Genomic DNA, 72089 nt, shown 5'->3' on the forward strand with positions numbered 1-72089 from the left:
ACTTTTGTGATGCACTGTAAATCTTGAATATAAATCCTAAATGTTAAATCTAAATCTTAAATCTAAATGTTAAATCTTCAATATAAATCTTATATTTATATATATCATAAATCCATATCCTAAATGTAAATCTTAAATATATATAAATCTAAATACTAAATTTAAATGATAAATCTGGAAACTGTTGCAACTAAATATTTAGCTAATATGCAAATTCACATGACTGGGGACCGGAAGTAACAAAATAAAAGCTGGAGCAGCTCAGACCGAGTGTGTACGTTGTTTGAAAATGAAAAAAAATCTACTCATCGGTGGCAGTCGATCGGCTCTCGGACATGAATCATGAATCCTTTTTTTGTGTCACTTTTGCAAATGGTAAGTTTTAATAACTTTATCCTAGCCAACACTATTGATTACATTGGTCATCTGTGATTCTCATGCGTGCATATGTTGATTTTTTTATTGGCATGCTAAGTAAGCACCATGACACGTGCTAGCTTAGCCACTCCAGAGCCCTGAAACTAAGAAATAACTAAGAAACTGCAAGGAATTTGTTGAAATCGAATATCGATAACCTTTTGTAATACAATATGTCACCGTTTTGATATTCTGTCACACCCCTAATGCTGAATCCCCCTGTTTAAAAAAAATGGGGTGTTGAACTGACATAAAAAAATATATGGAAAGAATTTGCACCTGATAATATTGCTTTCTTCAGCATTTAGCAATTGTGTCCTTTTAACATAAAGCACACATTGAGCGAACATAACGCACTCTTGTTGAGCCAACATAGGGCACTCGATGTCCACCCCAAAAAACATTTTGAACCGACATTAAAGGAATACATAATTTGCACCTGTTTAATTGCTTTCCCTCAGTATTTAGCAATTGTGTTCTTTTAACATGAAGCACACATGTTGAGCCAACATACAGCACAAATAGGGCTGTCAAATTTATCGTGTTAATGGGCGGTAATTAATCTTTTTAATTAATCACGTTAAAATATTTAACGCATGCACGGAATGACCCACTCACGCATTGCCGCAAACAGACTACAATGGCGCCGTTATATTTTAATACAGAGCTAAGAGGCAGTGACAAGTGAGTGGAGTGGATACAGGCATTCATTTGGACCGTGCTATTAATTGCCAAAACCTTTGGCATCTTTTCCACAACAATTATAACTATTTAGGCGAGCGACATGGGGAAGAATGACAGGAATTGATCTTTTTCTTAACACCCTGCATTGTACACAACGCAGAGAAGATATACCATTTGCAGCCACTACAAACAGTCATGGTTGTCCCACTTCCCATCATGCATTTGGGCAGAACAATTAAATCACTACAGTATCATTTACTGAAAGCTCAACAAATGCACTAGATGGCAATATTTAGTCACAGTATACAAACTCACATTTATCCTTTAAGAATCTATCCGTGGATCCCTTTCACAGAATGTTAATAATGTTAATGCCATCTTGTGGATTTATTGTTATAATAAACAAATACAGTACTTATGTACAGTATGTTGAATGTATATATCCGTCTTGTCTTATCGTTCCATTCCAACAATAATTTACAGAAAAATATGGCATATTTTAGAGATGGTTTGAATTGCAATTAATTACGATTATTTAATTTCTCAGCTGTGATTAACGCGATTAAAAAATTTTAATCGTTTGACAGCCCTAATTTTAACGTAAATGGCCGTCAATGGCATCAATTTATATATGCTTCAATGGAATCCAGTACACTGGCATCAGTCGTAGCCACATTCATGATAGCCAATGGCATGGACGTACATAGCTGTCAGTGGTATTGACTTACTTAGGCGCCAGTTCAATATCAATGGGCTGTAATGGTAAGTGGTCAAAAATCACAACCACCTATGTTTTCCTGTCATTGAAAATGAAGGGAAAATGCTTGCCATTAAAAATGAATGGAATTCCGGTCATTTTGATATTTAAACGGTGTCTGTCGGTCAAACGGTTTGGAGTCTCAGGTGCGCCGAAAAAACGTGGATAATAAGATTATGAAAGAAAGAAATCAAAATACAGTTTAGGAATTTTACTAGCTTGGCCTGTGCCTTGCAAAGCCCCATTTAATTAAAAAAAAAAAAAAAAACACTTTTCACAAACAAAATAATAATTAGATGGTGACGGTTATTGGGCCGGCCTGCTCTACCAATGAGGTGTCACTTATGTTTTTCAGGGAGTTGGCAACCCTACTTTTAAATCTCGCAAGAAATGACGAGAATTGCAGTTGGTTGGAAAGGCACGTTAACATTATGTTGCATCAACATGATCTAATCTAGCTACTCATTCATTGTTCATTTTTATGTATGGACTCAGAGGTTGCGCTAGACTTTTTCGTTGTCTGTCATTTTGACTGACAGTGTCATAAAAATCCGGTCATAATCTATTTTTACCCGTCACTTACATTTTTAAAATGATAATAATGACATATTCAATAGCATTTAGTTTTCATTCATTTTTAATTAATATTCTGTCCAAACAAGCTTAACAAGAGGCAAACAGACAGCGGAGTGCACCAATCAGCGACGGGCAGACGTGCCGTTAGCAAAGCGACGAGGGCAGGACGAGGGACTTGCGCGCGGAAGTAAACATACGAGGAGAACGGAGTTTATTCAACATGGCTAGCGCGAGACAGACTGTTGTCAATGACTCGTGTCGATGTGTTTTAGCTCATTTAAAACTGAATTTACCGCGGATTGGAACATATTCTCGGCTCTCCAGTTCGCCATCCGTGTTATAGTAGAGACGACTTTCGGCGCGCAAGAGTGACGTTGCTCGTGAAGAACACGTCACGCAAATAAACAAATCTGATTTGTCGATTGATTTTGTACCTACTCGAGAGGCTGTGTTCCAGACTTTTCTCTCAGTGTTTGAAAAATACAGGCAGAACAGCCTGGCCGTGCCAGGCAAACACTCAGTTGCCTTGACATTTTTCTCGAGTAAGGCCAACGACGTCATGCATCAAGAGAGACAATAGCTAATTAATATGCTCACTCTCCACCCTGTGGTCTGGGGTGTGAATTGCAACCTGTCAAAATGACGGATGGACTTCAGTTTTTTCCGTCAAAAAACCGGTCAACGACGGAAAATATTCGGTTAACGCGACCCCTGTATGGACTACATGATTTAATCATGCTCACCTTGGAAACATATTGTGTTCTTGCTGAAAATGCACATTTTAGTGTTTTAGTCAACTTTACAACCTACCGGAGTCTTTTTTTTTTTGTTGTGTAGCGCTGGACTCGTTAGTTTTTTATTTTAGCACTTGATGCTGGTCGATTTGTTTCTCCAAAACTAAAAAAGTCAAGCAAAAGTACTCTTAGAACAAGAAACAACCAGTTAATATTTGAGTAAAATAAGGTACTCAATGTTCCAGTATTAACTGGCAGCAGAAATCAGGGCACTGCTAGGGCATGCATAACTTTTCACTTACTTGAAGAGTCTTTAGAAGAAACATTTCTTGCTCCCAGGTTCTCACCCTGTCGACCTCCTTAGATGTGCATCTACTGCACTTTTTTTTTTAACTGTTGGAAGCAATGCAGACAGCCTTTGATCACCAGCACCTTTAAGGTGGAATGAGGAGCACTTTAGTAAACAGAGACTTATTTATGCATTCAGCATATTTGAAACAGAATGCGCCTATGCTGCCACTTTCAGAGTTAAAATGTTAATATTTGACTTTTTTTTTTGGCTCTGCTGTCTATCTTAACTCTGCATTTTGTTTGATGGTTATTCTTCTTCTGCCATAAGGTCTTTACTGAGGATAACAAAAGAGAAAAATTTACAACGTGACATTTTTCAACTGAGTATGCTTAGAAATAGTTGTTTACTTGGTTCATTCCCACCTCTAAGACATGCAGGTGTGATGCGGCGGAGAAGGAAATGAAAAATTCCGATCAAAACGGAAATTATCCATAAAAATAACCCAGTTATAGGCCCAACACTGTCAATAAGAGGTGAGTTTAATGTGTGTTTGAAGGTGTCGTTCGCAGTGTAATTTCTCTTCATTGTTTCTGATGAAATTAAGATTGCCGTTCGGAGCCACAGTATTCATGCAAGGTAATTAGTTTTGATTGCGAGCAGATCCCCGTTTAATAACCAGACTATATTGTCTTGCTCAGTTTTCAATTCTTCAGAGAATAAGGAGCAATTGTGATTTCAATGTACAGTGGGGCAAATAAGTATTAGTCAACCACTAATTGTGCAAGTTCTCCCACTTGAAAATATTAGAGAGGTCTGTAATTGTCAACATGGTTAAACCTCAACCATGAGAGACAGGATGTGGGAAAAAAAAAACAGAAAATCACATTGTTTGATTTTTAAAGAATTTATTTGCAAATCATGGTGGGAAATAGTTAAAAAGTTCATCTCAATACTTTGTTATGTACCCTTTGTTGGCAATAACGGAGGCCAAACGTTTTCTGTAACTATTCACAAGCTTTTCACACACTGTTGCTGGTATTTTGGTGCATTCCTCCATGCAGATCTCCTCTAAAGCAGTGATGTTTTGGGGCTGTCATTGGGCAACACAGACTTTCAACTCCCTCTGCAGATTTTTTATAGGGTTGAGACCTGGAGACTGGCTAGGCCACTCCAGGACCTTGAAATACTTCTTACGTAGCCACTCCTTTGTTGCCCTGGCTGTGTGTTTGGGATCATTGTCATGCTGAAAGACCCAGCCACGTCTCATCTTCAATGCCCTTGTTGATGGAAGTAGATTTTCACTCAAAATCTCTCGATACATGGCCCAATTCATTCTTTCCTTTCCACAGATCAGTCGTCCTGGTCCCTTTGCAGAAAAACAGCCCCAAAGCATGATGTTTCCACTCCCATGCTTCACAGTGGGTACGGTGCAATTCAGTATTATTTTTCCTCCAAACAAGAGAACCTGTGTTTCTACCAAAAAGTTCTATTTTGGTTTCATCTGACCATAACACATTCTCCCAGTCCTCTTTTGGATCATCCAAATGCTCTCCAGCGAACCGCAGACGGGCCTGGACGTGTACTTTCTTCAGCAGGGGTACACGTCTAGCAGTGCAAGATTTGAGTCCCTGGTGGCGCATTGTGTTACTGATAGTAGCCTTTGTTACTGTGGTCCCAGCTCTCTGTAGGTCATTCACTAGGTCCCCCGTGTGGTACTGGGATTTTTGCTCCTCATTCTTGTTATCATTTTGATGCCACGGGGTGAGGAGGGAGTTGAAAGTCCGTGTTGCCCAACGACAGCCCCAAAACATCACTGCTCTAGAGGAGATCTGCATGGAGGAATGGGCCAAAATACCAGCAACAGTGTGTGAAAAGCTTGTGAAGAGTTACAGAAAACGTTTGGCCTCCGTTATTGCCAACAAAGGGTACATAACTAAGTATTGAGATGAACTTTTGGTATAGACTAAATACTTATTTTCCATCATGATTTGCAAATAAATTCTTTAAAAATCAAACAATGTGATTTTCTGTTTTTTTTTCCACATTCTGTCTCTCATGGTTGAGGTTTACCCATGTTGATAATTACAGGCCTCTAATATTTCCAAGTGGGAGAACTTGCACAATTAGTGGTTGACTAAATACTTATTTGCCCCAATGTATCTGTTGTTCATTGCAAAGTTAAATGTTCAATGAAAAGCATGCAAGTATTTTTAAGAAGAATATTTTTTGAAGGAACTTATAAGGCTGCTAAAGTATGCTACTTCTAATCGTGAAAGTCTTATCCCCTTATGTCCCTTTAACACCTGAGCCTATTTTGTCCGAATTTGCCTTTGATTTTGCATTTATATTTAAAAGAAAAAAATGTTCACAATGGCCTGGTTGGTCCCTTTTTTCAGGACACCATAACCTTCTTGTCCAAATTGTTTTCTTCACTGACCTATGATAACATTTTGGACACAAAAATACACCAAAAAATCCCAAAATCTTTTTTCCAAAACCAAAGTTGAATTGATTGGGAGTAACACACATCATCATGTGTGGAGGAAAAATGGAACAGCTCACCAACATCAACTCCTCATCCCCACTGTGAAGCATGGTGGTGGGAGCATCATGATTTGGGGCTGGTATGGTGCCTCAGAGCCTGGACAACTTGGAATATTTAATGGAAGAATGAATTCAAAAGTTTATCAGGATGTTTTGCAGGACAACCTGAGGTCAATTGTGAGACAGTTGAAGCCAAAAAGAGGATGGCTGCTGCAACAAGACAATGATTAAAAACACAGGAGTAAATCAACTTCAGAATGGTTTCAGACAACAAAATACACGTTCTGGAGTGGCCAAGTCAAAGTCCAGACTTGAACCCCATTGAGATGCTGTGACATGACCTAAAGACAGGGATTCATGCCAGACATCCCAGCAATCTGACTGAACTATAGCAGTTTTGTAGAGAAGAATGGGCCAAGATTAGTCCTTATCGATGTGCTTGACTGATCTGCAGCTACAGGAAGCGTCTGGTTGAAGTTATTGCTGCCAAAGGCGGGGGCACAAAATATTAAATGTGATGGTTCACTTACTAATTTTCCCCTTTTCTGTCATTGTTTGCATACTATCCTCATTAAAATATGAAAACCTTTGGGAGGTTGTAGTTAAAGCAGACAATTTTTGCATCTGTGTGATTTTGACAAGGATCAGATCATATTTATTTTATGCAGAAATGTGACAAATTACGAAAGGTTCAGATACTTTTTCATACCACTGTATATACAGTAGACCAATATTATCTAACAAAAAAAGGGATTTGGGGGATCTTTGTTAAGCTAGGTATTGCACCCATCACCTTTTCAAAAGTATATACATGCAATCAAGGTTCTCCTACACACGCATCTATATTAGGGCTGTCAAAATTATCGCGTTAACGGGCGGTAATTAATTTTTTTAATTAATCACATTAAAATATTTGACACAATTAACGCACATGCCCCGCTTAGACAGATTTAAATGACAGTACGTACAGTGAAATACCAACTTGTTAATTGTGTTTTATGGAGTTTTGCCGCCCTCTGCTGGCGCTTGGGTGCAACTGATTTTATAGGCTTTAGCACACATGCATCAGCAATGGCGGGCTACTAGTTTATTTTTTGATTGAACATTTTACAATTTTTATTAAAACGAAAACATTAAGAGGGGTTTTTATATAAAATTTCTATAACTTGTACTAACATTTATCTTTTATGAACTACAAGTCTTTCTATCCATGGATCTCTTTAACAGAATGTTAATAATGTTAATGCCATCTTTTTGATTTATTGTTATAATAAACAAATACAGTCCTTATGTACCGTATGTTGAATGTATATATCCATCTTGTGTCTTATCTTTCCATTCCAACAATAATTTACCGAAAAATATGGCATATTTTATACATGGTTTGAATTGCGATTAATTGCGATTAATTACGATTAATTAATTTTAAAGCTGTAATTAACTCGATTAAAAATTTTAATCGTTTGACAGCCCTAATATATATACAAATTGAAAAGACGAAGAAAAAAAAGTAAAATCTAATAGCGATTAATTACGATTAATTAATTTTAAAGCTGTAATTAACTCGATTAAAAATTTTAATCGTTTGACAGCCCTAATATATATACAAATTGAAAAGACGAAAAAAAAAAAAAGTAAAATCTAATAGGTAGAATAAAGAGGAAAAAATGTCACGGCTAGTATAACCCAAAGTAGCGGAGTAAGAGTAGCGTTTTTCCTACAAATCTGCTCAAGTCAAAAATTACTCTTAGAAGTACATTTTTCTCAAAAAGTTACTCAAGTAAATGTAACGGAGTAAATGTAAGGTGTTACTACACACCTCTGCCAAAACCTTTTAACTGGAAAAGAGACATGCCGACCAAACAGATGAACACAAAAAGACGCTAAAATGCTAGTTAGCTCTGGGAATCATTGAATATTCTGTTTTGCTCATCAATCTGCCTGTTTTACTATTTTGCTGTCTTCTTCCTGCTTATAGTCTAGCGCACGCAAACGCACACCTCTCATGGTTCACTGTCAGATATTGAACGGTCTAGGCTCCTGGAGATGGGTCTTGGCTATTCATGCATGTTAGTGCTACTGCTGGAGAGCCAGCTGTCTCCCATCGAGATATGTGTGGGTGTGCGTGTGCGTGCATTTGCGCATGTCTGTAAGAAAGTTGTGTCCAAGGCATGATTTCATGCATTTGAGAGAGCACATGCATGCGGGTGTATGAACCTGTCAGCTTGGGCAAAAGCATTCACCTGTGACGTCCTCATTCTGTCTCTCTCCAAGGCTTCAGCTGTGTGCCTCTCCTCTTCAAGGCTCCGGACACACACATACTGATATCAGCTATGGGCAGGTGTGGAGATCACTGACTTCTGGAAATTATTCCAACCAGGGCAGTTTAATATGTGCCACGGATTTACTGTTGAAGTAATGAATTCTCACCTAGCTAAGTCCCAAGTCTTTATGTGCACATCAGAGAGGAAAAGGTCAATAAGAAACTAAGGGAGCACCAAAAATGACAGCGGTAATAGTGCTTTATTTGGAACTCAGTGTTAGTTTTCTGCTTTTGAGACATCACAGGTCAATTTTTCTGGGCACAATGTGTTAACATCTGGAGGCTGAGATGATGTGAAGTTCGACTTTGCTTCTTACTGGCCACAATTGTGTGTATCTGCCAATGGACACATGAAAGAATAGGTGGGTGATAATTATACAATAAGGGGCCGGTTTTGTTTTCAGGGCATACGGGACTTTGTTATTTTAAACTGAAAGAAGAACCACAGTTACTCAGATTGCTTTTCTAATGGATATAAATACGAGCATGGAAGTGGGAGGGGCTGATTACACTGTGCGTCAATTCCTGCTGATTTGGGGACATTTCAGGGCCACTTCCTATGGATTTGGAAACATTATATGGTCACTTCCCGTGGATATCAGGTCATGTTGACATTTTGACATGCATGGCCGTCAATGGCATCAACTTATACATGCGTCAATGGAATCCAAGTACATTGGCATCAATAAAATTGACTTATATGGCCATCAATAACATGGACGTACATTGGTTTCAATGGCATGGACATACATGGTTGTCAATGTAATACATGTAGATTGGCATCAATAGAATAGACATATATGGCCATCAATGGTATGGGCGTACATGACTGTCAATAGCAAGGATGTACGTGGTCCTTAATGGAAAGGACGTACATGGCTGTCAATGGCATCGACATACATGCCGTAGTTGGCAAAGACGTACATGGCTGTCAATAGCATGGACGTGCATGGCAGTACATGGCAAGGCTGTACATGGCTGTCAATGGCATGTACATACATGGCCTTCATTAGCATGGATGTACATGGCTGTCAATGGAATCCAAGTACATTGGTATGAATAGAATCAACAAATATGGCCGTCAAAGGCGTGGCCGTAGATGGCTGTCAATGGCAAGGACAAACATGGCTGTCAATCGCATGGACGTGCATGGCTCTCAATGGCATTGACCTACTTGGGCACCAGTTGAATGTCAATAGGCTGCAATGGTGAGTTGTTGTTTTTTTGTCAAAAATCACAACCACCCATGTTTTTCTGCCATTGAAAATGAAGGGGAAATTTTGGCCATTAGAAATAAATGGAACGACATACAGTACATGGCAATGGCATCCTATTAGATACGAATGGGAAAGTTTTGGGCGAATTTTGGGGGAACTGTCTGGCAAATTCTTTATAAAACTTTTATGCCCCTTACCTTCCTGAAATTGTTGGTGTATAATTTATGTGAATTGGATAAAAAGGCAGAACTAGATACATTAAATTTTTTTTTTTTTTTTTTTTTTTTTTTTTACTTTTTGGGGGTGATTCGAAAGATTCCCTGCGTTGCACAATAATTCCGGTCATTTTGGTATTTGTATGGTGTCGATGGGCCATACTTTTTGGCCTGTGCGGCATGCCGAATAACATAGATGGCTGCTTTTGCATTACATACAAAGCTACCATCAGTCAATTGGGATTTCAAATTTAGATCAAAAGTTCTCCAACGCAGGGCCTGATTAAAGGAGGTCTGGGCCCGGGGGCCTGGATTTCGCAGAGTGTGTACACATTTTATCGTGTTGAGATATTTACAATAAAAGACATGCGGCTCATTAGCCTGTAAAAATCCATAAATTAGCCACACTGGACTGTAAACCTCAGGTGGAGTATATGGGGCGCCGTTTCTAAAGCAGCAGATGCTCAAAATTACGACGACATTTTCTCACATTTAGCGCCATACAGTGTTTAAAATGGTGTGAAATTTTATGAGTAACTTTTTTTTTTTTGCACATTTACAACATTATTTAGCAACTTAAATATTTATTTTTAAATTTTGGACCTGATTGTTTCAATCCAGAACTAAATATTTAATTTAAACCTTAAACTTATATCGTATATCCTAAATGTTAAATCAGGAAATGGTCGGAACTAAATATTTAGCTTAATATGCAAATTCACATGACTGGAGACCGGAAGCAACAAAATAAAAGCTGGAGCACACAAAATACTCTTTAAATAGTTTCTCCTAAATATGTATTTTACCTATATATTGTTCTTATCACAATGACTCATGTCCAAGAGCAGATTGCCACCGTTGAGTAGGTTTTATTCATTTTCAAGCAACGTAAACAGACAGTCTGAGCTGCTCCACCAGCTTTTATTTTGTTACTTCCGGTCTCCGGTCATGTGAATTTGCATATTATGCTAAATATTTAGTTCCAACAGTTTCCAGATTTAGCATTTAGGATATAGGATATAAATGTAAGATTTAAATTAAATATCTAGTTCTGGATTTAAACAATCAGGTCTAAAACTTCTTATTTAAAAATAAATAAGTTGCTAAATAATGTTGTAAATGTGCAAAAAAAAAAAAAAAAAAGTGACTCTAAAAATTTCACACCACGTTTTAAACACTGTGTGGTGCCAAATGTGAGAAAATGTCGTAATTTTGAGCGTGTGCTGCTTTACAAACAGCGCCCCATAGTAGTAGTGGTTTATGGGCCGAGCATTATAGTAATTCTTGGCACGTTCTGCATTGTTTTGTTCTTACTCCATCAGAAAAACACAATCAAAACAAGAGTTACGCTCTTGTAGGGTGTTGTGCAGAGATGGTGCGCCTTGAATGTGTCAGTCATTGCTGAATAATGACAGAAAATCAAAAATCTCAAAAAAGTCTCTCTCTGCCTGAAGTGCTCCCTGTTGATGTGCTGTCAGTAAAAATCACATCATAATCAACATTTTTTGTTCAAGAAAATATAGTTTCAAATTCAGACCTTGTCCTAATGTGCATATGAACCTCTGACCTTTTGATTTGTTGTCACCCTCCCCAGGAGACAGTACTGACACTTCATTCTCATTATTTTGTCTACTGCTGCAAAGCTACTAATGCTATATTTCTCAGGTGTATCTCGTGGGAGAAGTGTTTGGATTAGTAAAATACTGTGTGCTGCCACCAGAGATGGGTAGAGTAGTCCAAAATTTTACTCAAGTACAGTAAGAGTAGTGTTACTTCAAAATTATTTTACTGAAGCAAAAGTAGTCATCCAAAAAATGTACTCAAGTACAAGTATAAAAGTATTTGGGAAAAGAATACTCAAGTAATGAGTCACATTGTGAGTAACTGCTTACGATGTTTGATTTTTTTTCTTTCTAAATGTTGGTATTTTTTTTCTCAGCACAAAGTTTTCTATACTAACTGTTATTATTTAACTGTACTATAACCTATTACCATAATTTTGGGACTATAAACCGCTTCATTTTTCACTTTTTTTTTTTTTTTTTTTTTTTAAATCCCGCGGTTTATAGTCCAGTGCAGTTTTTTTTGTTGGTTTATTTGGATTAATAGGTAACAAGATTTTAGGTGCAAGATTTTTACTTGTCCTGCACTGTAAGGGTAGATGCTCCACAATTTCATTTACATACAACTGTATAATGACAATAAAGGGCTATTCTATTCTATTCTACAAATTGTTAAAATATGATAGTAATAATAATAATTAATAGAATAATATGTAACAATACAGAAGCACAAATATTGATTATCAATATTTTCAAAATATACATTTAACATTTTTAAATAGCTACTACTTCCGCGTGTCTGTTGACAATTTAATACAAATAAAGTTTTCTCAGGTTTACGTCCTGACATCATGACGTACGATGGACCCATGACGTCACGACGCACAGTTCCCAAACAATCCTCAGGAAAAAGCCACGTTGACGACTCCAGACTGGAGTTCCGTCCTCAATTTGGGCCAGAACAAAGCGAGAAGAACCAAGTGTGAGCTCGATTCGGCGTCAACGCACTTCGGCGCCTGAAACATGTCGTCCCCACCGAAGGAAAAGATCGAAACCAAGGGTGGACATCTCCCTGCAGGTAAAACTGCTACTGTTTTTGTTTACAGCCTTCTGTCATCTCGATGCCTAATGTTGTATATTGCACTTGTAATTATATATTCGTTTAAAACAACTGTGAATACCCCTTTTTCGAAATGCGTGCAAGTGTTCTCCCCGTGCATTGCTAATTTTCTAGCATGCTTGTACTTCCGGATAAAGTAGTGATGCGCTATTAGCGTCTCGTGTTATAGAACGTTCATTTTTAAACGAAATGCTGGCGATTTAGAGGAAAAGAACTAGAGTTTTAATGGCAGGGGGAGTGGTGACGTGGAGGTCAGCGAGCAGGGAGACGCGTGGACAGGCCACGGCGCCCTCAGCAGCTGCACTGATAACACACTCAGATAAGTACAATGTTGATCACTTCAGAGTTCAAAGCTTAATTCCAAGTCCGAAAAGCCGCACTGCACATACTACGGGATCAAAGAGGGACAATTTGCATAAAAGAACATCTCGGAAAATGATAAATGTCTTCAATTGCTCAAAAGTTGTACACGCAGTGTATTACTTCTGCATTACGTCGAGAAAAACCCGTCCTAATCAGTGCATTTTACGTGCAGTAAGTGCTGCTATTCCTCTATAGGGATCCCTTGATTTTCGCGGTTAATGGGGACCGCACCCCCCCCCCCCGCGAAAATCGAAAATCCGCGAAGTAGAGGCAGAGCTCATTTACATGTTTTAAAAATAATTTGGGGTGGGTGTTCAATGTATTTATTCACATTTAACAGCATTGGAAAGAGATACTGTGTGTATAAGACGGTTTCCCATTTTTGCTGCCCAAAGTATAATAAATTTTTTTAAAAACTATACGTACAGGTAGTCCCTGGGTTACGATGTACTCACGTGATTTCGACTTTACAACACCGGAGTAACGTTCGCCATTTTGTCTGCAGTCTTTTTTTTTTTTTTAGTTGCAGTACCTTATTGTTAGGGGTGCACAATATCCATTTTTTCAAACCGATATCGATAACTTCCTGCTCCTCAAAGCCGATACCGATATCGATAACCGATAATAAATACATAATTTTTTAAATGTATAAAGTTTTTGAACACCTGGAGGTTTAAAAAAAATGGTGGATTCAACATAGATTTGCCTTTGATCTCATCAGATTTTTCATAATGACATGAACAAAACAGTGCGTTTCACTTCTGCACTGCTCGACGGCCAGCTAAGAATGAATGCACTTCCATAAACCACAAGGCTTGGTCTTTTCTTGCTCTTATGGGAAGACACTCGTCTTAATATTGTGAAAGTACATCAGAAAAATACACATATGCAATACTCAATATACATCAAACTGCACAATACACTATATACACAACTATTATATGTATAGCATAGCACACTAGCTTGAGCTACTAAAGTATTGGCTGGCTTCTATAACAGAACAACTTGTTAAGTTATTTACATATGACCCTTCACCACAGAAGTAAACATATATTGCACATCCATATGTTATAGTAAACATAAAATACTTACAGACGTATATTTCCGAGGCGGAAACGTATCAGAAAGCACTCACGATTGTCAATGCTACCGCTAGACACCGCAATGTGTAAGTGAATGAACCCAACTACTGTAACAAAAAATAGATGCAGTGAATTATTCTGACCAGCAGGTGGCAGCAATGCCCCGCAAACGGTCAACTGATTTCCCATACTAGTGTGTAATGTAAACTGTAAAGCCAGCACAGTACATATTATCGGTCCTATTAATAATGTTATTGGATTTATCGGGATGACATCATAATTCCTATTATTGGACCGAATTGAAGGCAAACCAGTCCAAAACCTGGTCTAAAACACCACTTAGCCCAGATTTAGTCGGCGTCCAAAATAGGGCTCTACGTTTCTTAACCTTAACCAACCACTGCTCCTAGCCAATTGGATGCCAGGAGGATGCTTGGCAATAGCCAATGGCAGAGCAGCTATAAAAATGTTACATTCTGTAAACTCTGGGAGCCGTGAGTAACAGCCCATATAGTACTTTTGCCTTTTGTATCCTGAAATTTCTTAACAAGAGGCAATATTTTTCCGTTGAGGCGTGTCTTAACCTGAAAATTCCATATGTAGAGACGTTCGTAAGTAGAGATACCACCGTATAATAAAACCATTAGTAAGTACAACAGTAAAGAAAAGTGGCAAGAGTCGTGACCACAAACTCAAGCTTTTTGGCACACAAAAGTGTTTTTTAAATGTCAATGCAGCAAAACAAACTCGAAAATACCACTTATAACCTGGAAACAAAATATGTGTTACATGGTGATATTCAGTCTGTCTATTATGTTTGCAATTCAGAGAGTAATTCAAGGACGGTTATACAAATGATCTTTTGTAGACTGTATTTTGCCCTCAAAATAATATCCTGTAAACATTTTCTTCTTGCTGTGTGGCTGAAAACCTGGAATTGGCAAGTTTTTCTTACAATATGGAGGATTTGTGGATGCTGAAATTGATTAATGACACATTCAGATGATAGTGTTGCACTTAACAGGGAGAAATTAGACCGATTTATACATGGTAGACACTTAAATGAAGCTTCTTATTTTAGGGTTAAGGTTTTTCATTCATCCATTCTAATTTTCATTTTTATTTTATTTATATGGTCTTCTTATGTGTTGTAGTGAAGGCCGGTGGTATGAGGATAGTGCAGAAGCACCAGCCAACTGCTAATCCGGAGCCACCACCTAAAAACGATGACGACGAAGAGGAGTATGTGAGCAGTAGGTAAGCCTCACTGGAGTGTATATTTCAGTATATGGCGGAAAACACAGAAATGCTGAGAAAGCTGTTTCTGCTCTTGCACCCCTTTTTAAAATAAAGTGCTGTGTTTTAAGCCAAAAGAACTGTTGTGTTTGATAGAACAATATGTCTATATGCTGCCATAGCAGTTTCATGGGGCGCATTAAGCCCCTGAACTATTTTTAATTTGTCCGTTTTACCCTGGAGACCCCTGTTTACAGACACCGCCTAACCGCTTTTGTTTCAATCCAGCCATAAAAAGAAGGTATTTATTATTCGAAATGTCAATCATTTTTAGCTTAGAATCATAAATTGATGTCTAATATTTAGTTTAAAAAAGAAAAACGATTTAAAAAAAAAAAAAAAAAAGAATTCACTCGCATATTTTAAACTTTTAAACAAATGACGTCACAATGAAAAAAATAGTGTCTGTAAATAGGTCACTGATATCTACCTCATAACTATCGCTTCATTGTATTTTTTATTTTTTATTATTTTATTTTTTTGTTACTGTCGCATTTTCCCAGATATTTTAGATGATGATAATCGATCCAAACAAATAAAAATTGAAGGGAAAAAAACGTTTAAAAGGGTAAATATTTGAAAAAGAAAATCTCGACCACTCCTTGATGTCTGCGATTTTAACATTATGACCTTTGTTATATTACCGTGTTTCACCCATAAAATCCCCAAAAAGTCCAGCTTTGGCCATTCACAGCTGTGTCTTGACTAGGGTTGCAGCTATCGAGTATTTTAGTAATTGACTGGAAATTCTATCGATTAATCGAGTAATCGGATAAATTATTTATTTTTTGGGGGTAAAGAGCAATTATAAATAAACATGAGAAAAAAAGACATTTAATCCAACATTGAACCATTTTCAGTCACTCAATGTCTATATTTTCGATATACATTGTTGAAAACAGCCAACAATTGCATCTCAGATGTGACTAGAAAAAAAATTCACTGCTTTCACTCAAAAAACTTCTAGATCTTATTAAAAAAAAACATATTTATTTCCCAAAAATGTAATTACGCTTGATAACACACATCACTTGAAAGCTACATGTTTTTCCCCACGTTTCAATTTAATTTCTATTTGTTTCAAGCTATTTTAAAGTTCTAGTTAAGTTTTAAGTTAGTCTAAACTGTAAGTACTGATAGGATTTTGAGTTTTTGCAGTGTTCAAAATAAATGTATAATACCTGTTGTCTTGGAGCACATTTGGGACCAGTGCTACTTGGTGTTTTATTCAGCAATGACTACTGAGCTAAAACTGACAGTTAGCTTTATTGTTTTAATTTTAAAACCTCATCACTCTACAGCGCTGTGTTTTTACAGAACAAATAAAGCCTGTATGTAAGACACGTTAGCCACGCATCGACAGTGGTCATAATCAATAGAAACCTAGCCCTCCGAAGGGCTAACGTTACATGAGCGAGTGACAGTAACGTTATATTTATTAGCGATGAGAAGTGTCCTGCTTAAAGATGGCGGCTGTTTACTAGACGCGGCCGAGTCTTCTTTTCTCCGTCGCACCCAATTATATACACTCACCAGCCACAGTATCAGTACACCTGCGCAATCTAATAAACCACATAAAAATGTTTGTGTTAGACAAAGGTAGTAATGTCTGTCATTTCGCATCGAGTCCTAAATGCATGTGATATCTATGAGACGCATCGGACACTACCTGCTACCACACTAGCATCCTAAGGGCGAAGTTTTTAGCAACGTCGGCATAGGTTGTAGCGGCTGTCGGCTGCAGTAAGTTTTTTTTTTATTATTGCTTCTTCCTCTATGCACGTGACGTCAGCGCGTTGTCCCGCGTTAAAAGTAGTATGGGCAAAACGTGATGCTTAGAGCTGGCAAAATTAAACAATTCCTCGAGATGAATAAAATTACTCGGATCAGTTTTTAAACTCGAGTTACTCGAGTTGCTCGAGTATTCATTTCAGCTCTAGTCTTGACACTCGGTGAGACACAGTGAGTTTTTGATCAAAACAAGGTAAGTACGTGATTATACCTAAAATCATGGTGTCTTTAATTATGCTCTCTCATGCTCTCACCTCAAGTTAAGGTTTAGGGGTTTCATTTTTATTTTATTTTTTTAAATGCCCTCCTGTTCAAAAATTATCTTCCCCTAGAAAATTTGAGATTTTAAGCTTTCCAATTATGTATCGCACATGCATATAGGACAATTTTGAAATTTGGCCAAATTGGGGTCTCAGCTTCAAGTCACCTGAGTGTTTTCCGCCATATATAAGTTATGCTAGTCGTCTTCCCGGCGACTGACAAGGTGCCTTTGAGCAAGTTATTAACTCCACACCTCCAGCTCAAGCACTGTTTGCTTCCCCTTTTACTTCGAAACCAAATTTCTCCTCGAGAGTTACTTGAAAAATTTTCCAACTGTCACACAGCTGAAGCACATATTTTTCATTAGAAAGCTCTCAAGACATACCAACAAGCATAATGTCGCAAATGGTTGCCCCTCAGAGGGATAATGTACCTTTTGCCATCTACTCGAGAAGCATATAAACGCTCTGTCACTTTAGTCACAAGCATTGATAGATGTATAAAGACACATTTGCAGTAAATGCATAATAAGTACTGATGACTTAGTATTAAATAGGGTAGTCTCCCACACAAAGTGCTTGGAAATCACTGTTCCAGACTACACTATGGCTTGGTTTAAGAATTCTAGCATATTCTAATGAACACCAATTTATTCATCCTACCATTTTTTATGCTAATAGTGAATCCCTATTCCCATTTGATGAGATGATGGTATATTTACATGCTACATTATCAATTTGAGTGGTGATGAGACGTGACAAGCGTGGGGTTGCAGAGAACTTTACCATCAGTCCAATCATTTTATGCACATTTTCTCCGTCGCACCCAATTATATACACTCACCAGCCACAGTATCAGTACACCTGCGCAATCTAATAAACCATGTAAAAATGTTTGTGTTAGACAAAGATAGTTATACTAACTTTTGATTGCCTCTACTTGAGATGTACACATTAAACTATATTTTCATAATAGTTTTTGTAGTATGCATAAAATGCATCTTTCTTTAAAGCAACACTAGGTAACTTTTTAACCTTTATAAGGCAAACGCAAGGCAAATTTATTTATATAGCACAATTCAAAACAAGGCAATTCAAAAGTGCTTTACATCACATGAAGATCATAGAAATCATATTTAAATCAATACAACGTAAAAACCAAGACATTCAAAATAGGAAATAAAATTATACATAAAAATTGCATTTAATCACAAATAGAATAAAAATAAATAGATAAAAATAGAACAAAAACTACCGCTAGGGTTGTTCCGATCATGTTTTTTTGCTCCCGATCCGATCCCGGTCAGTTTTAGTTTGAGTATCTGCCGATCCCAATATCTCCCGATCCGATTGCTTTTTTTGCTCCCGAATCAATTCCAATCATTCCTGATAATTTTTCCCGATCATATACATTTTGGCAACGCATTAAGAAAAAAATGAATAAAACTCGGACAAATATATACATTCAACATACAGTACATAAGTACTGTATTTGTTTATTATGACAATAAATCCTCAAGATGGCATTTACATTATTAACATTCTTTCTGTGAGAGGGATCCATGGATAGAAAGACTTGTGAATTTGTATATTGTGACTAAATATTGCCATCTAGTGTATTTGTTGAGCTTTCAGTAAATGATACTGAAGCCATTCAACCCAAATGCATGATGGGAACTGGAACCATTACTGTGCGTAGTGCTACCAATTGATATATCTTCTCTGCGTTGGGAAATAACACAAGGTGTGATGAAAAAGATCAATTGCTACCTTGCTTCCCCACATTGCTTCCCAGGATATTTTTAATCGTAGGGAGAGGGATTGTAAGGCTTTAGCCAATTAAAAAAAGGCTCCAAAGGCTGCCAAAATTCACTCTACTCATTTTACGCCGCCTTTTATCTCTCTGTATAGGTTAAACGGCGTCATTACAGATTGAGCGTGACAATGCGTGAGTGGTTCGTGCAGCGCATGCATTAATTGCGTTAAATATTTTAACGTGATACTTTTTTTTTTTTAAATCAATTAGCGCCGTATCGGGATAAATTTGATAACCCTACCTTAAACCTAAACTAAAGACTGGATGAGTGTAACATATTATGTCTGTAACGTTAAATACAATTAGAAAATGATTTAATTAGAATATATATATAAGAAAAAAAAGGTATGGCCGATAATTTTTTGCCGATTCTGATACTTTGAAAATGACGTGATCGGACCCGATCGATGAAGACTTCTCTAACTACTACGAATAATAATAATTGAAATCAGCAATGGAGATAAGCACAAGTGGAATAGAAAGCAAGTAGACTGAAATATATAGACAGTTATGGATATGCAGTGCTAAACAAAAGCGTTTTTAGCCCTGATTTAAAGGAGCTAACAGTTTGAGCATACTTCAGACGTTCTGGTAACTTGTTCCAGAGGTGATGAGTGTAATATCTAACTGCTGCCTCACCCTGCTTGTTTCTTGTTCTTGGAACATGCAGGAGACCGGTTCCAGACGACCTTAGGGGTCTAGATATCTCATAGAAATCTAACAAATCAAGCATGTATTTTACTCCAAGGCCATTAAGTGTTTTGTAGACGAGCAGTAGTATTTTATAGTCTACCCTTTGACTCACTGGAAGCCAGTGTAGCAGTTTCAAAAAATATAATAAATATAAAATATTTTCATAATATTTGTGATGATATGTCGACTGACAGCTGGTTGAATGACATCGCTGTTATGGCCTGAGGGGGTCTGTATCGCTTTCACCGGCACTAGTTAACTTTGAGGAACGTGGCAGGAACCCTGCCACACACAAAAACTACAAGTTTGCTGACTGCCTTACGGCATACGTCACTTCCCCCTTTCATTATAGTGACTTTCGCGCGAATTCTGCAAAGATGGCAGAGCAACAAAAGAGACAAAAAGTGTTGTCAGAGGAGGGGAAAAAAGGAAGGCTACCAGGGAAAAGAGGATACTCAAGAACCAGAATAAAGATTGGCCTTGCTTTCATTCGCTGGCGTGAGCCCCCCCACGAACGTGTCAGCGTTGACGAGTTCTGGTGAGGTGGGGGGGTTAGCCACACTAAGGGTCCGTTTACATGGTGACTCTCCAAGAAGATGAGAAATTTCATGATTGCATCTATATGGTTCCGTCTCCATTCGACCAATGTCGCAATTCCGCATCAAAACAATGTAGTATTCATGCCAGGCCGTAGGGGGCAGTGCAGATTGACAAGGCGACAGCGAATGTTGCACTTCGACTCAACCTCCTCAGCCCGGAAGACAACATGCCCGCCCACTCCAAGCAATGGCATTTTTCTTTTGTTCCAAAAGGCACAAAAATGGAAGCATTCAACATATTTAAATTAAAAATGTTATAAAAACAGTAAATCAAAGCCAACATCCTGCCATATTTGCTGTTGTTAATGTTTGTAGCACCGCTGCGCACGCCCAATGTGATGTGTACGAGTGCTGACGTTATCGGCGCCGGTCCCGCGCTGCGGGAGCTTTTGATATGCATGTGAAGCAAGCCCCCCTAAAGCCCCTGCAATCAAATTATTCCACTTTGGAGGCAGGATTCCAAGGTTTCCATCTTTGCCTTCCGTCTTCGCCGACACCATACGAACGCGAGGCCACTCCGCAACACAATCATTGCGTCTTGGTGTCGCAGAGTCGCCATGTTAACTGCCCTTAAGCCACACAGTTGCTAACAGTCATATGCTATTGTTTAGCCACAACTTGATTCATCACCTTATTACTATTCATCCTCCACACAGCCGCTGGAAACGGAAATGTTGTTTAATCAATCTGCAGGCGACCGGAAGAAGATGATTTTACAACACTGTGCGGGTGTGCGCTGGTCCTCATGGGAAATGCAGTCTTCCTTAAGGCAAAACACTACTGCTTTTGTCCACAGGTGTCTCTAAAATCGACCAAAACTGAAAAGTTACCTAGTGTTGCAAGAAATATTTTGGTTACTGTGTAGCCAATTTAAATGTAAAATTTATCCCCAGAGGTATTTTATTTAATTTTTCTTGGAAATATTTATAATTGACAAAAAAAAAAAATGTTGCCGGATGTTAACGTAGTTGCATCAGTAAAACTCCCACTCGAATTGTTCCCTCCATGAGTCACACTGATGGACGTCTAGCAGGTAGCTAGTGGGTAAATTTCACATCAGCTGTGGTCAGTGAAGCGTTGTCGTCAGGAGAGCACCTGCCGAACACAATCTAGCTCAGATGGACAGATGGGGCAAAGGGAAGAGAGATGGCGTAAGTGTCGGGATCAGAAGTCATGTTTATGTTTAAAAATATATATACGCTACCGTTCAAAAGTTTGAGGTCGCTTTGACCCCAAACTTTTGAACCGTAGTGTATGGGATTTTTCATTATGTACAATATATGACATCTCTTTTATATCTTGAGGGGGTCTGTATCGCTTTCAAAGGCACGAATTAACTTTGAGGAGGGTGGCAGGAACACTGCCACACCAAAAAACAAAAAATGTGCCGACTGCATTACAGCATACGTCACGTCCCCCTTTTCTCATTCGTTATAAAGATGTCCATTCGAACGCTTTTGCGCATTGCAAAAAAGAGAGTTTTGTTTGAGGGTAAAAAAAAGAAAAAAGGGAAGCCACCATGATAATCGGACACTCAAGAATAAACATTAACCCGGTTATCACTCGTTGGCATGAAACCCAAACCCCCTTTTTCTCAACCGAACTTGTCAGCGCTGATCGGAGGGCCGTTGGGGGAATATGGTACAAAATCAAACATTGTCAACATCGTCATATCCACAACTCGATTCATTACCTCATTAATATTGAAGGAATCTGACCTTCTAGCCAGACCGCTGGAATCGCGCCAGCCGAACCGCCGGACCCGTGCTGGCGCAGCTCCAACGACCCGGGCCAGCGGGAATCCGGCCAGAAGGACAAATTCTGCGAGTTCACCTCAGTCTTAACTAGGGCTGCAGCTATCGAATATTTTAGTAGTCGATTAATCGAGGGACTAGTGAGTTCGAATAATCGAGTAATCTGATAAGGTACACAAAAAAATAAAATACCTGAGCTGAGCCTCAAACAGTATATATACATATATATATATATATATATATATATATTTTTTTTTATGAGGATCTATGCACACCAAAAGAACAACTTACATGGCTAACTTACATAGAAAAAAGTCAGCTAGCTTAAATGCTATAAAATGCTAAAGTTTTTTTGCAATGCTCTTAACAAATGGTTCAGGCATATATTCCCACAAAAAACGGCTAAATATAGTTATAAACTAAATTATGAATGCATTAAAAACCATTAACTCAAACAAAAACTTAGCTGACGTTGTCTTAACAGGGAGCAGTGTGATTCAGCCATGTGAAAAGAGGCTGACCAGAGGGCAGTGTATCCACCCTAATCAATAAAACTAAATGCAAACACTTTCAAAATAAACCATTACCATGCTACTTTAACTAAACGAATACTCGAAGCAACAAAATTTAATTCAAATATTTTTTTTCTAATCGAATACTCGACTTAATCGATTAATCGTTGCACCACTAGTCTTAACCCTTTGTACTGACTCCATTTTGAAAGGTTTAAAGAAGGCTCACCGAGAACAAGTTAACAATTTATTCGGATCGACAGTGATCAAACAGAAAGGCGAAACAGACATAGACTCAGGCGAGGAGGTAAACTCGTTCCTAGGTCACCATATCAGAAGTCAACAAAAGGTTCCTGAGAAAAATGACAACTATTAGTTAAACATTCAGTCTTTTGAAGGCTCTCCGGGGGTGGGCCGTGGGCAGGAAGAAGGGTGTGTTTGGGATTATTGTCTGTTTGTGGATTGGACAGGATTAGGGACCCTCTTGGAGTCTATTCAGTCGTGTTATCAGTTGGATATCGGGCGTTCCGGTGCTCCTTGTGTTGGAACAGACCGTCCCGCCATTTGTTCTGGACTGTCGGGGAGAGCTGATTGCGAGAGTTGGTGCGTCAATCTTGCTTATGACGCGCGTGTTGGGCTTCCGTGATAAGAAGGCGTTGTGTATCTTTTACAGTATGTCCTATAGTCTGCTTGTTTTCCTAAAACTATGGTATAAGTGCTATTTATTTTATATTGGGTGTGTTAGAGTAATACAAACAGTAAATACGAGAAAAAATGCTATTTCCTAATTACATTACATTACATTATTACCTGACATTAAGTGTGTTAGAGTAATGCAAACAGTTAGTACCTTTTCTTGTAGGCACCGTCCATCTCCTTCAATATTCATCCTTCACACAGCTGCTGGAAACAGAAATGTCGTTTAATCCATCTGCAGGCGACCGGGAGATCAGGATTTTTCGACACTGTGCGCAGGTCCTCATGGGAAACGCAGTCTTCCTTAAGACTTCCGCTTTTGTCCACCTCTGTCGCTAAAATTGACCATAAATGAAGTTTCCTAGTGTTGCTTTAAAAGTAAACAGAATACAGTACTTTGAATCTACTGTTATATTTCCCAAATACTCCTAAATGTACTTAAACACTCACTAAAAGTAATTTAAACACTCTACCTATATTTAGTGAGATCCCTACTACAGGTTATCCAAATGAATATCAAATACCTAGATATATATACAGTGGGGCGAATAAGTATTTAGTCAACCACTAATTGTGCAAGTTCTCCCACTGGAAAATATTAGGCCTGTAATTGTCAACATGGGTAAACCTCAACCATGAGAGACAGAATGTGAAAAAAAACAAAAACAAAAAAATCACATTGTTTGATTTTTTTAAAGAATTTATTTGCAAATCATGGTGGAAAATAAGTATTTGGTCAATACCAAAAGTTCATCTCAATACTTTGTTATGTACCCTTTGTTGGCAATAACGGAGGCCAAATGTTTTCTGTAACTCTTCACAAGTTTTTCACACACTGTTGCTGGTATTTTGGCCCATTCCTCCATGCAGATCTCCTCTAGAGCAGTGATGTTTTGGGGCTGTCGTTGGGCAACACGGACTTTCAACTCCCTCCACAGATTTTCTTTGGGGTTGAGATCTGGAGACTGGCTAGGCCACTCCAGGACCTTGAAATACTTCTTACAAAGCCACTCCTTTGTTGCCCTGGCTGTGTGTTTGGGATCATTGTCATGCTGAAAGACCCAGCCACGTCTCATCTTCAATGCCCTTGCTGATGGAAGGAGATTTTCACTCAAAATCTCTCGATACATGGCCCCATTCATTCTTTCTTTTACACAGATCAGTCGTCCTGGTCCCGTGACAGAAAAACAGCCCCAAAGCATGATGTTTCCACCTCCATGCGTCACAGTGGGTATGGTGTTCTTGAATGCAATTCAGTATTCTTTCTCCTCCAAACACGAGAACCTGTGTGTCTACCAAAAAGTTCTATTTTGCTTTCATCTGACCATAACACATTCTCCTAGTCCTCTTCTGGATACTCCAAATGCTCTCTCACGAACTGCAGACAGGCCTGGACGTGTACTGGCTTCAGCAGGGGGACACGTCTGGCAGTGCAGGATTTGAGTCCCTGGCGGCGCATTGTGTTACTGATAGTAGCCTTTGTTACTGTGGTCCTAGCTCTCTGTAGGTCATTCACTCGGTCCCCCCGTGTAGTTCTGGGATTTTTGCTCAACGTTCTTGTTATCATTTAGACGCCACGGGGTGAGATCTAGCATGGAGTCCCAGATCGAGGGAGATTATCAGTAGTCTTGTATGTCTTCCATTTTCTAAAATTGCTCCCACAGTTGATTTCTTCACACCAAGTGTTTTACCTATTGCAGATTCACTCTTTCCAGCCTGATGCAGGTCTGCAATTTTGTCTCTGGTATCCTTCGACAGCTCTTTCGTCTTGGCTATAGTGGAGTTTGGAGTGTGACTGACTGAGGTTGTGGACAGGTGTCTTTTATACCGATAATGAGTTAAAACTGGTGCCATTAATACAGGTAACGAGTGGAGCCTTGTTATACCACGTTAGAAGAAGTTAGACCTCTTTGACAGCCAGAAATCTTGCTTGTTTGTAGGTGACCAAATACTTATTTTCCACTCTAATTTGGAAATCTTTTTTTTTTTAAATCAAACAATGCGATTTTCTGGGTTTTTTTTCCACATTCTGTCTCTCACGGTTGAGGTTTATCCATGTTGAAAATTACAGGCCTCTCTAATCTTTTCAAGTAGGAGAACTTGCACAATTAGTGGTTGACTAAATACTTATTTGCCCCACTGTACATGATTTATTTAAATATTATTTATCTAATTTTAAAAAAAAGTTTAAAGCCACTGTAATGAATATTATACGCATTCTTTTGTTTTTGAATCCATAGCAACTATAGGGCTCTTGGAGGGAAAAAGTTAAGTGGGGATATGGTGCCAAATGAGGAGAATGCAGCATGTATCAGTTTCTATGACAACCACCTCCCACGGCAACAAACTTGGTGCGATGTTTAAACATTAGGAGATGGGTGGGTCAGTAACTTGCCGTTTCCAAAGAACTTCTATGTAATAACACATTTCACTCTTTGAACTATGTTTGAAGACCTAACATGCTGACTTCTTGTCTCAAACTCGGGCTCCTCTAATTCTCATTCTCTCGAGGCCGCATTATTTTCTTACGGCTCTTTGCTTCCCCCTGCAGGTTATGTATGACTGCTTTCAGTCAAGGCAAATGTCCTTAAGGAGCTTTTTTTGTACAGAAATGTCAACTCCCTTAACTGTAAAGTGCTATTCAGTGGAATTAGATGTGCTTAATTGTGCTCTTTGGATATGTACTGTATTGTAATTTGGCTTTTAAATTCAAATTTATTTTCCAAAACCAAGAAATGAGTTCTTCTTAAAAGCAATGATGCATCTTTCAGTCCACCAAATAGTTTTGTCTTTCAGTCCTCCAACCGACTATTATTTTATCTACTAGTAATTGAACATTTAAGGTAGATTTATTAGTAGTCAAATACTACTTTCCTGCAAGCTTTAATTAAAGTAATGAATACTTGTTTTATATAGTACCGTAGACTTCACTATCAGTTGACGGGACACGGGGCTGATCCGTAGGGGGCCTATTTTCAAAAACTTAAAATTCAAATATTTTCAAAACTAGTGACCTAAAACCAAAACAGGCATATATGAGTGTCCATGAGTAGCGACATAAAAAAATTCAGTCGTTCCCTAATAAAATCATGATTATTTTTGTATACAAGTATAACAAAACTTAATGGCTATAAAATTCTCAAATTTTACGCTAAATGCACACCAAAAAAATCACCAAATGCAGAGATAATCACCTATATTTTCAGGAGTTATAGCAATATTTAACATATAAGTTTTTGCCCAAAAAAATTTTCCAACAGCTAATTAATCACTCCATTTTCACATGATACACTTAATAGATACAAAATAATACTAAAATAATAATACAAAATCCAACGTGGCGGCCATCACGAAACAGCTTATTAAGTTGAAAATTTTTGTAAATAAATGCTTAAATCGCAGAATTTCTATAGATTTGAACATGAAACCGTCTAGGTCAGCGTGTCCAAAGTCCGGCCCGGGGGCCAAATGCAGCCCCTGGTCAAATTTCATCCGGCCCCCAGCCTCTGTCATAAAATCAATATCGTCTGGCCCGCACACAGACTTAATAAATTGGTCAGCAGTACTGCTACAAGCATATGAAGTAGCTTACGCACTAAATGCACTAAAAGGCAGCAGCACTCCAAGCAACATTACCACATGTGACCCTTTACTCCCAATTTTCTAAAATGGTGACAATCAACAACAACAAAAAGTTGCCTGCAACGGCTGGCGCTTCAAGGATAGGTGGAAACTGGACTATTCACTAAAATACGCAACAACTGTGTCCGCCTCATTTGCAAAGAGACAGTCGCTGTTTTTAAAGAGTTCAATATGAGGCGATATTACCAAACAAGACACGCTGACATGTACTACAAGATTACAGGGTAGATACGTAGCGAGAAATTGAAGCAACTTGAAGCTAGTTTTATTTCACAGCAGCAGTATTTCAATGCAAGAGCCCGAGAGTCGAAAGAGAACGCCACAAAGGCTAGTTGCAAAATTGTTGAAATTATTAATTAAAAAATAATAATAATAAAGCAAATGTGACACACAGAACCGCTTGCTAAAATTTGCTTAAATATATTGTTCTACGTAAAGGACGTCAGCCAAGGTCAGCCCCCCACATTTTCCCTACACCAAATCTGGCCCCCTTTGCAAAAAGTTTGGACACCCCTGGTCTAGGTTCTTGGTTAAAAGCAAAAAACGGGCAGTTATCGTTTATTTTACATAAATATTTCAAGTAAAATTTACGGTATTGTGTAATTTGAAAATGCTTGTAAACAAATGCTTAAATTTCGCTATTTCGATAGATATAAACGTAAAACAGTCTAGGTTCTCGGTTAAAAGCAAAAAAACGGGCAGTTATCGTTCATTTTACATAAATATTTCAAGTAAAAATTACAGTATTGTGTAAATCAACATGGCAGCCGTCACAAAAGAGCTTAAGTTGAAAATTCTTGTAAATAAATGCTTAACTCGCGCAATTTCTATAGATATAAACGTAAAACAGTCTAGATTCTCGGTTAAGCAAAAAACGGGCAGTTATTATTCATTTTACATAAATATGTCAAGTAATAGTTACGGTATTGTGTAATCCAACATGGCGACTGTCACGAAACAAAGAGCTTTTTAAGTTGAAAATTCTTGGAAATAAATCAATCTTCAATCTTGGAATTTCTATAGATATGAACTCTAGACTCTTGGTTTAAAGCAAAAAACCATGCAGTTATCATTCATTTTATGTAAATATTTCAAGATAAAGTTAGGCATTTTTTTCCCATTCATTTTAATGTAATCATAACGTTTCCAAGTGCATGCATGGTGCGAAAAATATAATTACCTTGAATCCTCGACAAAATCACTCATGAGATACTCCTGCCTGCTTGTATGCAGTAAAACCATAGTCCTATTTCCACCGAAATCCGGCATTAGAACGCAGCATTTGTTTGTTTACCACAGTGAAAGCTAACTCAACATTCTGCCTGGGTCTGCCTCCTACGGGAAGGCTTGGCGCAATGTCTTTGAGAGATGTCTTGTCAACTGATGGTAGAGTCTATGATGGTACATAAAAAAATATGAACAAAATGTCTCATTATGACATTAAAATGCCGAATGAGATGTCAAAGTGGTTATTAAAAGTATTTTAACCTGTAAAAATCCTAAATCACTATTAGAGCAGGGCGGTAAACCGAAAATTTACCGTTACCGAAATTCTTCACGATGACCGACGTAATTTTGACCATGTCGGTAAATTCGGTAATTTAATAAAAGAAGAAAATATAGTCTTTTCATCCGCTTTGACTCTGTGTTGTTCGGCTATGTTCATTCCCCTTTAAGAAAGCAGACAGTGTGCTTACGTTTGGAGTCACATGGTTTTCAGGAAGCCAATCAAACAGAAGCCCGGTACGCTAACGCTAGCAGCTAACGCTAGCGGCTAACGCTACAAGTAAACAGGATGAAGTCGGGCTTAAGTTAGCTTCGCCAAACTTTCACCCGACATTAAGTAAACTCTTGACGGGTTCCAGATAGGGATGGAAAAACCGAGGCTTTCTGAAACAATGAACCACTTTTAAGACAATTGCCCAAAATTGAATCACTGTTTGACACACTTCAAGAGCCCCATCTACTGGATAAACTGCACGTTTCTTTTTAAAAGTAAAGTTGACAAATTGCCTCAGCATTACATATCTTCAATAGAATTAAGTGGATGTCGTCTATTTCAACCAGGAGATCGTGTCGTCATTAAGTGTGATTTACACAATTAAAGTTGACCTCTTTAAGCCTGTGTCATTGCTTTTGTCTGTGAAGATGTGTTCAAAGCAGTATTTGTAATACACGACAGTGCTAGTCTTGTAAGTGGCTCGTCCTAGATTACGGGGAGTACCTATGTATTGTTTATTTTTTGTAAAAATTACAGTACAGTAAGCACAGGGCTTGGGAACAGGAATATTATTTATTGCATACTGTAAGGATTTCCAAAATCATAAGATGTAAATAATTGAGCCGAATAAAAGAAAGGAAAGGTTTGTGAAACATTTTATTTTTTAATTAAGTATAATTTCTGGGGGGCGGGTGGATGTGTCGTATTTGTATCTATTCTAAATATCTAAACGTATGCCACTATCTAGTGTATAACAATGCGGAATGAATTTAATGAAATTCAAGTGATGATATTTTTCAAGTCATACAAGCTGTTATAAATGTTCACACAAGAATTCTTATTGTTTACAAGATTTTTTTTTAATACTTAATGTTTAGACTGCATGTGCAATTGTTAAATTGAAAGCTGGTAAATAAATTTAACGAGAAACTGTTAATTTGTATTCCATGCATTGATTCAAATTTTCAAATTATATAACAGTTTGCTTGGGCGAATTTATCGTCATTTATCGTTATCGAGGTAAATCTGCTCAATTTATCGTGATACGTACTTAAGGCCATATCGCCCAGCCCTAATCACTATCAATAAAAACTTCTATATTTTTCTGAATTGTAAAATCCTTTTAATAACAATTGGTATATGCTGAAGTCTTGGAGGTGAGTTTTGAAGGTGGTCTCCGTAACCGTCTGGCGACGACGCTGTAAAATTAGTCGACGGCGCTCGTTTGTCACCTCAAGGTCGAGGCGTGGACTTGCTTCCTTCGTCTTTTCCTTTGCCTCCATCCCTTTCTTTTTGTCTACGCTCACCCACCTCCGTCCTCATTTCTTCTCCTCCGACAATCTATTATTATTGTTATGAAGGTGTTTGGTTCCGTATGTCCTTCTTTGCCCTCTTGCCACCCTTAGGCCCGCCGCATGTTGAGCAATGCGGCCCAACTCGAGAAATATAATGTGATCACGCTGGGAAAGAGTGTGACCTTGGCCTCAATCTGGTTTTGAGGTTCTCCAGCACAGGTGTAGGGCTGCAGCTATCGATTATTTTAGTAGTCGATCGAATAATGGAGTCATCAGATTAGGAATATTTAATGTGTTGCAGTATACATTTTAGGAGATGTTAAATAAAGGCTTGCTAAGTTTGCACTTTCAAAAGAAAATTAAATGGAAATATAAAATAAAATTTCAGTGTTTCTTCAAACTATGCCGTATTGCACTTTCGTTCAAAAATAAAATACCTGAGCTTAGCCTCAAACGGTATAAAAATAAAATATCCGCTATCTTAAATGCTGTAAAATGCTAACTTTTTTTGACAATGTTCTTAACAATTTGTTCAAACACATATTCCCACAAACAACGGCTAAATGTACCACTGAACTAAATTATGAATGCATAAAAAAACATATTAGCTCAAACAAAAACTTCCCTTATGTTGGTTTTAACAAGGAGCAGCTGTATTCAACCATGTAAAATGTTGCCACTAAAAGGCAGTGTATCAACCCAAATCAATAAAACTCAACGCAAACATTTTCAAAACAAAACATTTATTAAACGAATACTCGAAGTAGCAAAATTTGATTCAAAGTTTTTTTTCCAGTCGAATTACTCAAGTAAATCAATAAATCATTGCAGCACTAAACTCAAGGCCCGGGAGCTACATCCGGCACAAAAGCACATCAATATAGTTCTTGCTAAAATGCCAAAATTGCAGATTGTTGTCCACAGGTACTGGACTACTGTTGTCACGATACTAAAATTTTCTACTCACTATTGATGCTCAAATTGTTATTTCTTTCTCTCTATGAACTCTTTCATTGACAGTGATAGACGATAGATCATGTGGCTTTTAAGAACTACCGTACTTGAAAACTTTTCAGATAAGTTTATCACTAGTAGATGTCCAAAGCCATTTGAAATGGGAGGGTGGAAGTGTAAGAACATTTATTCATCTGCTGCAATTCCTCCCATTTCAAATGGATTGGAAGTCAAGTGCCGTCAATAGCAGCTGATGTGTTAAAAAGGAAAATGCTAAATCATACTAGAGGTCTACCAATATGAGATTTTCAAATGCCGATATAGGTATCTAAAAAAAAAAAAATTGCCGATATTTGAGGCCGATATAGCTTTCTTCTAAACATGTAGATTATGAAATGCAATTTTTTAAAAATGCTTCAGCAGCTTCAAACTTTAAATGATGATTATAGGGTTAATTCAGTCTAGTGCTACCAAAGGAACAAACGGAGTACTTCTTTTTATTACTATACACATTACATTATTTTCAAATAATTAAACCCACCGGGAAGTTACGACGAGATGTAAACAAGTTAGAGTTTAAGAGAATGCTTGCCATGCTAAAGCTAACGCGAATGGTACGCTAACGCTGCGAGTTACATTTCGAATGTAAGGCTCATTTAGCAAACACCTTAAAAGGCTAAATCAACATTCCATAATTCTCTCATGCAAGATAAAAAAATAATCTTACAATATTTACAAAATAGGCAGCTTCCTGTAGCAGCCTGCCTTCAGACTGTTGCAGGGTCCTTCCCTGGTCCTACCCTCAGTTAGCGGCAGCTAAGTTGCCCACATAGATGCCTGATCAAAATCCTTTTTATCAGTTTATAGTTTTTTCTTAATTGGTCGATGTCAGAAATAAGTGAATGTTTCGCTGACCTCTAAATTATACTCCATTACTATCAAAAGTAGTGCCAAATCAAATTTGACAACAAATTTGTGGTGACCTGTGGTCATGCAAATACAAAAAATTGCAATCAAATATCGTATAGGTATAAAACATTTCAGTATCGATACTTTTGACAAACCTTTACTGTACATTATAATCTTTTAAATTTATTCTATAGTCAGATGTCATTGTTGAAAACTAAATATATATTGCAGTTATTGAAGGATTACTCGATTAACTCGAGTAGAAAAAAGATTTAAATTGAATTTTGCCGCTTTGAATATTCGTTCGTAAGTTGCGTTGTAATGGTTTGTTTTTAAAGTGTTTGCTTTTAGTTTTATTGATTTGGGTGGATACACTGCCCTTTTAGTGGCAACAGTGAATGTGATATAACTCATTTCACATGGCTGAATCCAGTTGCTCCCTGTTAAGACCAACATAAGCTAAGTTTTTGTTTGAGCTAATGTTTTTTTAATGCAATCGTAATTTAGTGTATAGGTATATTCAGACGTTTTATGTGGGAATATGTGTTTGAACCCTTTGTTAAGAGCGCTGTAAAAAAAAAACACCTTAGCATTTTATAGCATTTAAGCTAGCGGACTTTTGCTATGTAAGTTAGCCAATTGTTCTTTTGCTGTACTTAGATCCTCATTTATTATATTTTTTAATACCGTTTGAGGCTCAGCTCAGGTATTTTATATTTTATGTTCCTTATCCGATAATTCGATTATTCGAACTAACTAGTTCATCGATTAATCGACTACTAAAATAATTGATACCTGCGGCCCTAATACATTGGTGCATTTTTAAGTTGACCGTGACATGAGTAATGGTGCGCCAGAGCAAAATCAGTTACCTAATCTTGCACACTGTATCACAGTTCAATCTGATCTTAGGCAATATCGTTTTTCCTCCATGTACTATGACCTGCTTTTTTTCTCTCCAACCCGCCATTTTCTTTGTTGCCCGTATAGTGCAGCATTTTCTGCCTTCTAGCCCCACACTTTGCTAGGATGAATTGGTGCTATTTCAGCCCCTGATGGCTCTATCTAGTGTACATTTGCATGCGTGTCTGAGTAATGCTGAAGAGGGTACATATTGTAAGTGGGTGGTGTGTTCAGACAACTTAAGAGCTTTGTATTGGTCTCTGTAGAGGTGATGATATTCATCTGGGTAAATGTAGCGCCACTTTGAATAAACCATAATGCTCTTATACCACCGTTTGTTCAGATCATTAGATTACACACTTACATGCATAAAGCTTGTGGTATAAACACTGCCCAGTAGGGGTGGCGACCATATGATATAATTTGCGATAGAAAGCTCACCAAATCATTATAGGATATTCTACAAAACATCTAATAAAACAGACATTTTTTATCACTAGTAGACGTTGGAAGTGGGAGGGTGGCATTCGTTCATTCGCTGCCATCCCTCCCACTTCCAACGGATTGGACGTCTATGGCCGTCAGTGGTAGCCAATGCCAGGCAATGAGTTTTCTCTAGGACATTTCACATCATTTTTTTCTGTTGATTTTCACTTCCGTTTCTTTTTTCGTTGTTTTTGAGGTCACTTAAGTTGATTCTGAGTTACTGAAAAGGAAGTGTCTAAACAATTTGACTGAAGTGACTTAAAATCCGGACTCCCTAAATTCCCTAAAATGATCTTTAAATGCCCACAAGACTGGCTGTGATGTGATTTCAGTGCCATTGACGGCGTTAGCTGTCCAATATAGTCAGAATGAATTGGATGACTAGCGACGACAATGGCCGCCAGTGGGCTAACGTAGACACTAGACGTGCCGATTATCGGTTTCAATGTATAATGAGGTATATACCGGGGTATGAAAACATCAAGGTTAAAAAACCGCAAATGTTTTCCGTCATACCGCCCATACGGTATTAGCTATTTTTATGTCCCACAAATGCAGGGAGAAATTCCTTGCTTGCAGCTGCGAGGCTCAACCCTACCCCACCGGTTGGGTAAAACATGTTTGCGGAGGGTGGCAATGCCTCCAATATGATTTCGCATTTATACAAAATGAAAGGTTACTAAACACTGTCATGAACGTATCCTACCAGCTACGAGAGTCAACTCCAGTGTGTTTAGCGTGTCTAGCGGTGGTAAAGCGTGTTTTTTCTCTATACCAACTGTCTGTGTTAAGAAAGAGAATCCGTGTATCATATAAACTTGACACGAGTCATACACACGTGCTTTTCATGGAAAATAATTCAATTTTTTTTGTTCTGATGGTAATAATGTTGAGCTGTGGCTGTGGGTTTAGGCTCGCCAAAGGACTGCATTTATTTTATTTAGATTTTTTTTTTTTTTTTTTTTTTACTTAACATTAAATTTATGTACCAATTTGCAAATATGTTTTGAAAAGTAAAATCCAGTTAAGTAGGAAAAAAAATGTTGTTTTTTTTTTAACCCTGATATCTCAAAGTAACTCATTTTAGAGCTGTAATTGCAATACCGTGAAACCGTGATGTTTTGGCTTAAGTCAGAATCTCATACCGGCACCTATTAGACACTATTCTAATGGAAGATTTTGGTAGTAAACTGTTGGTTCCTTTTTCTTTTCTTTTTTATTTATTTATTTTTTTAAACAGTGACACCTTTTTAAAACGATATACTGATTCTCGGTGGGAGCATATCGATAACCTTTTGGCTACAAACTATCGCAATCTATCACCTTTTCGATATATTGTCAAAATGCTACAGCCGAGTATACGGTGTTTTGTCTGCAATGTGTTTTGTTTGCAATTAACTTGTCTTTTCCCTTGTTTATTTTCAGTCCACCCAAGGCCCCGGTGATAGTGTCTGGAGTGATTACCAAGGTAACCCACACACACTTAAACATGTTCAGACATTTAACTTCAATGGAGCGTTAATGTAATGTTTCATAATAATTAGGGATGTCCCGATTCGATCTTGTGATCGGAAATTTTCAATTTTCAGAGGATCAGAATGGGGGGGTTGGGTTGTAAATGGGAAAAAAATATATTTATCAGGGCTGTCAAGATTATCGCATTAACGGGCGGTAATTAATTTTTTTAATTAATCACATTAAAATATTTGACGCAATTAGCGCACATGTCCCGCTCAAACAGACTAAAATGACAGTACAGTGTAATGTCCACTTGTTATTTAAGTGTTATCCACTTGGATTTAATATAAAATTTCTATAACTTGTACTTACATTTATCTTTTAAGAACTACAAGTCTTTCTATCCATGGATCGCTTTAAGAGAATGTTAATCATGTTAATGCCATCTTGTTGATTTATTGTTATAATAAACAAATACAGTACTTACAGTGGGGAGAACAAGTATTTGACACACTGCCAATGGGTTTTCCCATTGGCAGTGTATCAAATACTTGCTCTCCCCACTGTATGAACCATATGTTGAATGTATATATCCGTCTTGTGTCTTATCTTTCCATTCCAACAATAATTTACAGAAAAATATGGCATATTTTATAGATGGTTTGAATTACGATTAATTAATTTTGAAGCTATAATTAACTCGGATTAAAAATTTTAATCGTTTGACAGCCCTAATATTTATGTTTCATGCTTGCACAGACAGGGTTACAGTTCGTCTAAGGCAGGGGTGTCCAAACTTTTTGCAAAGGGGGCCAGATTTGGTGTGGTAAAAATGTGGGGGGCCGACCTTGGCTGACGTACTTTACGTAGAACAATATATTTAAGCAAATTTTAGCAAGCCATTCTGTGTGTCACACTTGCTTCATTATTATTTTTTAATTAATAATTTCAACAATCTTGCAACTAGCCTTTGTGGCGTTCTCTTTCGATTCTCGGGATCTTGCGAAATACTGCTGCTGTGAAATTAAACTAGCTTCAAGTTTCTTCAATTTCTCGCAGCATATCTTCCCTGTAATCTTGTCGTGCATGTCAGCGTGTCTTGTTTGGTAATATCGCCTCACATTAAACTCTTTAAAAACAGCGACTGTTTCTTTGCAAAGGAGGCAGACACAGTTGTTGCGTATTTTAGTAACGAAATAGTCCATTTTCCACCTATCCTTGGAGCGTCGGCCGTTGCAGTCAACTTTTTTTTGTTGTTGTTGTTGATTGTTGCCATTTTAGAAAATTGGAAGTCAAGGGTCACATGGGGTAATGTTGCTTGAAGGGCTGCTGCCTTTTAGTGGGTAAATGAGGATCAGCATTTAATGTGTAAGCTACTTCATATGCTGGTAGCAGTACTGCTGACCAATTTATTAAGTCTGTGTGTGGGCCAGACGTTATTCATCTTATGACAGAGGCTGGGGGCCGGATGAAATTTGACCACGGGCCGCATTTGGCCCCCGGGCCGCACTCTGGACATGTCTGGTCTAAGGCCATTGCAGGGCTTATGCTGGTTTGGCCCACCAGCACATTTGTAGAAAAAAAAAGCTTCCACAGCCAACTGCATTCATTCAATTTTAAGTACATTCATAACATTGCGCGAAAAAAATTTGTCCATAGTACCAAATCCTTCGCTGGTGTCCTCAATATGAAGCACTGCAAGAGTTTGTAAATAAATTGAAGCAAAAAAAATCACTTAATTTACTCCAAATGAAAACAGGTTGAATTAATTGTAAACACATATAAATGTTGTATGTTTGTTCGGATTTGTCATGCCTGAAGGGAAAATAAATAAATAAAATAAATAAAAATAAATGAGAATAATATTAATAATAATAATACATTTTATTTTTAGATCGCTTTTACCAATGCTCAAAGACGCTTAAGATGCTTTAAGATGGTGGCTGTTTACTAATGCATCTAGTTCTTTATTGTATATGTTGCTAATGCCGCCGTGTCTGTCATTTGCATCTACTTCTGTATATATGTGATATCTACCGAAGCATCATGTGGGCATAGTTTGTAGGCTATCGGCTACAGTCAGGTATTATTGGAGCCACCTAGCATAGTAGCATCGCGTTTGCAACGGCATCACACTCCCTTGCCTCATCCCCACTCCTGCTCTTGTCTCTTGTCTCTGTGAGTCCGTCTTTTTCCAGACTTTTCTCGCGGCAGTCAACCAACATCGTAACGCATAATAATGGACGCCTCCTCCGCCTCAGTAACGGTAACGGCGTTGCCAAAATGAGAAAAGTAATTAATTAGATTTCTCACTACTGAAGAAAATAACGCCGTTAGTAACGCCGTTATATTCTAACGCCATTATTAACAACAGTGCATATCGCCCAACCCTATGTGTGACGTAGGGACAAAGTTTGTCGCGGTCAGTGACGTTTCCAGAGATAAAGCTTCGGTTATCAGTGTCCACATGATGGCGCCACAAACGTAGAATTCGCACATCTTCACTTCGGAGGGAGGTTTTAAAGTGATCCTCTAACTTAAATACATGTAGGCTCTAATAAACCACAATTGTTCTCTTGTACAAAAATATGTTATTAGAAACACATAGAATGTTAAATCAATGGCAATATTTTGACCATTAGTTGGCGCCATGGTTTGCGGGCTCGAAGTGATGACGTAATTGGTATCGTTCCAAATGTGTAGCGTGTTCAACAATTGCTTATTGCTGCCTAAACTCGCGAAGTAAAATGCCACGATGTGCTGCTTTTGGATGCAATTTCCAGTCAAATGGAAACAAGGGGAGTGAAGTGAGTGGTCAAGGTGGAATTATTATTTTTAGTGAATAAATGTGCATACGTGGAAGCTTCTCCCCCTTTTGGTCCCTGTACGCGCGTATCCTACCTACCACGCGTTACAACTGGCGCCTGAACATTTTTCCTGGATCCTCAGTCAAGTAAGGGATCCGTTTATTTTCTGTATCCGACGGTCCCATCGCGTTTGCAATAATGGTTTTGGATCTGTCCATTTTTTTATTCGTCGGTCCCACAGCGGCTTTTCGGATCAGTCTATTTAGTGGAATCGACGGCCTTATCGCGGCTGCGATATTGCCATGGGATCGGTCTAATTCCTGGATCTTCGAGTGAGTAAAAAACGCGGATTTGGATTAGTATTGCTTTCTTTTTTGTTGACTATTCTTCGTGGGAGTTTTCCCCAAATCATACTAAATAATTAAAGCACTATGGCACGCTACAGTGACGACAGTGACTCTGACGTGGACCTTACAACAATGTTGGAGTTCGTCAGGGAACGCGTGTTTGCGTACTGCTGAGCTCCCGAGTGAAGAGTGGTCAAGGTGGAAATAATATTTTTTGTCAATAAATGTGCATAAGTGGAAGCTTCTCCCCTTTTTGGTACTTTTATACACGTATCCTAGCTACCACACATTACAAGACTTGGATTACACAAGGTGTGCTCTTTGGCTTGTACACGACAGCTCTGGATGCTAACAATCTACATAATTATATTGGGATAAGCTTGAAAATGCAATATGCTTACCTTGAATATCTGCTAATAAAACCGGACAGCATACACTCTCGCTCCCAACCGGAGTTCCCAACAGGACTCTCTCGAATCACCAGTTTTGCCCAACTTTTGTCTTATCAGGTATTTGCTGCACTCATTTTTCCCTGAAGCTCGTCTTGTGAACGACCGACAGTACTGTCCTGCTCTTCACTTTTCAGATCTGGTTCAAATAGGAAGGGTAGAACTGACGACATGTTGGGAAAGCTAACGAGTGATGCGCTGGAATTTCAGCAACGGAATCAGTGACGTCACGCACTGCGACGTAACAAGAATGGCGACCTATCACTTAAAATAATTTTACAAACTTTATTAAAACAAAAAAAATTAAGAGGGGTTGTAATATCAAATTAATCAATTATAACTCATACTAAAATTTATCTTTTAAGATATACTTGTCTTAAAAATAAAGGATCCCTTTAAGAACCCTCGTTTAAATGTGCGTGTGCATGTGGATAATAAAAAAATCATAGAAAAAAGCCTTTTTCCCTAAGTACCCTGCTACGTGTAGACATGGCCAGAGGCTTACGTGATCGGATTTGGACAACTCTGTAAAATACTGTTTGTTTGTTTTTTTATTTAAAAAAAAAAATCCGCGATGGACTGAGAGCACAATATTTGAAGCACAAAGTAGCGACGAATCACTGTAGTGACATAATTTGCCGGATTACACTTCAAGACATCTGTCATAAGCATTCGTTAATGCTCCTGACAATGTCATGTCATAATTATGACTGTGTTATGACTATCTTATGAACCCACTGTCAAATACCCAATTAAAAATGATCCAATATTGCTATTTGCAAAGTTACAGCAACATAGATTCAAGGTTAAAGATTTGTGTGCAGGTATGCAGTCTCACATATTTCATTTAATACACTAAAAAGAGGAAAACACATCCTCCTCTACAGTACATTATGTAAACCTGTTTCCCCCAAACCACCTATTCATTGTACTGCAGAGAGAGCGCATTATTTGTCACACACACACACACTAAAAGCTCAGGATCAGTAGAAGACGGTGGCTCTTAGCTTCAGGAGGGAATAAAGGGCAATTTAAGGTCATAGGCATCATTCCATCCAGTTTAATGTGAAATTGGCTGTTGATAAAAATAAACATACTGTATAACTTCATTATAAACGCAACTGATAAACTCATGTATTGTATATTTCAGATAAATTACATTTTCCTAGCGCGTTTTTTTTTTTTTTTTTTTTTTTTTTTTTTTTGTGGGTGGAAAAGATAACGAAGGAAGAAAATTGGAGTAGAGAAGATTAGCGAGTGAAATCAAACCAATTAAAAGAGAAGTAAATCCACTTCTGACTGTGATGTTTTTCATTTTTTTAAATTAAAATGACACATTTTTTTGTAGAACTGGCAAAGTGTAGCTGTAATCTCAGTTTGTGTCAAGTCCAGTCCACTCCCCCCACTCAATCTAAGCAAGAATTCATCGCCTGTTTCCTCGTTTTTCCGCAATAACTAGCTTTCAGTATTTTTCATCTTAATCTTTAAAACGATTAAACAACATGTTGTGTTTAGTGGGGTTGATTTGCCCTGATATGTACAGTTATTCAATGACCTGGGGGGGGGGGGGGGGGGGGGGTTGCAAAAAATCGAAAAGGGGCAAATATGGCAAGTTTTACTCTAGGCTCATTGACTTTAACCCTTTCTGTGGGTGTTGCACTCGTCATAAAGACGTCATTTTTGGCCAGTGTATAGACAAATAGTAGCGTTTTCATTCAAAACCAGATGGCAGCACTGGCGCATTGTAACTAAATGAGTTTTCACGAGAAGTTTTATATCCATTTTGATCAAAATTATATTCGTAATACTGTATGCCATCACAACGACAAGGCAGGGATAGAGGAAGGTGTGTAACACCAAGAGAAGACCATCCAGTCCGTAGGAGGCGAGTACTATCAGTAAATAATGCCGAGTCTGATGAGTCTCCAGAAAGGGGGGACATGGATTCGGAGGAAGAGGAGTTGGTCAACAATGGCATTGAACCCATCAAAGAAGGTAATGGGATAATAAAACATTGCCATTTATCATGAATATATCAAAGACCCAGTTAAATTTGATAAGATTTGAACCCTCCAGACCCACCTTGAACAAAGCGACCCTCACTGCTGAATCAATAACATCTTGTATTATTGCTCATGTAAACAATGACAGGTTTTTTTCTGTTTGTAAGCTGCTAAAATACATTAAGCTAAAGATTCATTCATAGACTATGAGATTACATTATTGTATTTTAGTTTTATATGATACTCATGTGCGAATTTAAAAATACATTGTGAAAATGGTTATTCGTAAAACAATAGAATTTTTTTTTTTTTTTTTCACTTTTCAGATCGACCCACTGCCAGGGCCAAAAATCCACACAGGGCCAGGGCGAGAAGTAGAGCCAAAGACATGAACAGGCCCCTCCCAGATGTAGTAGATGAAGTTTTGTTTCATTGACAATGTCTATTGTTTACAAACTGTTGTCTAAAAGTGCTACTTTTGGAATGTAAATTACACCGTGCTCATTTGCTTAATAATACAGTTAGTCCCCGGGTTACGACGTACCCGACTTCCGTGATTTCGACTTTACAACTCCTTCTCCAGTGGGGTTTTTTTCCCCTAACTTTATTTATTTATTTATTTAGACCCATTAGTTTTTTGGCCACCACCTCTCAGCATTGATAGTCAGTACAGTATTTTATTTATCTTTTCATTTTATTTATTACACCTAAATGATTGATTGCTATGCATATCTGGTAATTCATTATACTATACGTACGGTTCGCTTTCCTTTGTTGCACTCGGACTTGTTTGACGTCACACCAGCGCTACTTGCTATTATTTTTTAGCATTGCTTTCACGTTGGGAAGTGGTGTTGAACAGCAGTTAACAATACAAGAAGGCAGAGAAAGGGTAAACGGCGCAGGCTCGGCAATGCCCCCTCTTGGCTCGCTATTAGCCCGCTAACTTATTGAGCAGCGTGCATTTACACCGCTGGACCTGTGCCACTAATAGCTGCCGTTTTCCTTGTTTAATTGCCTAAGATCTGGACCTTATTTCCCTCTGTATTATTGTGCAGCCATTGAGGTATGTTTTTGTAAGCAAATAAGTCTCTATTGATTTACTTTTTAGCATTATTATACGCTCTGTCATGATTTATATTTTCTAAATGTGTGTTCATAGTTTAACGGAGACAAATGTCAAATTTCCGTTGTAAGAAGACTAATGGTGTGATCGATGTTGAGAGGGAAGAAATATCTTATTTTTTATTTTATTAATATGACGTATAATACATGTTTTTGGGTAGTTATTTTTAGTTTAAGGGGTACTTACAGGGTTCATTCCGACTTGCGCGGAAATTTGGGTAAAGTTGTCAGCGTAGGAGCGGAACTCATTCGTAAACCGGGGACTACATGTACTTATCAGTTGTCAAAATCTTACTGGTATTTCTAGTTTATCAGTAAACAAGCAATGTGTGTCATTTTCCTTATTTAGCATTTGAAAATCTTCAACTTTAACTGATTATAACAGTTTCAAAAAATGTAAAAAATTTGGGGAAAAGTTTGTGACAAACCTTTGATGATTTAGAAATAAAAATATAGACTACAAGGCATGTTTGAGCTGTTTTTTGTTTAGTTTATAAATACTCCTAGAAAAATCAACCCCTAATTTAAAAAAAATGCTCAATGTATAGGGTTAATCACCCTTGAACGTTAGGGCTAGGCTGATCACGATGACACAAATGCTCATCTGTTGACATCCTTTTGGCTGCCTGTGTTCAGGGCGATAAGGACTTCACCCCAGCTGCTGCCCAGGTGGCGCACCAGAAGCCCCAGCCCGGCATCCCCAAGCTGCCCCCCTCTCAGCACATCAACCAGCACATCCATCAGCCCCGCAAGTGAGCTAGCGACGCTCTGGCCACACTAACTCCACCAGTCGGCCTTCCCAATTGAACACGATTTCCCGCTAGGCGTAGATGTCCTATGATCGACCAGTCGTTTTTGGGTTTTTTGATTAATGTTGTATGATATGGAATTCATCTCCAACAGATGCCTAATACCAGTATGGCCATTGCTTACCCCCAACTCTATACCTGCCCTGCATCGGTGCTGCACTGATATTGGTGCATTTTTTGTTTTTTGTCTTAAGCTGTTATAGATGTCTATCTTATGATTAAGAATTAGCGGATAACCAATCACACATATAAGTCAGAGCAATCACATCAGGATATTCACTTAATAATGGCCACTGAATCAACCAAGAAGGAAGCTCTTGTACATATTTGATGGGGTTTAAAAAAAAAAGAAAAAAAAAAACCTGACAGCAAATTATCGAGGTTATCTGTTTTTAATATAATAGAAAATCAAATAAAACATTTTCATTTTGAAACAAATATAGATATATTTTCATACACAGGTTCATCTTTAACACTAATAATCACTCTGACAGTACACCAACTAATTGGTCGGGTCCTAATTAGGGCTAGTATCCTTTGAGCTGCATTATTTTTCAGCTTCCTAAAATAAAACATCAAATGCTTAGTTGGCTGCTCAATCTAACAGCAGGACCCAGAACAGAAAGTGGTATTTGGTGTATGTAAGAATGGCTTTTGGCATGGGACATTTTGATTTGGTATGTGGCATTTTTTTTTTTTTTTTTTTTTTTTGTTATGTGGCATAATTGATTTTGTTATGTTGCATTTTTATGTGGTATATGGCGTTTTTTTATACCAAAAAATGCCATATACCAAAATCCATTTTGCCACATACCAAAAAATTCCACATATCAAAAGCCGTTTTGCCACATACCAAAAAAACCCACATACCAAAATCCATTTTTCCACCTAGCCCAAAAAATGCCATATGCCAAAATTCATTTTGCCCTTTACCAAATACCTCTTTTCATTCTCGTTGTCTCTCCAGTAGGGCCAAGAACAAATAGTGGTATTTGGTTTATGGCAAAATGGCTTTTGGCGTGTGGTAATTTTTTTTTTTTTTTTTTTTGGTATGTGGCAAAATGGATTTTGGTATATAGCATTTTTATTTGGTATATGGCATTTTTATACAAAAAAAATGCCATAAAATTATATAATATGTATATATTGGCTTTTTTTTTTTCGAACAAAAAATTCCATATACCAAAATCCATTTTGCCAGATACCAAAAAAAAGCCACATACCAAGAGCCATTTTGCCACATACCAAAAAAATAAATAACATAAAAATAATGCTACACACCAAAAAATGTCATAGCAAAATCCATTTTGCCACATACCCCAAATAATCCCATATGCCAAGTCATTTTGCCCTTTAACAAATACCACTTTTCGTTCTCGCTGTCTCTCCAGCAGGGCCAAAAACAAAAAGTGATATTTGGTATATGTCAAAATGGCTTTTGGCCTGTGGCAAAATTGGATTTTACTATATTGCATTTGGTATGTGGCAAAATGGATTTTGCTACATGGGAATTTTTTGGTATGTGGCAAAATGGAATTTGGTATATGGCATTTTTATTTGGTATGTGCCATTTTTTTGGTATGTGGCAAAATGGAACTTGGTGTGGCATTTTTTTGGTATGTGGCAAAATGTATTTTGGTGTATGGCATATATGGTATGTGGCATTTTTTTTTTTTTTTTTTTTTTTTTTTTTTTTTTGCTATGTGGCATTTTTGGGGGTGTGGGGGGGTGTGGCAAAACGGATTTGGTATGTGGCATATTTTTGGGGTTAACAAAAATGCCATAATCCATTTTGCCACATACCCAAAAAATGCCATATGCCAAAATCAGTGTTGCCGCATACCAAAAAAAATGCTACATACCAAAAAAATGGCATACCAAAATCCATTTTACCACCTACCCCCAAAAAAGTCCACATGCCGTATACCAAATGTCATTTTACCACATACATTTTGGCACATACCAAAAAAAAAATGGCAATAGCCATTTTGCTATAGAAAAAAATACCACTTTTTGTTCTCGCTGTCTCTCCACCTTAGTTTGGCGATCAAGGGTTTTCAATACTGTAACTTAGCGAATCTTAACACTGTTAACTATTACGCTTTCGCATCCCCCTCGTCACTGTAATGTTATGTGATGCGCACACTCGACCTGCTTCTGAAATAATCCAGCAGTGCCTGTTAACATCCTGCACCATACTGTTTTATGTTTCTTCTATTTCAGCAGCTAATAAGCCAAATCCCTCGCGTGTTTTACCTTACATCAAAAGCAGCAGGGAAGCTTGCAGGGTTTTTTTGTGCTTTCATTCAAGCTTTAACATAACCAGGGTCTAAATCCAACAAGCCAAAAAGCCCTGTCGCAAAAACAAAAATGCAGGCAAAAAGTGGGATCATTGCAAAAATATGTTGACATTCCATGATTTGGGTTGCGGTTGTTGTCTTCTATTCATTTTTTTGGAATGAGGCTTCAATATTTCAAACATATCAGCACGCTACTTACAAAGATTCGTCGCAGCACTCATGATCAGGAAAAAAAAAATTGCAAATATTTCCTTTTTGATCATTTAAATCATTTTAACGGTTTATTTGTTGCCGTCTTTCACATTTCTATCGCGTTAAATGTTCAATTGTTTCAACTGGAGTTTGGTATTTGTTGTGGTTAGTAAATAAAGATTATCTTACAATGTTTCTTTATTTGAATGAAATGACAAGTAGAAAATGTTGTTTAATGCTTGTTTATTTTCGAATGAAACATTGCCAACAAGTGCAACTTGCGGTGAATCACTCGCTGGGGGATGAGGGCTCAGCTGGCGTTTTGGAAAAGAAACAAGGGTGTCTCTCCAAGAGATTTCCATTTTTTTCCCACCCAAGCCACACACACACATAACTAAGTACATACACCAGGTGTTATTTCTTGTAATCCATTTTTACACATGCATCTGCAAGCAGGTGTCCTGTCAGCTTGCGTTAAACCAGTAAAGCAGCAATGAAATAGAACTTGGTGTGAGCAAGATTCAGCGAGGCGAAACACCAAATTACAGTTGACACAACCTCCATGTGTGTAGGAGTGCACGCACACACAGACCCTACCTGGGAAATTCACATTTGTGGGGTCCAGATATACTCATTATCCGTACCTCTTCACGAGGGTGCTGGAGCCTATCCCACTCTGACCTCGTCACCAGCCAATTGCAGGCTATGTTGTATATAGAAAACAACCTTTTGCAGTCACCACTTGAGAATGTTCTAGTGACCAACCATCAGAGGTGAGTAAAGTAGCCAAACATTTTACTCAAGTACCCTATTGGCCTGAATATAAGACGGTGTTTTTTGCATTGAATAAGACTGAAAAAGTGGGGGTCGTCTTATATTTGCGGTCTAGACATTATACCCATTTACGATGCTAGATGGCGCCAGATATCATTGAAGTGATGTTGTGTCATGACACATCTCAGCTACTCTCAAGTTTAACCAATTTGCATTATTTTATTGCAATGTTTTTCCTTATTCAGATTAGTTTCAAGACTACAGTTACAATTAGACTTCATTTTGATGGTTCATGCAGTTATTGCAATTTTGTTGTTTTATCACAGTAGATAGGTTTATTTACATTTCAAAAACCAGAATTCATTCATTTACGAATGTGATTGCACTTTAGTTTACATATTTAAATGTTCAGATATTAAGATTTGAATGAAGCAAAATTACTTGCTTTTTCTCTCAAATACATTGTCATTTGTTTCAGATGTACTGTATTTTCTGTATAAAAATTAATTTGGTGTTCAAAAAGTTTTTGTTTTTTTTTTTTCAAACTTGAGTCTTGAAAAAGAGGGGGTTGTCTAATAATCAGGGCCGTCTTATATTCAGGCCAATACGTTAAGTATGAGAGCGTTACATCTAAATTATATTACTCAAGTAAGAGTAAAATTTTGTGATGTGCAAGTTTAAAAAGTATTCACTGAAAAAAAATACTCAAGTCATGAGTAGGCATATACCGGTTTCAAGGTTTACCGTGGTATGAAAACGTCACGGTTTTAAAAACACTAAAATTTTCAGTCACGCTGTAGTACGGAATTAGCGATTTTTTTATGTCCCAAAAATGCAGGGAGAAATCTGTGGCTTGGAGTGGTTGTTGCTCTGTTCTGTAACTGTCTATGACACTCCACCTGAGCTTTTTCTCCCACCTCATAAAAAGACAAAGTCGCTAGTATGGGAGTACTTCGGCTACCGAAAAGAAACAGACGGCCTTGGCTTACGGGAGGAAGGACAACCGACATGCTTGTGGAGGGTGGTTGCCAGGGGAAGCAACACCTCCAACATGATTTGACATTTAAGTTACCATCATCCGTAACTTTACACAAAATTTAAGGTAAGTGAACGCCTTCATAAATGTTTCCCATCAGCTACGCGAGTTCACTCCAGTGTGTTTAGTGTGTCTAGCAAAGGTAAAACAAATATTATAACGTAAGTTTGTTAACGAGGCAAATAACGAAGCTAGTTAGCATGACGGCTAACTAGTTTCCTCGCTACCATTAGCCTACTTTTGTAAACTCTTCTGCCATTGTAAACGTCTGTACAAAATAACATTTTCATAATACAGCCTGTGGTGTTTGTTCTCTCTGGCGACTTTCTGTGTTGAGAGAGGGTGTGAGGTTGTGTGTGTATAGTGTGTAAATAATGATACGAGTCATACACATGCGCTCTGTCGCTCACTCTCGTTCTCCATTAATATTTAATATTAATAGTAGTAGTGGTATGTTTACATAAAATTAGTTTGGTCATGTGTTGTTTAAGTTCAGTTCTATTTTACCAAGGGTTCTTATTCTAATATTGAGCAACTTGAGCTGTGGCTGTAGGTTTAGTTATATTTAAAGTATTTCAGTTATTTAATTTTTTGTTATTTTAACATTATATTCATGTTGATATTTTTCAAAAAAATTTTAACCCATACATCTCAACACATTTTAGAGCTATAATTGCGATACCGTGAAACTGCGGTATTTTTTCTTAAGGTTGTTATTCCATCAAAATCTCATACTGGCACATGCCTCGTCATGAGTAACACTGTGAGCAACTGCTTAGAATGTCTTTTTTTTTTTTTTCGTAAGCATAACAATCTATATGAACTTTTATATTTCTTATTATTATTTGATTACACTGTACTATACCCTATTACATGACCATATTAGGCCAAAAAGATGACCAAAAAAAATCAAGGAATTCAGTCCTGAACAATGCTATTGTATGAAATATCACCCGTCCAAAGAGCATGAGTGCCCTCTAGTGGAGAAAAATGTTACCTCTGATTAGTGTAATGGAGTCAAGTGGTTACTGTTGCAACGGCTCATTGGTGAAACTGAGACGGCCACTGTCGGCATCTCTGGCAAAAATGGTATGTACAATAAAGAGGAAATGTAGCAAAGTTGGAGTAATGTGTCTTCTTCACAAATCAAATATAAAATATTTTGTGGTAAAACTACTCTTAGAAGTTGATTTTTCTCAAAAACTAAATGTAACGTGTTACTACCCACTAGGGCTGCAACTAGTTATATTCATAAACGATTAATGGATGAATCGGATAATGTCACTTCTTCCAATTACCTTCACAATTTCCCTTTAAGCTGTTTTCAGCATGTTATCAGTAGCAATGAAGACAAAATGGATAACTATTCCTTCAACTATCGATTATCAAATTCGTTAGCAACTAATTTATTAATCGTTTTAATCAATCGGTTGTTGCAGCTTTATTAGGAAGCTAATTTAGACAGTAAGGTCCAAAAATTGGCAAAAATGTGAATTGCTGTTTTTTCAAAATAAAAGATTTTTGTTCATGTCCTACTGTTTGGGCAGAAGGGAGTCAGCAGGTTGCTGTCAAAATTTTATGCCGTCATGTTGATGCCAGCGCTCTATGTCAACTACTTCATTTTTTACGGTGCTTTAAAGACACCGCGTGATTCAATAGGTCGGTGTAATCATAGAACACCAATCGAGTCCAATTGGTATAATGGAGTCATGTGATTATTGTTGCGAAATCTCATTGGTTAAACTGGTAGAGCCACAGTTGGCGTCTCTGCCCCAAAAAATAAAATCTGTATGTATAATAAAGAGGAAAATTTTACGACTAATGTAGAACAAAGTAGCGGAGTAAGAGTAGCATTTCTTCTTCACAAATCTACGCAAGTAAAAAGTATGGCTTAGTAAAACTACTAGAAGTACATTTTTCTCAAAAAGTTACATTTACTTGAGTACGCTAAATTACCCACCTCAGCTCGTGTCACATGAAACTCGTCTTTTTCTATCTGTAAGGAAAATGAAATAGAATATTTAACTTGCACAACAAGTCATGTTTTGGCTGTACTCAATTACGTCAATCTTGAGTATACACTACCGACTGTTGTGACCCTTCCTCTAACTGGAACCAGCTTTAACCTGTCCAAACTGGACATTTATGTGTCAGCGTGACCTTCAAAGTCACCAGTTTACGCTGTCAACAAGCCATGTTGAGGGAGTCAAAGGTATGACGATTATGTCTCGATATTTTTTCCGATAAGAAAAAAGGCGTAGAAGGTTTCACTGAAATGTTGCCTTATAAAGAGAAATTCTGGATCATTTATGGTTTATATATTCAGATTAGTTCTGATGCTGGCGTCTTAATTGTCAGCCTGCATAATTAAATCAAACGTTGCAGCTTCTTAGAAATTCAGATTTCATGCCAAGACCTTTTATTCTTTATTTCAAACCTTTGTGTCACAGTCATTGCCCTCATAGTATTTTTTTAAATTTATTATACAGCTTTCATACCTTGATAGGCAGCACAGTCCAGTGTATTGCTTTTAAATATTAACCTTAGAGCTGTATTCTCGTGTGTGGATATACTGTAAGAAGTACGAGGTAAAGAAATAAACCATGTGGGGAAAATATATTAAGGTGGCAATTATAAAAGTGATATAATTTAATGTTCATATAGGCAAAGTGACTTTGTCTAAATTGCTGTTGCTTTTTGCTTGCAAGCATCATCTAAATGAATATTTAACGATCTCGCCCGTATAGCTGTAAATAAATTCAATAAAGTTCATTCACGTGTGCCATATAAAAAATGTATTCAAGCATATGCTATTCAACAAGCACCCGGCAGGGGGCTGCAATTAACCAACCTGAAATTCAGCACTTTCCAGAATGAGGTCATGCTGTCTTCAATCCCCTTGCTCCCTACATGGTCACATCAGTGTTGGATGAGGTACACTGGTACCTCTACTTACGAAATTAATTGGTTCTGGAAGTAGTTTCGTAACTTCTGTAATAGGAGACGCGTTTTCCATGTAAACGCCCTAATCTGTTCCGAGCCCTAGAAAATGAGTATTTTATAATGCATCAAAATGTAACAAATACATGTTACAATTAGTTTATTGCACAATAAACTGAAAATCAAGAGTTGTGCATAATGTAAAAAAAAAAAAAAAAAAAAAACGAATAAAAGTTAAGTACCACCTGTACTGTATTTTTTTCCTTTTGTATCCTGAAATTTCTTTTGTAACAAGAGGCAATATTTTTTATGGCGTCTTAACCTGAAAAATCTTTAGGTAGAGACGTTGGTAAATAGAGGTACCACTGTAATTACTTTTTTAACTTAAATACAGATACGGGGCAAAAAAAATACTTCAGTAAAAGTGCAAGTATCTAAGAAAACACAAAATTTACAAGATGCAAAAATGTGATATGTATAGATTTATATTATATATTTATATGAGTATGTATTAGGGCTGTCAAAATTATCGCGTTAACGAGCGGTAATTAATTTTTTAAATCCCGTTAAAATATTTGACGCAATTAACGTTCAAATGCCCCGCTTAAACAAATTAAAATGAGAGCACAGTGAAAGGTGTACTTGATGTGTTTTTCGGAGTTTTGCCGCGCTCTGCTGGCACTTGGGTGTGACTGATTTTATAGGCTTCAGCACCCATGAGCATTGTGTAAGTAATGATTGACATCAACAATGGCGAGCTACTAGTTTACCGTAATTTCCCGAATATAACGCGCACTTTTATTCCCCAAAATCAACTTGTAAACTTATGGTGCGCATTATAAACGGGTACATGGATGGAGACAGAAATATATATGTATTACATATATATATATAAACCGATTTTTTTTCATTGACACGGCCACGTTGTGTTGAAGAAACGTATGCGGCGACCCGTTGCCGACCATTACGGTACGTGACGTCACCATTTTGTTTCGGTAATACTTCACACTAATCGGCCGAATGATTTCGTCTGTGTTAAATTCTGCTTTTTTCACTCTTCATAAAGCACAGAATTTAGTTTCTTGAACTCATTTGAGTCGACGTTTATTGCAGCTCCAAAATTCGGAGGATAACAAATGTAAGGACACACACTTCCTGTGTCCGTCAACTATATCGGTCCCTCGGGAAACTCAAACCCAAATAACAATAGTTCAGTAGTTTTACCGTATCAATCCATGGAAGAAACATTTATTCATCATGAGGAAACGAGCAAGTTATACAGCAGCCTTTAAAAGAAAAGTCACATCTGTTTTGTTTTCTCCTAGATTCTGGTAAGTTGGAGAAGTTGTCAAATCATATTATTACCGTAAATATTGTCAGTTTACGGTAATGTTTTGAACTACCAATGTGCTATGCTTGTGCTGTGTTTCACCAGTCAGTAAAATGACATCTCTGTATCTGTACACGAGCTCTGTTTTCTTGTATTCTTCTATTTATTGGTGCTAAAATTAGGGTGCGCGTTATAAACGGGTACAATAATTTCCCCGAAATTTTACAAGTAAATTTGGGGTGCGCATTATACACGGGTGCGCCTTATATTCGGGAAATTACGGTATTCTTTTATTGAAAATTTTACAAATTTTATTAAAACGAAAACATTAAGAGGGGTTTTGATATAAAATTTCTATAACTTCTACTAACATTTATCTTTTAAGAACTACAAGTCTTTCTATCCATGGATCGCTTTTACAGAATGTTAATAATGGTAATGCCATCTTTTTGATTTATTGTTATAATAAAGAAATACAGTCCTTATGTACCGTATGTTGTATGTATATATCCATCTTGTGTCTTATCTTTCCATTCCAACAATAATTTACAGAAAAATATGGCATATTTTATAGATGGTTTGAATTGCGATTAATTACGATTAATTAATTTTTAAGCTGTAATTAACTCTATTAAAAATTTTAATCGTTTGACACCCCTAGTATGTATGTATGTATGTACTTTATGTATGGAGGTGTGGTTGTACGGTATGTATGGGTGGATGCATGCAGAGCAAATTTTTTCACCACGACTGCTTGACTATCATGTTTTCAGCATGTTAACAGCTCGCAAGCGCATTGTCTAAAATGTTTGAGCAGGGCATGTGCTGACGCACAAACATATTTGACATCTGTGGAGAAAGAAGAGTGGTGTTTGGCAGGAGGTAAGTTCTTAAAATGCATGGTCAAAATTAAAACCAATCAAAGATACGTATATTAATTGTCTGCTTTCTGTCCAGAGAAGGCCTGCGGCTATTGATTATTTTAGTAGTCGATTAATCGATGAACTAGTTAGTTCGAGTAATCGGATAAGGAACATAAAAAATTTAAATACCTGACCTGAGCCTCAAACGGTATAAAAAATTAATTAGAGCTGTCAAAATTATCGCGTTAATGGGCGGTAATTAATTTTTTAAATTAATCACGTTAATATTTTCGCACATGCCCCGCTCAACAAGATTAAAATGACAGTACAGTGTAATGTCCTTTTGTTACTTGTTTTTTGGTTTTTGGCGCCCTCTGGTGGCGCTTGGGTCCAACTGATTTTATGGGTTAGTACCATGAGTGAGCCTTGTGTAATTATTGACATCAACAATGGCGAGCTACTAGTTTATTTTTTGATTGAAAATTTTCCAAATTTTAATAAAACGAAAACATTAAGAGGGGTTTTAATATAAAATTTCTATAACTTGTACTAACATTTATCTTTTAAGAACTACAAGTCTTTCTATCCATGGATCACTTTAAGAGAATTTTAATAATGTTAATGCCATCTTGTTGATTTATTGTTATAATAAACAAATACAGTACTTATGTACCGTATGCTGAATGTATATATCCGTCTTGTGTCATATCTATCCATTCCAACAGTAATTTACAGAAAAATATGGTATATTTTATAGATGGTTTGAATTGTGATTAATTACGATCAATTAATTTTTAAGCTGTAATCAACTCGATTAAAAATTTTAATCATCTGACAGCCCTAAAATAAATAAATGAGGATATATGTACAACAAAAGAACAGTTGGCTAACTTACATAGCAAAAGTCCGCTAGTTAAAATGCTACAAAATGCCAGCTTTTTTTTTAACAATGCTCTTTACAAATAGTTCAAACACATATTCCCACAAAACACGGCTAAATATTCCTTTAAACTAAATTATGAATGCATTTTTAAAAAAAACGTTAGCTCAAATAGAAACTTAGCTTATCTTAGTCTTAACAGAGAGCAGCTGAATTCAGAGGGCAGTGTATCCACCCAAATCAATAAAACTACAGGCAAACACTTTAAAAAAATTAAAAAAACAAAAACATTACAATGTGACTTTAATTAAATGAATACTCGAGGCAGCAAAATTTAATTCGATTACTTCTTTTTTTTTTATCGAATATTCGAGTCCAGAGGCTCTCCTCTTTAAGTAAATTAGCAAATCGATTCAATACCTTAACCCCAAATGACCTCCAATTTTCCTTTTTTTTTAATCTAAATGGACTCAACTCTGTATTAGCATGCTCACCAAATTTTATTTTTACTTTTCTGTTGCAGGCGACTGCAGTGACCACCTTCTGTTCACGCATGCTGTGTATTCTCTTATCCAGCAGATGGCGCTGCAGCATAAGCAGAATTCCTCCCGTGCCATGTGTTGAAACACAGGTTTGCAGAATTCTCACCCGCTTTTTCTTTAATGAGCAAGCCTGCTTCCAATAAAAGCGCCGTCATGGAGCAAACTCAAATCCTCCTCCTGCGAGACAAACGATTTCTATGTGAACATAAATGTTGGGACGTGCTAATAAATGAAATTCAAACGTCAGTCTGGCTTTGACTTAAAAATGTCTAATTGCTGCACACAAAAAAAACTCACCGAGGGCTTATCTGCTTTTGCTTTAGGTCCACGCTGCGTCATGACCAGGGCTGTCAACAGAGTTGCAGGGGCCCGGGAACAAGACACCATTAAAGGGTCCCCCCACCGCAAGGGCGAAGGTTTGCATAGGGACGGTAGGGACATAACACTACCAACTTTTCAGGATGCTCAAATTATCCCCACCAACTTTTAAGCAACCTTATTTGCATTATATAATGATTTCAGTTATACACTAGGTCATTTAGATTGTCTTCCTGTCCGTTGTCAGAATAGAATTGATCCTACCATTATGAAGTGAATTACAGTACTTTCATTATGTTCAGTTGCTGAAAGTGCCAGTCCATTTTTTCCCCACAAACGCACATTTGATTGGCTGATGACTTGAAACCCCCCCCCCACACACACACACACACACACACACACACACAAAGCCCGACCGAAATACAACATGCCGCCTCCGCCTTCCCCTTCAAAGACGAGGGATATTAGTTTTTTTTCCCGCCAGCAGCAGCCACTGTAGGTAATGTAACAAGACGTCAATGTTGTGGAGGTGGGGAACACTTAACTAATTTTGATACTGTTACAGTGCTTCAAGTCGATTTTACTCACTGAGATTTCTTGAAATAAGACAAAAAGCTAGCTGAAAATAAGCTTAACAGACTTATTCTAAGCAAAAAGTTTGTGTATTTAATCTTAAAAGAAAAACTTGTTTTTGAGAAATGTTCTTTCAGAAATGTTCTTAATTGAAGAATATTGTACAAAACATTATTTGAAAGAATTTTTTTCTTGATTTAGGTGGGAAAATGACCAACTTTTAGATGTATGGGCTCAATACAAACAAATAGTAATATTTACTTAAAGTGGAAGAATCTGACGCATTAATCTGTTAACTAGCCTTTAACACTCAAAAAAAGATGGAGAAAATTATGTGACTAGATTTAACAAAAATTATCAGATTAAGACGTTATAAATTTGCAGTGTGAAAGTTAGGTCAATACAGATTTATTTTGCATTAATCATTTAGCCGATCAATTAATTAGGTTCATATTGTTGAGAAATGTAGCCCTGACCATCATTCACCAAATATGTTTGGTCTTATTAATGTCCCGTCCCCAGCAAAAAAATGTACATGCAGGTTATGCTGTTATATCGTCCCTACCAATATTAAGACCAAACCTACGCCCTTGCCCCACCGGCGTGTCACGACAACATACGCAGTACTGTAATGTGATGTGACACAATATAAACAGTTTCCATGTAGGCTACAGTTCAATACAACTGAGAGTGCTATGCCTGCCTGCTAAGCAACAAGGCAGTATAACTAAACATCCTGTGCCTGCCCCCTCTACACCCCTGGGGTTATCAAGCCCTCAAACAGTGATGCACCTAGAGTTTTTGACAGCATTCTCCATACACGGCATTGTTCATGCCGTGTATGGAGAAAATGTGCAAGCATGACAAATTTGGACCAAAATGCCTGTTTTTGGATGGGAAAAACTAAAAAAGATGCTTAGCACCCCTTGCTGTGAGTGACTTCCAGCACCCCTGCTAAAAAGTACAGATATGTGCACTAAAATGTGAAATGAGGCGGCCGTGGCGCAGTTGGTAGCTGGAGTTACTCTTGGACCGAAGGGTCAATAGTTCGATTCCCGGCCCACTGTCGACGTGCCCTTGGGCAAGGTACTGAACCCTGATTTGCCTCCAATGGGTTGACAGCGCCTTGCATGGCAGCAGCCCCATTGGTGTGTGAATGTGTGCGTGAATGGGTAAATGTGTAATAATGTAAAGCGCTTTGGGCATGGTAACCATGCAGATAAATGCGCTATATAAGTACTGTCCATTTACCATTTACCAAGTAAAAAGTACCACTTCATATTTGTACTCAGGTAAAAATGTACTTCAGTACAGTAACGAAGTACTTTTACTACGTTACCACATTCCACCAATGGGGGTTGGGGGGGGGGGGGGGGGGGGTTCTGCTTTCTGACGAGAAACAATTCTGTAAATGGTTGCATTCTCAAAGTGTTGCAATACAATTTATGGGAAATAAACTCAGTATTGTAGCATTCACTTACACATGCTGTATTAGGCAAGAAATTATTCCGGGATATGTGCTATAAGTCCCACCTTCATGTCTGTGTGTGTCTTTGCCAAAGACGTGTATGTTGATAATACTATTTTTTTCAAACGTTTTAAGACACCCATCAACAAATGAGTGGTTTTTCGAGGACGCCTAGGAAATTGCGTCAAAAGACCCCAACGCAATAAATATGACTTAACAAAACAATGTCATTAAAAATTGCTTTTTAAAGTCACAGCATTTAAAATGTAAGTTGTGAATACAATGACAATATGAAACTGAAAGCATATAAAATTCAATCAATCATTTACCATTTCTTGCTACGACACATCTCCTCATAGTGTTGAAATTAATCATGTGGTACATTAGAATTCAAGTGTGTGTTTAGCAGTTACTGTGGTAAGCATGATATTTGGACCGATATCGTCAATCAGATCGGCAATAGCACTAAAAAATAACAAGTACAGGCCATAAATCATTCCAAACAGAGGTGCTAAATTATTCTCTAATGATTCATCATGAGTAGTTGACAACAAAATTATTACCCCACTCATGAAATTAGACAACGCTCTTATATTTCTCCATGAATATGACAGTTGACAAGATGCCTTTTTTATTATGGAAACAAATACACTCAGTGCTTTGAATAACAGCGTTAGACCAAAAAAAAAAAACACATGCCTTTTTTGCTGTCAACTTCATGTTTAGTGAGGACAGAACGTGTCCTATTAACAAAGTAAAAAAAATAAGATACTGTGCCGTACAATAAGGTACCGTTTAAGTGAGTGAAAAAAAAAAAAAAAAAGACAAGACAAACTGGCAGACGAGAAGTCGAAATAACGCAGGTCAAGTACAGTGCCCTCCATAATTATTCGCACCCCTGAAAAAGATGTGTTTTTTAGCTTCTAATATTTTTTTTTCCATTCAAATAATATGGGACCTTAATGGAAAAAAAGAGAAAAACTTCAATACCTTCAATACAAGTGCATTCATTCAGTGGGGGAAAAATCCCACATAAAGAAAAAAATATTTGACATCAAATCTGACCAAAGTGTGTATTTTTGTGTGAGACCAAGATTGAGCTTTTTGGCAACAAACACTCTAAGTGGGTCTGGCGTGCCACGAAAGATGCGCACGCTGAAAAGCACCTCATACCCACTGTGAAGTATGGGGGTGGCTCAGTGATGCTGTGGGGCTGTTTCACTTCCAAAGGCCCTGGGAACCTTGTTAGGGTGCATGACATCATGAATGCTTTGAAATACCAGGACATTCTAAATCAAAATCTGTTGCCCTCTGCCCGAAAGCTGAAGATGGGTCGTCACTGGGTCTTTCAGCAAGACAATGACCCTAAAATATGGCCAAATCTCCACAGAAATGGTTCACCAGACACAAAATCAAGCTCCTCCCATGGCCATCTCAGTCCCCCGACCTTGTTTTGTTGGCAAAAGGGGGTTGTAGAAAGTAGAGATGTCCCGATCGATCGGCATCCCCACGTCATTTTCAAAATATCGGAATCGGCAAAAAAATATTGGACATGCCTTTTTTTTATATATATATATATATATATATATCAAGCTTTTATTAGAGCTAGCTAGAGCTAGACCTTTTATTTAATTGGCTAAAGCCTTATGACCCCTCTCCCTACGATTAGAAATATCGTGGGAAGCAATGTGGTGAAGCAAGGTAGTAATTGATCTTTTTCTTAACACCCTATTTTTTTTCCAACGCAGAGAAGATATATCAATTGGTAGCGCTACGCACAGTCATGGTTCCACTTCCCATCATGCATTTGGCCATGGCTACAGTATCATTTACTGAAAGCTCAACAAATACACTAGATGGCAATATTTAGTCACATTTGTCCTTTAAGAATTACAAGTCTTTCTATCCGTGGATCCCTCTCACAGAAAGAATATTAATAATGTAAATGCCATCTTGAGGATTTATTGTCATAATAAACAAATACAGTACTTATGTACTGTATGTTGAATGTATATATTCGTCCGAGTTTTATTCATTTTTTTCTTAATGCATTGCCAAAATGTATATGATCGGGAAAAATTATCGGGAATGATTGGAATTGAATCGGGAGGAAGAAAAAAAAGCAATCGGATCGGGAAATATAGGGATTGGCAGATACTCTAACTAAAACGATCCGGATCGGATCGGAAGCAAAAAAAACATGATCGGATCAACCCTAGTTACAACGTACTCGACTTACGCAATCTTGACTTTACTATATTACAGCTATACTGTATAATGTTTCTGCTTGGTCTCCGATCGAATAAAATGACCTCCCCCAAAATTTGTGTGACTTTTTTTTTTTTCTTGCATTTTTTTGGGCTGGCGAAACTTACAGTATCCTTGGGTGTGACAGTCCGAAAAAACACTATTGTATTTTATATAAACCAAATCCAGTAATGTATTTCAGATTCCAAAACATGAAATGCTACTAAAATGTTATCCTTAAAGTGCATTCAACAGGATTAAAAAAAGTCTTAAAAAGCATTAATGTGAATTAGAAAGGGTGTTCCGAAATGGTTGACCCATGCCCATATCTCGGAAACTTCTTTATGGATCTTAATGAAGCTAAATACACTTTATATTGAAGGTCATAAGTTTTATTGGTTAAATTTACAAATAAAAGTACAAACATTTGTTGGTTCTATGACAGATTTTCATAAATGTGCAAAATGCCGTATCAAAATGCCTTTTCTTTTGAAGTGAACGGCATTTCTTAACCTGAAAATATAGAAATACCAAACGTTACACACAAAAACTTGAAATGTTTCTACACAAGCTGTGTTTCAGGTGCACTTTAATTCCACAGTGAACATAGTTCTAAGAATGTGAAACGTTTTTTTCCCCCACCTTCGTTGATCTTCATTGGAATACGTTATCGGTTCAAGAACAGGTGAAAATGTGTTCTCACTTGGGAAAGGACAGCACTGTTCAAATGTATGCATTCCACTTCACTTATTCATGTCATTGTGCTATGAGGTTTGATGATTTAAATCCCTAGTTTTTTCTGTCTTCTCTCACATGCTAATTTTTTTCTTTATTGTAGAATATTGAGTGTTGACAACTGTATTTTATGTAAGCAAGCAAAAATGAGTCTGATTCTATATTTTTCTTCCCAAAAGGAAGAATCTTTTCATCTCTCCTTGATGTACGTATTACAACAGAGATCGAGAAAGATTACATTAAGGGTAGAGGATTTGACTTTCCGAAAACGACCGGAGTCAGTTCCTGTGCCAGTTCCTTCCTCTTCCTATCTGCTCTCTCAGCCCGTTAGAGTGAACGTTATACAGCATTTTCATGTGTCCATAATCAGACATCAGACGGGACGAGGGACCTTTACACCCACTGAACCTAATACCGACTTTTGCAAGTATCAATACATAGGGGTGTGACAATACATCAAAAACAAGGGCTTAGGTTTGCATTGGGACGGTAGGGACATAACACTAGCAACTTTTCAGGTTGCTCAAATTGTCCCCAACAACTTTTAAGCAACCTTATTTGCATTATACAATGAGTTCAGCTATAAAGGTAATTAGGGCCCGAGCACTAGGCGTGCGAAAGCCCTATTGTAATGCAAAGGATTATTATTATTATTATTATCATTATTTATGCCATGTGGCATTTTTTTGCCATGTGGCATATTTTTTTTCCATGTGGAAATTTTTTTTGGCATGTGGCAATTTTTTTTGGCATGTGGCATTTTTTTTCTCTGGCGTCCTGGTAGCTGTTTATAGTAACCCACACCTGGAGAGAAAGCGAGAACCAAAAGTGGTATTTGCCATGTGGCAAAAATGTTTTACAATGTGGCGTTTTTTTTTTTTGCCATGTGGAAAAAAATTGTTTGCCATGTGGCATATTTTTTTTTTTTGCAATGTGGCAAAATGTTTTTGCCATGTAGCATTTTTTTTGCCATGTGGCAATTTTTTTTGCCATGTGGCAAAATGTTTTTGCCATGTGGTAACAAAATGTTTGCCATGTGGATTTTTTTTTTGCCATGTGGAAAAAATGTTTTTGCAATGTGGATTTTTTTTTTTTTTTTTTTTTTTTGCCGTGTGGCATATTTTTTTGCCATGTGGATTTTTTTTCTTTTGCCATGTGGCAAAAATGTTTTGCCATGTGGCATTTTTTGCCATGTGGAAAAAAATGTTTGCCATGTGGCTTTTTTTTTTTTTTTTTTTTTGCCATGTGGCAAAAATGTTTTACCATGTGGCGTTTTTTTGCCATGTGGAAAAAAATTGTTGCCATGTGGCATTTTTTTTTTGCAATGTGGCAAAATGTTTTTGCCATGTAGCATTTTTTTGCCATGTGGCAATGTTTTTTGCCATGTGGCATATTTTTTTGCCATGTGGGAAAAAAAATTGCCATGTGGAAAAAAAATGTTTGCCATGTGGCATTTTTTTTTGCCATGTGGAAAAATGTTTTTGCCATGTGGATTTTTTTTTTTTTTTTTTTTTTGCCATGTGCCATATTTTTTTGCCATGTGGCAAAAATGTTTTGCCATGTGGCATTTTTTTTGCCATGTGGAAAAAATGTTTGCCATGTGGCGTTTTGTTTGCCATGTGGAAAAAATTTGTTTGCCATGTGGCATTTTTTTTTTTTGCAATGTGGCAAAATGTTTTTGCCATGTAGCATTTTTTTGCCATGTGGCAATTTGTTTTTTACCATGTGGCAATTTGTTTTTTGCCATGTGGCATATTTTTTTGCCATGTGGAAAAAAATATTTTTGTCATGTGGATTTTTTTTTTTTTTTTGCCATGTGGCATATTTTTTTGCCATGTGGCATATTTTTTTGCCATGTGGAAAAAAATGTTTTTGCCATGTGGCATTTTTTTTTTTTTTTTTTTTTTGCCATTTGGAAAAAATGTTTGCCATGTGGCATTTTTTTGCCATGTGGCAAAAATGTTTTGCCATGTGGCGTTTTTTTTGCCATGTGGAAAAAAATTGTTTGCCATGTGGCATTTTTTTTTTTTTTGCAATGTGGCAAAATGTTTTTGCCATGTAGCATTTTTTTGCCCTATGGCAATTGTTTTGCCATGTTGCATATTTTTTTGCCATGTGGAAAAAAAATGTTTGCCATGTGGCTTTTTTTTGCCATGTGGAAAAAAATGTTTTTGCCATGTGGATTTTTTTTTTTTTTTTTGCCATGTGGCATTTTTTTTTTTGCCATGTGGAAAAAATGTTTGCCATGTGGCATTTTTTTGCCATGTGGCAAAAATGTTTTGCCATGTGGCGTTTTTTTTGCCATGTGGAAAAAAATTGTTTGCCATGTGGCATTTTTTTTTTGCAATGTGGCAAAATGTTTTTGCCATGTAGCATTTTTTTGCCCTATGGCAATTGTTTTGCCATGTTGCATATTTTTTTGCCATGTGGAAAAAAAATGTTTGCCATGTGGCTTTTTTTTTGCCATGTGGAAAAAAATGTTTTTGCCATGTGGAAAAAAATGTTTTTTCCATGTGGCATATTTTTTTGCCATGTGGCAAAAATATTTTGCCATGTGGCGTTTTTTTTTTTTTTTTTTTTTTGCCATGTGGAAAAAAATGTTTGCTATGTGGCATTTTTTTTTTGCCATGTGGCAAAATGTTTTTGCCATGTGGCTTTTTTTTTTTTACCATGTGGCAAAAATGTTTTTGCCATGTGGCAAAACGTTTTTGCCGTGTGGCAATTTTTTCTGGCATCCTGGTGACACCACTGGTCGCTTATAGTCAGGTGAGCCTTATGTGCAAAAATCACGGTAGTTGCAGCCCAATATATTTCATGTTCTGTATTTTGTTAGTCAATCGCTATTGTTTTTTTTTGCGATTGGGGGGCAAAGCGTCTTGTCGCCAGGGCACCATGTAGGTTAGGATCGCCACTGTTAATCAAGCCTTTATCTTTAGATGGCCTGTGGCACCATATTGCTTCTCACCTATACCTTCTTGAAGATTTGACGGATTACACAAGACAGTATTTGTGTGCGCTGTTGGTAATTTCCGAGTAGACGTCAAAAACTGATGAGCATTCATTGCATGGTGATTTGTCATGTGTGGTGCGTTTGCCCAGATTGAAATATGAGCACCGAGTGGAAATCGTATCCGCGGAAGTAAAAAAGACGTGTGCGGGGCGTGAGGATTAAAAATCTCTAACACAGAGAAGAGCTGCCGTGCGGTCAGAAGACACTGACAGGGGAATACACTGATACGTGTGGAACGCATCTCTCAACTCCAAAATAAACCGCGGTGAATATGAATGAAGAATGACCAATGGTAAGTTGTGAAGACGAATGCAACTCACTGAGGCAAAGTGGCTTTCAAAGCCGGGAATGGAAGCCGAACTTTCGCTCCAACACGACCGTCTGATCCTCTCAAATGACTTGCGCCTAAAAGAATGCCATCGGTTAGAACTTCCTGTAGGACAGTCAGAAGGAAAGTGAAATTAAAATCAACGCTTTTGGGGATTTGGTGAAGTATTTACAGTAAAAGTGGCGTTTGAAATTCTCGTTTTGAATCATCACCATGCACAATGTTAGCACGCTTCAAAATATTATGCCTATCGTCATAATTGTGTGAAATACACTATTTTTTTAAACGCGTGGCTCACTGTGTGCTGCGCTTTTGTCTTTAGTTTCATGATGTAACACCTGCACACGTATAGGTAAAAATGTAATAATGCGAAGTGTTGACACTTAAATATTATGCTATTCGTTTCATATACAACCAGGGGTGAAAGTGGCTAGAATTTCTTGCAGGAACTCCCCGACGTGAAGGTTGCCACGGAGCCAGAAATTTTGTTTATTTATTTTCTTTTTTTTTTTTGGGGGGGGGGGGGGGGGGGGGCAAATCTCCTAAAACTACTGAAATGCAAAGAAAACTGTTTTGGCACAGTTATTTCTTGAACAAATACACAAACTGATTATCATTCAAAATTGTATTTTTTCAATGATTTGCAAAATTAAAGTTAACAAAAACAGCAATAACCCCAACCGCCATCTCCTAATTTTTATTTTCCCTTATTTCATCACATACTAAATGCCAAATCTAATTTTTAACTACTTAAGAACACATGATGTATATTAAAATTGAAGTTAATGTCAAGATTTACTTTTGATTTTTTTTTTTTTTTTTTTTAATAATAAAGATATAACTAACATACATTCAGAAAAATACAGTTGACTTATATTATGCAGAGTGAAATGGAATATATTTTGAAGATCGCGCAAACACTGACTTTTTTAAATCATAAGGAAATGAATAAGTTGCCTAACATAAATTAACAAATATAAGTCCAAAGTGCACATTGACAGCTAAGATGTTCTGAACCTCCCGATCAGAGCAACTAAAACTAAATATGATAAATAAGCCTCCTCAACTCTTTACTTGCTCTTAAAGATTTGATCCATTTTCTGTTGCATCGCCCTTTTTTTTGTTGCATCAATTCAAAAAACTTTTTTTGTTGTTGTTTCTGTTCCAGGAAACATGCACTAGCTAGCTACAGTGCCTTGCAGAAGTATTCGGCCCCCTTGAACCTTGCAACCTTTCGCCACATTTCAGGCTTCAAACATAAAGATATAAAATTCTAATTTTTTGTCAAGAATCAACAACAAGTGGGACACAATCGTGAAATGGAACAAAATTTATTGGATAATTTAAACTTTTTTAACAAATAAAAAACTGAAAAGTGGGGCGTGCAATATTATTCGGCCCCCTTGCGTTAATACTTTGTAGCGCCACCTTTTGCTCCAATTACAGCTGCAAGTCGCTTGGGGTATGTTTCTATCAGTTTTGCACATCGAGAGACTGACATTCTTGCCCATTCTTCCTTGCAAAACAGCTCGAGCTCAGTAAGGTTGGATGGAGAGTGTTTGTGAACAGCAGTCTTCAGCTCTTTCCACAGATTCTCGATTGGATTCAGGTCTGGACTTTGACTTGGCCATTCTAACACCTGGATACGTTTATTTTTGAACCATTCCATTGTAGATTTGGCTTTATGTTTTGGATCATTGTCCTGTTGGAAGATAAATCTCCGTCCCAGTCTCAGGTCTTGTGCAGATACCAACATGTTTTCTTCCAGAATGTTCCTGTATTTGGCTGCATCCATCTTCCCATCAATTTTAACCATCTTCCCTGTCCCTGCTGAAGAAAAGCAGGCCCAAACCATGATGCTGCCACCACCATGTTTGACAGTGGGGATGGTGTGTTCAGGGTGATGAGCTGTGTTGCTTTTACGCCAAACATATCGTTTTGCATTGTGGCCAAAAAGTTCACTTTTGGTTTCATCTGACCAGAGCACCTTCTTCCACATGTTTGGTGTGTCTCCCAGGTGGCTTGTGGCAAACTTTAAACGAGACTTTTTATGGATATCTTTGAGAAATGGCTTTCTTCTTGCCACTCTTCCATAAAGGCCAGATTTGTGCAGTGTACGACTGATTGTTGTCCTATGGACAGACTCTCCCACCTCAGCTGTAGATCTCTGCAGTCCATCCAGAGTGATCATGGGCCTCTTGGCTGCATCTCTGATCAGTTTTCTCCTTGTTTGAGAAGAAAGTTTGGAAGGACGGCCGGGTCTTGGTAGATTTGCAGTGGTCTGATGCTCCTTCCATTTCAATTTGATGGCTTGCACAGTGCTCCTTGAGATGTTTAAAGCTTGGGAAATCTTTTTGTATCCAAATCCGGCTTTAAACTTCTCCACAACAGTATCTCGGACCTGCCTGGTGTGTTCCTTGGTTTTCATAATGCTCTCTGCACTTTAAACAGAACCCTGAGGCTATCACAGAGCAGGTGCATTTATACGGAGACTTGATTACACACAGGTGGATTGTATTTATCATCATCGGTCATTTAGGACAACATTGGATCATTCAGAGATCCTTACTGAACTTCTGGAGTGAGTTTGCTGCACTGAAAGTAAAGGGGCCGAATAATATTGCACGCCCCACTTTTCAGTTTTTTATTTGTTAAAAAAGTTTAAATTATCCAATCAATGTTGTTCCACTTCACAATTGTGTCCCACTTGTTGTTGATTCTTGACAAAAAAATTAAATTTCATATCTTTATGTTTGAAGCCTGAAATGTGGCGAAAGGTTGCAAGATTCAAGGGGGCCGAATACTTTTGCAAGGCACTGTTTTAGTTCAAACAAAAACTTACCTTATGTTGGTCTTAACAGGTAGCAGCTGGATTCAGACATCTAAAATGAGTTGTTATATTTACTGTTGCCACTAAGGGCAGTGTATCCGTACAAATCCATAAAACTAAATGCGAACACTTTGAAACGAACCATTACAAAGCCATTCTAATCAAACAAATCCTCGAAGCAGCAAAATTTGATTCGATTTTCGAATTGAATTACTTGAGTTAAGCACTAAAAAAAATAGTAAATGTACAAATACAATATATAGTATGCTGTTTAATTCATTGCATGGTGTTGATGGCAATAGAAGTCCAATTCTTTAAACCGGGAAGATTGGCTGTAAATGCTAATCATTCAGTGCCATTGATGGTGCGAGACGTCCAATTCATTTTGACTGGGAAGGGGCGAATGTCACTGTATAGAATTGTTTAGGAATGTTTATTCTAACATTAGTAACCCTTTTAAATACAAGGCAGGAAAACAAACCAGAAAATGAGATGTCAAATGTAAGCAGTAATGTAATGTAATTAAGTTAACTTAATAAAAAAAATGTCTTCTTTCTCCCACAAGCATCTTCTGCGCATCCCTCTCCTGCTTTTACTGCTTCCACCACTGGCCTCCAGCTGTAGCAGTCAAAAGCCTCTCGCAGAACTTGCAGACGAATACAAGGGAGTCGTGCATACAGATCTTAACAACATGGTGAGTAAGAAACGCGACACAAGACACATGAGCAGCACATTTGAGTAATAGCGCAAGTCATGTTAACCCTGGGCAATATGACAAAAATTGTTGTAATGACAAAAAAATTTATATCCATCTCGGATCTTTTACGTCCATTCAAATGTGAGATAATTTGACAGATGACACTAAATGAAATCTGTTATAAGTAGGGTTGTTCCGATCATATTTTTTTGCTCCAGATCCGATCCCGATCATTTTAGTTTGAGTATCTGCCGATCCCGATATTTCCCGATCTGATCCGATTGCCTTTTTTTTTTTTTTTTTTGCTCCCAATTCCAGTCATTCATACCGATCGTATACATTTTGGCAATGCATTAAGAAAAAAATGAATAAAACTCGGACGAATATATACATTCAACGTAAAGTACACGAGTACTGTATTTGTTTATTATGACAATAAATCCTCAAGATGGCATTTACATTATTAACATTTTTTCTGTGAGAGGGATCAACGGATAGAAAGACTTGTAATTCTTAAAGGATAAATGTGACTTTGTATATTGTGACTAAATATTACCATCTAGTGTATTTGTTGAGCTTTCAGTAAATGATACTGCAGCCATTTAACTGCCCAAATACATGATGGGAAGTGCAACCATGACTGTGCGTAGGGGCACCAATTGATATATCTTTTCTGCGTTGGGAAAGAACATAAGGTGTTAAGAAAATGATAAACTACTACCTTTCTTCCCCTACATTGCCTCCCACGTTATTTTTAATTGCTGAGAAAGGTAAGGAATTAGCTACATAAAAAATGGCTCCAATGGCTGTCAAAATTCCCTCTACTCATTATACGCTGCCTTTTAGCGCTATCTATAGGTAAAACGACGTCTTTATAGATTGAATGTGATAATGGGTGAGTGGGTCGTGCAGCGCATGCGTTAATTATTTAACATGATTAATTTAAAAAAATGTAATTATTGCCGTTAACGCAATAAATTTGATAGCCCTACTTTAAGCCAAAACTACTCTGGATGAGTGTAAGACATTTTGTCTGTAACGTTAAATACAATTAGAAAACGATTTAAACAAAATAAGTGTGTATATATTTTTTTTTTTTTTAAAAAGGCATGTCCGATATTTTTTGCCAATTCCGATACTTTGAAAATGACGTGATCGGGACATCTTTAGCATTCATTAATGCTCATGACAGTGTCATGTCAAAATTCTGATTGTCTTATGACAGTCGTCTGGCACCACTGTCAAATAAAATGTTACCAAATACCATAACTAGCAATTAATGAAACAACTGGAACAGTAACTGAAGAAATAAATACCAAAGAACATGAATTTTGATTGCTACCTCTGTAGCGCTGCAATGCATGCTAGGAGGCATGTTGGTTGACAACGGTGTTGACAGCACGTGGCAGCAGATGTTGACTGTCTCCCTCCCCCAAGGGGGCAGTGATGGCCAAATGAAGCTTCTTGAAGCAATGAACTTAGCAACCAACTGGTTCAAAGCTTCATGGTGGTTCATTTGGTCTTATGACAGTCTTTTGATGCCTCTGTCAAAGTGTTACCTTTTAACATCTTTTGGTCTACATTAGGGATGTCCCGATCCAGGTTTTTGCACTTCCGATCCGATACCGATACCAGCCTATCTGAGCATGTGTTAAAGTTTAAAGTTATTTTGCCTCCTTATTAGTTGTCAGACTCATGTTGAAAAGGGTTTTAGTAGTACTAGTCTTGATAACAAATAGCCAGCTGAATTAGGTGACTTTGAATAACACACAACGGTTGGTAACAAGAAACTGACCTGTTTATTGAGTGACAAAACACAAAACATTATAAATAACAAACAGAAATGGCATAGTGAGTCAGTAAAACGTGCAAATAATATTGTAAACTGTCTTAAAAAAGCAAAACACACAAACAACCTCAGTGGAAAATCCCACAAACCCCCCAAGCAATTAGATGCTTTTAATGTTTTGTGCATTAGTTAACAAAAATTTTATAAAAAGCCTCTCAGGTTTAAATAAACGACTATTTGAGTATCAAGTTAACATTTTAAAACTGTAAATAAAATACTCAAGTCCCCATTCTGTATCAGCAGCTTTAAACTACATTCAATTCATTTAATTTTGCTGTTGAAGTTGTTAAAATTGCTCCCGTTATTCCATAATTTCCCTTCTGTCTACTTTCGACATGTGAAAGTTTTAAAACTGTTTTGAAGATAGATTCAAGTCATGATTTTGCAGATTTAGCAGTATTTTAGATAAAAAATTAATTAGGTTCGCTTGGAAGGTTCACAACAGCCTACTTGGGTAGTCTCCTGCTTTAAGACGGCGGCTGTTTACTCACGCAACTAGTTTTCAATACTTCAATGTTGCTAACGCCGTCGAGTCTGTCATTTTGCATCTAGTTCTATATACATCTGATATCTATTATCTACAGTAAAACGATGTTGACATAGTTTGTAGCGGCTGTCAGCAGCAGTCAGGTATTCTTGTGTTTTTTATCCAGCGGCATGAGTTGAGCTAAAGCCGTGAGTTGAGCATTGGCATTACCCGGGTATATGACAAGCCTTATGTTTACTTTCGGGACGCAATGCGGTCCGTTTCTCATTGCGTTCCGAAGACCGTGCTGTGTATTAGTTCCGCTTTACTTGACATATTTCAATAATTGGAATTTGGATGTTTGTGAATCGTTCTAGAATCTTCCACGGCCGAATCGCTCAAGGATGTAATGACGGCTGGGCATATTGTACCGTGGTTCTAAGTGTTGGATGGTGCGTCTTTACTCACGTGAGATAATGGCTCGTCATCCAGAATGAATTCTTCGGCAATGACTCGTTATTCCCTGCGCTTTGGGACTGTCGAGTGCCAGTTTGTCACGCATAGCAAGTTTCTGCCAGTGTTAGTTGCGTAAGACCTTTCTTTTTGTTTTCGGTTTTCTTAACATACTCCTCATATTGTTTGTGGTGGTATTTCGCTAAATGCTTGATTAGGTTGGCTGTATTAAAACTTCTTACAGCTTTACCACTACGCTTGACTTTATTGTGGCCAGGGGTCGCGTTAACCGAATATTTTCCGTCGTTGACCGATTTTTTAAAACGGTGACGGAAAAAACTGAAGTCCATCTGTCATTTTGACAGGTTGCAATTCACACCCCAGACCACAGGGTGGCGAGTGAGCATATTAATTACCTATTGTCTCTCTTGATGCATGACGTCGTTGGCCTTACTCTGAAAAATGTCAAGGCAACTGAGTGTCCGAAGTTTCTTCAAAAAGCCACAAAACGACGATGGTGTTGATAAGAGGTGAAAAAACAGGGACTGCACAAGCGGGCACGCAATTCAAGTCCATGCGCACCAGGACGAAAGTGTAAGACTCCATTCAGGCCACAGCAGGTGAACTGTTAATTTCATTGTTCCATATGTAGCCTACCTACTGGGGCCACAGTCAGCTGTTTTTGTCACTGAGGAGAAAAAGTTACATATTCATCTGCTTGATGTGTGATGGCACGGTGTGGATTCTCTGTTAAGCTTGTTCGGACAGAATATTAATTTAAAATGAATGAAAACTAAACACTGTTGAATTTGTTGAAGCGGTATGCAATGTTAAGAGTCTTGTTAGCTCGAATTGCTGTGTCCAGCCGCTGTAGCTCTGCTGCTCTCTGTGAACTCTATTCAAGTCGGAACGTGCGCGGCTCTTAAGTGTCTCTGTCACGTGACTGTGTCGTAGCCGGTAACGCGCTCGGCCAAATGGACACACAAGTACGGAAGGTGAATTATGCCAAACAAAGGGTCACCACAATGTCATTATCATCATTTTAAAAATTTAAGTGACGGGTAAAAATAGATTATGACCGGATTTTTATGACCCTGTCAGTCAAAATGACAGACAACAAAAAAGTCCAGCGCAACCTCTGATTGTGGCATATGTTGCACTCTGCCTCTTCGTCTTTGTCGTCCTTTAAGGTGAAATGATCCCACACAGCTGACATTTTTACCGATAAAGTCTCTCAGAAAATTGGGAGACGATAATGTAAATGTAGTGTGTTGAAGGTGCGCTGGAAAACCCGGACCGGATTTGAAAAAATAAAACTGGATCGGAAGTCTGCATCGGAATTTTTCCGTGTTCCGATCTGATACCGATGCGCATTTTTTTGCCCATATCGGCGTCCGATCCGATCCAAATATCGGATCGGGACATCTCTAAATGGAAGTCTGAACAAAATGAAAGTCCTGTAATTCACTGGTTCAATGGTAGGGTCAATTCTATCCTTTCAACATATGTGAAGATAATCTATATCAGGGGTGGGCAATTAATTCCACAAAGGGCCGCAGTGGGTGCGGGTTTTTGTTCATACCCATCATGAGGACAGCCTTTCACCAATCTGGTGTCTTACAAGTGCAATCAGTTGATTGCAGTCAGGTACTCCTTGTTTCCACTGAAACCTCATTGGTTATACTGTGTGTGCTGAATCAGTTGGAACAAAGACCAGGACCCACTGCGGCCCTCGAGGACCGGTTTGCCCACCCCTGATCTAAATGACCTATATAACTGAAGTCATTATATAATGCAAATAAGGTTGGTGCAGACAATTTGAGCATCCTGAAAAGTTGCCAGTGTTATGTCCCTACCGTCCCTATGCAAACCTACGCCCTTGATGGACAGATTCCAATTCACAGCAGAATACCCCTAGCAATGGAACATTATTGGCTCAAGAACACGTTTAAAAATTAACATGCCTTTTCTCTGTATTTTCATAATAAGAAAGGAAGAATAGCCACCCAGCAGCAAAACGGGTCGTGCATTGAGGAGACACAAAGAGTGCAGAACTGTACGACAAGAAACAACACAGTGAGTCACAGCTGGGAGTAGAAGTCACACAAAATGTATGTTACTCATCAATGTTTAAACAAAACTTTGACCAAAAAAGTGACATAACTTAAAAGGGGAACTTGCATTGTACTGTAGGCTAACATTTGAAATGTCAACAATCATGACTAAATTTACATTCTATTTTCGCATACTTCTGTTCTGCAGCGGTTTGTTGACACCTTGCACAACTTAACCTGCGAAATGATGATGACAAGACCTTTCTCCACGCGGCAACTGGTCGAATCGGTACTAACTTCGATAAACTGCACTTGCTCATCAGAACTGGTAAGTCTGGATTCTTTTCAACTTTGAATGTAATTTCAAGCTGGGTAGACTAACCAAAAAATTGACTCAAGAATAGCGTTTAGGACTGTTTAGGAGGCAGATTGATAAAGAAAATTCATTACAAACAGTTGTTCATAAATACAATTAGTGCTGCAACGATTAATCGATTAACTCGAGTATCCGATTAGAAAAAAATATTCGAATTAAATTTTGCTGCTTCGAGTATTCATTTAATTAAAGTGGTGTTGTAATGGTTTGTTTTGAAAGTGTTTGCATTTAGTTTAATTGGTTTGGGTGGATACACTGCCCTCTAGTCTGCTGCATTTTATGTGACTAAATCCAGCTGCTTCTTGTCAAGACCAAGATAAGCGAAGTTTTAGTTTGCGCTAATGTTTTTTAATGCATTCGTAAAGTAGTTTATGGGTATATTTAGCAGTTTTTTGGGGGAATATGTGTCTGAACCATTTGTTAAGAGCATTGTGTAAAAAAAAACAAAAAAAAAAAACATTAGCGTTTTATAGCATCTAAGCTAGCGGCCTTTTGCTATGTAAGTTAGCCAAATGTTCTTTTGTTGTACATAGATCCTCATTTTTTTGTTTTTTCATACCGTTTGAGGCTCAGCTCAGGTATTTTAAATTTTTATGTTCCTTATTCGATTACTCGAATAATCGAACTAAATAGCTCATCGATTGATCGACTACTAAAATAATCGATAGCTGCAGCCCTAAATACAATCCAAATCCAATTTCAAAGCACACTCTCTTGTGTGACAAGTCACAGTTTGAATGGGGCTTTATGTTGAGACTCAAAAAGCTGTTATATGAATGGGTTTATTTGTGGTTTCAATATAAAAAGAAATGAGACAACTTCACTATCTAAGAATAACTCAAGTGCCAATATGCTTCTCCAAAACACTATAGACCCTACCCACGTGACGTCACAACTCCGCCCTCCTGACTGGTGCCGCCCACTTGTCCGTCAACACATCATGTTTACCTGTTACGGCTACGTACATTCCTCCTATTTACGACGTGTTTTTCTGCTCGTTAACATTAATAATCAAAATGGTGAAGGCGTGTGTGGCGGTCGGTTGCAATAACAGAGAAGATAGACGGAGAAGACGGAGAGACTTGAAGTTCTACCGGATTCCGAGAGACCCGGAGAGAAGAGAGCGAGATGGGCTGCTGCAATTCGACGAGAAAACTGGGCTCCAAACGATTACCACAGATTATGTAGTAGTCATTTTATATCTGGTAAGATGCATTTAATATATATTTAGAGGGTTTGGGGCTGACAACCACAATTAAGATCATTGCTAGGCTAATCGCCGACAACATACACGTATGTATGTAGTGAGAGTGCTATCGCTAAACCATATGAACATTAAAAGCCCTAACTCCATTGACAAACGACATGAAATACATTAGACTTGACAGTGGATGTTAGCAATAACAAAAGATTTTGAATTGAAAATTTCGTAACTCACCTTTCCAAGCACGAGATAGATTCCTGCCGAATTTTCGTGGACGAGGACCTGTTTCACCCAACCAGCAACGAAGTATTTATAAGCCTCCAAGCTCTTAAAGTTTTTCAATCTTTCGTGAGAATAGGCTGATTTTGTGTGGACAAGATAGTTGTACATATCAGGGTTGCTAGCAGATGTCAG

The 72089-nt window shown here is 37.6% G+C and overlaps 1 protein-coding gene across 1 annotated transcript; it reads left to right on the forward strand.

Annotated features, from left to right (window-relative positions):
• The first annotated feature begins 12198 nt into the window (after positions 1-12198).
• On the forward strand, positions 12199-43896 carry dap (death-associated protein). The gene is made up of 4 exons (XM_057823766.1): positions 12199-12399; positions 15041-15143; positions 34638-34680; positions 42038-43896. Exons 1-4 carry the CDS (start codon positions 12345-12347, stop codon positions 42155-42157), a joined length of 321 nt encoding a protein of 106 aa, XP_057679749.1. The 5' UTR covers positions 12199-12344; the 3' UTR covers positions 42158-43896.
• Positions 43897-72089: the final 28193 nt, after the last annotated feature.

This window comes from Corythoichthys intestinalis, chromosome 20, assembly GCF_030265065.1.
Source record: "Corythoichthys intestinalis isolate RoL2023-P3 chromosome 20, ASM3026506v1, whole genome shotgun sequence".
NCBI lineage: Eukaryota > Metazoa > Chordata > Actinopteri > Syngnathiformes > Syngnathidae > Corythoichthys > Corythoichthys intestinalis.

Bases quoted from the DNA above. Each gene is read 5' to 3' on its own strand.
- dap (XM_057823766.1), top strand. From the start codon at position 12,345: ATGTCGTCCCCACCGAAGGAAAAGATCGAAACCAAGGGTGGACATCTC. The intron at 12,400-15,040 runs GTAAAACTGCTA...TATGTGTTGTAG, and splicing joins GGGTGGACATCTCCCTGCAG to TGAAGGCCGGTGGTATGAGG. The intron at 15,144-34,637 runs GTAAGCCTCACT...GTTTATTTTCAG, and splicing joins GAGGAGTATGTGAGCAGTAG to TCCACCCAAGGCCCCGGTGA.